Below are 72,089 nucleotides of genomic sequence, written 5' to 3' on the forward strand. Positions count from 1 at the left end.
AGATATTTCTGATCTAATTGCATAAAAGATTATTTATTTTTGAGAGGTTATCGTTTGCTATGTTGCTTATAAAAATTCTTTAGGCAAACATTCCCCAATCTAGCACATCTATTTAAATAAAATTTAATAGGGTTTTACAGCAAGTATAGCTGTTTTGAAAGGCAGTCTTTGATTAAGGGATCGTCTGTAATGTTACGTTGTTTTGGTTCACAAACGAGTCTCTCTTTTTGTGTGAGGTAACTTGATTGGCCGTTTTCGTGTCCTTTTCCCGCCCAGCGCCCGATCTCGGCCAATGAAAAGAAGCTTTAGAAAGGAGCCTTCTGTGGAGCCTCTCAGGTGTTAAAGACGGCGGGCCAATTTTTCTAGGCCTCAGCCCGGTTTTCACCAGGATGCCTTGTCCCTCGGACTCATCGGAAACCAGCAGCTGTTTTGCGAGGCTAAAGCCTCCCAATCTCGACAGCTTCCGCGCGCACCCTACGCCTCGTATGTATTTTTTTGTTCGGTTTTCTCCTTTTCCGAGGCCCGGTGGTTGAGCTCGCCGGTGAGTTTGTAGACGGTCCCTAAGCATATGGGACGCGGCTCCTTTAAATGTATAGTGGGCTTCGCCTCTGCCTGCTGCGCGTATTTTATAGCAGCCGAAAAACCGTATAAAACGGGAGCTTCGATTTCTAGTCGTCATCTTTCCCGCGGGGGCTGAGGAGAAAATCAGGCCGGTCCGGTTGGCCGCGCTGGATCCTGGGATTGTGGTAGCAGCATTTTTTTTTTTTAATTAAGAGCCAAACGCTTTTTTTTTTCCTGGCACGTTAGGCGATCAGTAGACGCCCCTCCACACGTACCCCGGTATCTGGAGCGGGGGAGGGGAAGAACATTGCTCGGGCTTTTTTCTCTGCGTTGTACCGGCGGCGCCGCGGAGACAGAGGGGTCCTTCGGGGGATGAGGTCCTATTTAGCCTGGGCCAGGTTCAGCGCTGTTTTTTCGGGAGGGAAACTTCAGGGGGCTTTGTCCCGAGACAAAGAGACGCCGCGGAGCTGCAGGAGCCCCCTCGTTTTGCGCTTTTCGGGGCGGTGAAGGGTTGCAGCAGGTAAGGGGCCCGCGGGAGGGGGGGGTCGTCCGCCCGCCTTGCGCGTTATTTGCGCTCTTTCCTCCCCTCCCCCCTCTCAGCCTCGGCGGCGGGGAAGAGGAGGAGGAGGATGACGGTGCCTTCGTCTATAGCGTGGCGGCAGCGGTGGCGGCATCGTTGTCTTTTCTCGTCCTTCCTTGCCCGCCCGTTTTCCTACGTTCATTCGGCGTTTTCTCCCCCTCCCCCCATTTTAAGTGGGAGTCCCCCTCCCCCTCCCTCAATTGCACGGGGTGGAGGGACCCTGTCTCTGCGCTCGTCCGACAGCGCAGGGAATTGTGCGCTGCCCCAGGGGAAGCGATGGTCTCTCTCTCTCTTTTTTTAAATTCTTGGAGATGTAAAAGGGTGGATTAGGATTTTGCCCTGAGTTAACATCTACGCGCACTTCCCTTGCCTCGTTCGGCCTCCACCTCTGCGGTGGTGGTGGAAGTGGCAGCAGAGCTCTGCGACACTTGAGTTGGCAGGACGCTGCAAGGGAAGGCCACCGATTCCTGTACTAGAACCAAGAAAACTTTGATGCGCTTAAACTCAGTTGTGCTTTCCTTCCCTTTAACTCTTCCCCCGTTCAGAAACTCCACTTGATTAACTGGCTTTGTATCCGTTTGGAGTAGGCACGCTGCTTTATTGTGGTCCCCTGCGTTTTGGAGATGTCATGCTCTGCAAGATTATAGTGGTTTTAAGAGAAGTATAAACTACTTAGCTGGCATTCTAGCTTTACCCCCTTCAGTGTGCTGATGAGTTTGGGGATTTTTCATCATTCATTTGGTTTTAGAAGTCTTTCAGATTCTCAAAATACCTTTGCACTTCTGCATAAACTCTGCTTTGGTCCTTAACATTCTTTTTTGTGTGTGACAATTGAAGATTGATGTTAATTTTGATTTTAAAGTACTTGGAAATAAATCACATTTTGGTGACAGATTTGTCTGCATTGCTTACCGTGCTGAAGTTTCCTCCAGGTTCAATGCCAGTCTGATGCACTTTATTCTCCTTGTTGTTATAAAGGTGAACTATTTTAAGATATATGTATTTGTTTTATCCTTTCTAACTTTTTGGTTGCTTTTTTGGGAGGGTGTGGAATTCAGACTTTTGAGTGCTTTTTCTACTTTTCATTGTTTAATTGGATTAGTTGACAAACTTACCATAATTAGTAGTTAGGTAAAAAAATACTCATGTATTTTACCTCTAGTCCCATATCTTGTTTGTATATGCATTTAAGCAAAAACATTTTCATTTGGAAATTTGAGTAATTTCATGGTTGACTTGTATTTCTAGGACCATGAAAGCAATTGAGAAGTTGTAATATGTCATGTAGCGGTGTAGGTTTAAATTAATAATACTTATCAACCTTTTTTTTTTATTTTTAAGGTTCTTAAAAAGTGTCCACTTCAAAAATATAACGTGATTTTTGGGCAGAATTTGATGTTTTAAATATGTTTGTAAATTTTGTTGTGCTCTTTGCATGATTCTTGTTTATTGTAATCCACCTAGAACATCTGTTGATAGTGGCAGGCAAAACGTAGCTGTGGAGTGTATAGATTGCTGTAACTGGGGCTGATGTGGTAAACTTGCATTAGAACTGTGCATGGTTTCTGAATGAAAAATTTTAGCTCCTCCATGCAATAAGTAAATAGTATGAAAATTATTGCTATATTAAAAAAAAGTACCTTGTCAGAAAAAGTGTATACTGCTGTGGAAATATGCAGCCACTTCTTACATTGAAGAGTAAACTTGTGACTCTGGGCAGGTCACAAACCCTCCATTGCCCCAGGTACAAGTAAGTACCTGTATATAATATGTAAGCCACATTGAACCTGCTATGAGTGGGAAAGCGCGGGGTACAAATGTAAAAAAAAAAATTGGCTTCTCTTCCTTTCTGTGCATGACCTGTGATTGGCTCACACATTGACAAAAAAAATCCTCACCCCTTCCCCACCCCAAATGTCTTTAAGCTGGGAGGAAGGAACAATGCCCACTCCTGCCTTGGAATCTGACCCACATGGGAACAGCCCGCCAAATAAGGACACTTTCTTATAAAAAAAATAATAAGATCATAAGTATTGCCAGACTGGGATAGACTGAAGGTCCATCAAGCCCAATATCCTGTTTCCAACAGTAGCCAATCCAGGTCACAAGTACCTGGCAAGATTACAGAACAGTACAATATATTTTATGCTGCTTATCCTAGAAACAAGCAGTTGATTTTCGCAAGTCCATGTTAATAGCTTATGGAGTTTTCTTTTAGGAAGATATCCAAATTTTATACCCCGCTAAGCTTACTGCTTTTACCACATTCTCTGGCAACAAATTCAACAGTTTACACGTTCAGTGAAGAAATATTTTCACTGATTAATTTTAAATTTACTCCTTTGTATCTTCATTACGTCCCCCTAGTCCTAGTATTTTTTGGAAAGAGTAAACAAATGATTCACCTCTAACCGTTCCACTCTCCTCTATCCTATTCTCGGCCATACTACTACTATTTAGCATTTCTATAGCGCTACAAAGCGTACGCTGTGCTGCACAAACATAGAAGAAAGACAGTCCCTGCTGAAAGAGCTTACAACCTAGTAGACAAAAAATAAAGTAAACAAATCTGCTGAAAGAGCTTACAACCTAGTAGACAAAAAATAAAGTAAACAAATCAATTAATGTGTACAGGAAAGAGGAGAGGCGAGTGGATACAAGTGGTTACGAGTCAAAAGCAATATTAAAGAGGTGGGCTTTCAATCTAGATTTAAAGATGATCAAGGATGGGGCAAGACATAGGGGCTCAGGAAGTCTATTCCAGGCGTAGGGCGCAGCAAGACAGAAGGAGCGAAGTCTGGAGTAGGCAGTAGCGGAGAAGGGAATAGATAAGAAGGATTTATCCAGGGAATGGAGTGCACGGGAAGGGGTGTAGGGAAGGACGAGTGTGGAGAGATACTGGGGAGCAGCAGAGTGAGTACATTTATAGGTTAGTAGAAGTTTGAACAGGATGCGAAAACGGATAGGGAGCCAGTGAAGCGACTTGAGGAGAGGGGTAGTATGAGTAAAGCGACCCTGGCAGAAGACGAGACGGGCAGCAGAGTTTTGAACCGACTGGAGAGGTGACTAAGTGGGAGGCCAGCAAGAAGCAGATTGCAGTAGTCCAAATGAGAGGTGACAAGGGTGTGGATGAGGGTTTTGGTAGAGTGCTCAGAAAGAAAGGGGCAGATTTTACGGATGTTGTAAAGAAAGAAACGACGGGTCTTGGCGATCTGCTGGATATGAGCAGAGAAGGAGAGAGAAGAGTCAAAGATGACCCCAAGGTTTCGAGCTGAGGAGACAGGGAGAATGAGAGAGCCATCAACAGAAATAGAAAACGGGGGGGGAGCGGGGGTGGTGGGTTTGGGGGGGGGGGGAAATGAGAAGCTCGGTTTTGGTCATATTTAATTTCAGGTGGCGTTGAAACATCAAGACAGCAATGTCAGACAAGCACACTGACACTTTGGTTTGGATACAAGGTGAGATACCAAGATGAAGAGCCCTAGCCGCTTTAGCCTTTCCTCATAGGGAAGTTCCCAATTACTTCATCATTTTTGTCATCCTTTTCTGTACCTTTTTCCGATTCCTCTTATCTTTTTTTTTTTTTTTTTTGTTATAGATGTGATCAGAATTGCACACAGTATTCAAGGTGCAGTTGCACCATGGAGCAACACAAAGACATTATAACGTCCTCATTTTTGTTTTTTATTCCTAATATCTATATTCTATTTGCTTTCTCGCTGCCGCTGTACATTGAGCAGAGGGTTTCAACGTATTGTCAACGATGTTACATAGATCCTTTTCCTGATCGGTGACTTATAGGAAGCAGAGAGTAGGATTGCGTGGCCAGTATTCTCAGTGGAGGAGGGTAGTTAGTGGGGTCCCGCAGGGGTCTGTGCTGGGTCCGTTGCTTTTTAATGTATTTATAAATGACCTAGAGATGGGAATAACTAGTGAGGTAATTAAATTCGCCGATGACACAAAATTATTCAGGGTCGTCAAGTCGCAGGAGGAATGTGAACGATTACAGGAGGACCTTGCGAGACTGGGAGAATGGGCGTGCAAGTGGCAGATGAAGTTCAATGTTGACAAGTGCAAAGTGATGCATGTGGGTAAGAGGAACCCGAATTATAGCTACGTCTTGCAAGGTTCCGCGTTAGGAGTTACGGATCAAGAAAGGGATCTGGGTTTCGTCGTCGATGATACGCTGAAACCTTCTGCTCAGTGTGCTGCTGCGGCTAGGAAAGCGAATAGAATGTTGGGTGTTATTAGGAAGGGTATGGAGTCCAGGTGTGCGGATGTTATAATGCCGTTGTATCGCTCCATGGTGCGACCGCACCTGGAGTATTGTGTTCAGTACTGGTCTCCGTATCTCAAAAAAGATATAGTAGAATTGGAAAAGGTACAGCGAAGGGCGACGAAAATGATAGTGGGGATGGGACGACTTTCCTATGAAGAGAGGCTGAGAAGGCTAGGGCTTTTCAGCTTGGAGAAGAGACGGCTGAGGGGAGATATGATAGAAGTGTATAAAATAATGAGTGGAATGGATCGGGTGGATGTGAAGCGACTGTTCACGCTATCCAAAAATACTAGGACTAGAGGGCATGAGTTGAAGCTACAGTGTGGTAAATTTAAAACGAATCGGAGAAAATTTTTCTTCACCCAACGTGTAATTAGACTCTGGAATTCGTTGCCGGAGAACGTGGTACGGGCGGTTAGCTTGACGGAGTTTAAAAAGGGGTTAGATAGATTCCTAAAGGACAAGTCCATAGAGCGCTATTAAATGGACTTGGAAAAATTCCGCATTTTTAGGTATAACTTGTCTGGAATGTTTTTACGTTTGGGGAGCGTGCCAGGTGCCCTTGACCTGGATTGGCCACTGTCGGTGACAGGATGCTGGGCTAGATGGACCTTTGGTCTTTCCCAGTATGGCACTACTTATGTACTTATGTAACCTTGCATCACGTAGCTATAGTTTGGGTTCCTCTTTCCCCACACGGATCACTTTGCACTTGATGACATTGAACGTCATCTGCCATTTGGGTGCCCAGTCTCGTAATTTTTCACAATCCTCTTTTGATTTAGCAACTTTAACTATGTGTTGTCAGCAAAAGTAATTACCTTACTAGTTAGTCCCATATCTAGTCTGCGTGGAGTTTGACAAATAAAACAAAGATGGCCTTATTTGGTAGACTAGCACGATATGGTGTATCCTAGGATTTACCGTGCAGGGTCAGGTGCTGTCATTTTATCAGATGGTGATGCGGGGACAGGAGTTAACAGATGTTGCTCCTGCCTCCTAACTTAAAAGGTACAAGAGGCTGGGGGGGGGGGGGGGGGGGGGGGGGGGGGGGGGAGAGAAGGTTGTCTGGTGGTCTAGTGGAACCTTGGATTTTTGGAAGGTTCAAAACTCTGCTGCCCGTCTCATCTTCCGCCAGGGTCGCTTTACTCATACTACCCCTCTCCTCAAGACCCTTCACTGGCTCCCTATCCGTTTTTCGCATCTGTTCAAACTTCTTCTACTAACCTATAATGTATTCACTCTGCTGCTCCCCAGTATCTCTCCACACTCGTCCTTCCCTACACCCCTTCCCGTGCACTCCGCTCCATGGATAAATCCTTCTTATCTGTTCCCTTCTCCACTACTGCCAACTCCAGACTTCGCGCCTTCTATCTCGCTGCACCCTACGCCTGGAATAAACTTCCTGAGCCCCTACGTCTTGCCCCATCCTTGGCCACCTTTAAATCTAGACTGAAAACCCACCTCTTTAACATTGCTTTTGACTCGTAACCACTTGTAACCACTCGCCTCCACCTACCCTCCTCTCTTCCTTCCCGTTCACATTAATTGATTTGATTGCTTACTTTATTTATTTTTGTCTATTAGATTGTAAGCTCTTTGAGCAGGGACTGTCTTTCTTCTATGTTTGTACAGCGCTGCGTATGCCTTGTAGCGCTATAGAAATGCTAAATAGTAGTAGTAGTAGTAGTAGAAGTGCCTCACTTCATCTCTGATAACCTAGGTCAGATTGCTGGTACTTTATGCCTGCTATGACTCTGTGTTAAAGCCCCAACATTGTGCTCAGACTTCACTGTTCAGTGCACTTCTCTGCATCTGAGCTGAATAATGAAGTAAGCGTATTGCTTTGATTTCAAGTATTTTGGGTGCTCCAGGCTTTGCAAAGGGTTAGCTTGTACATAAAACCCCTTTCTGTTTTGGGCACCCACACAATTGTGCAATAAAGCTGCAGTAATAGTGAATAAAGCCCGAGCGCATTTTCTTGCATTGGCCCCGGTGTGGTATGAAAGTGACTTTTTAGCTAATATGAAGGTAAGTCTTAGGAGTTTTCATGTCCTAAGTTCAGTTTTAATCTGTGAATAATTGTGTAGCCATTAGTAAATGACTCCCTGAGTGATATGCTAATGGAGTGAGATAAGTTGTCCCCTAATTAGAGGGTCCACAACCCAGCCTGGTTTCCAAGATTTCCACAATAAATGTGTAAGATCTCATACATATTCATTGTGGGACATTTAATTCTTAATGCATAAAAATAAGCAATGATCTATTTTCTGAACCATACATACCTACTCCTTTACCACCGTTAATTGATTTTAAACTGATCCTAAGGGTTATATTTGACAAGAATTCGACGTGAAGTTCATAACGAAATGCAGTTACTCAGTCGTTTTTTTTTTTTCTCTTCATAGGATCTGATTGCTTTGCTTCATTCTGCCCTTCCATCATGTCTGTGTCTTGATAATCTTGCTTGTGTTGTCTCTTCTAGACTACTCATACATTCTCTTTAACAAATCAAATTCAAAGTACTCTGTGACTTTCAAAGGTCACCTACCAACAACCGCAGACTACATTTGGTTCAATATAGGAGCTATAGAAGAGTGTAGACATGTAAAAGTCAGTCCTACATTTTAAACATACTGACTTTAGTAAAAATGGAGTATCTGAAGAAAGAGCTAGTAGGATGGGAGGATAAGAGAAGCTGAAAGGAGCTATCAAAATGGCAATGGAACTTATATAAGGAAACTCAAAAGCAAGAGGAAAAGGAAACCTATATGGTTCACCAAATAAGTATTTTAAAGGAATAAAGTTAACAGGTGGTATGTGTGATGTACAGAAAAAACATAGAAGATGGACAAGAATACTCCATAAAACTCGAAGTGAATAGAAACACAGCTGGCAAAAGTGCAGGTGGAAGAAAAAATGGCTAGAGACATGGAAGTGGCTTCTGTGCTATTGTAACTTTATTTCTGTTTTTCTCTTTTTTTTTTCCCCCCCCCCCCCCCCCCCCCCCCCCCCCCCCCCCCGGTCTCCTTTTAAACTTACCTGTTTTTTTTTAAGGATGGCGAATACTATGTTCTCATCTTTGACAGTATCTTTTTGGAATTTTCTTATTAGGACTGAGACAAATGTTGTTTTACTTGTAAATTGTAATTTTTAGATACTGCATTGGACCCTTTATTTTGGGGATATAGTAGTCTAAAAATCCTATTGTCATTGTTAAGGCTAGAAATGGAATTGAGACTGAAAGTGGCTGAGAACTGATGTGAAGAGTGATGAGGAAAAGGTGAATATAACTAACTAGTAAAAGAGGCCCGTTTCTGAGCAAAGGAAACGGGCGCTAGCAAAGTTTTCGTCGGCAACACCCCCCGCCAACCCCTTCGTTGTTGTGGCATTGCTCCGCCCTCAACGTCATGACGTTAGACGCGAGGGCGGGGCCCGTAGCGATTTTCCCCCGCCTCCCTCCCTGCCAATCCCTTCGTCGTTCTGCCATTCCTCCGCCCTCGAGGGCGGGGCCCGGAGTGATTTTGGTGGCTTCACCACCACGAACCTTCGAACCTTTTTGAAGGAAATCAGGGCTTGGCTTCACTGACATCACTGTCTTCAGAACGTTGAGGGTGAGTTTTATATATATAGATGCGTTCATGGAAGAAAATCCTGGAGAAGGACCTCTGTTGGCTGACAGTGTTTATGAACAACTAGAAAAACTGAAAGTGGATAAAGCTATGGGGCCTGATTAGATACACCCAAGGATATTGAAGGAACTTGGAGGTTCTGGTGGGTCCTCTTAAAGACTTGTGATTTATTCCCCAGCTGCAAAGGAATGAAATACAAACTAATGCATGCGTCAAATTTTAGCTACCAGAGCACACAGTTATGGAATGCGGCTTAAAATCGATCTACGAAAGAACGAACTTCCGCATACTACTGAAGACCCATCTCTTTAATAAAGCATACCACAAAGATCAACCAATGTGAATATGCACAACTCGCCTTTCTATGTTTAGAATTGTTCCACTATATCTGGTTGTATATTATAACTTTGTTTTAATTATCATCATGCTGACCAAGACTTTGCCATACTAAATGTCTATTTACTAATATTCTTCCACTACTCATGATATATTGTAAGCCACTTTGAGCCTGCAAAGAGGTGGGATAAGGTGGGATACAAATGCAACAAATAAAATTTAGAATGAAAACATTGCAGGCACATAACCACACCATCCACCCCAGACCCAGTAATTAGGCACTACAAAGGACCCGAGTAAAATGTCGCTCCCAAAACATTTCAAGTTGGATACTAGAGGGCAATCGATTTTCTAGAGCGTGGGGACTAAAAAAAAAGAGGCTGAATATCTTGTACTCCAAGGATCGGTATTGGGGTTGATTTTCTATTAAGCTGTGTTTGCTGACCAAGTGGAGAGGAGGAGTGGTCTAGTGGTTAGGGTGGTGGACTTTGGTCCTAGGGAACTGAGGAACTGAGTTCGATTCCCACTTCAGGCACAGGCAGCTCCTTGTGACTCTGGGCGAGTCACTTAACCCTCCATTGCCCCATGTAAGCCGCATTGAGCCTGCCAAGAGTGGGAAAGCGCAGGGTACAAATGTAACAAAAATAAAAAATATATATATATTGAATGGTTTAGAAGGGAAAGTTAGCCTTGTTAGACTATATACAAAGATTTGCAACAGAGTGGACACCCAGGAGGTAGTAGATTACATGAGAAGTGATCTGAAAAGATTAGAAGAATGGTCTAATGTTTGATAGTTAAAATGTAATGCGAACAAGTGTAGAAACCCAAGAGTTGTATTTGCTAGGGGTTGACAGGCTGATAATCACAGATTGGGAGATGGATGTTTGGGTAATTAGTGTCGGATGAGAGAGGGATGTTTGGGTAATTAGTGTCTGAGAAAAAGTGTATCTTCCAAAAATACTAGGACTAGGTGGCATGCCATGAAGCTGTAATGTAGTAAATTTAAAACCGGAGAAAATATATTTTTTCACTCAACATTTATTTATTTATTTGTTTCATTTGTACCCCGCAATTTCCCACCCATAGCAGGTTCAATGCGGCTTACATAGTAGTAGGATTACAATATGTAGTACAGAGAAAGCAGGTTAAGCTTAGCAGAGTAATGGGGATGTGTAGATAAGTAATATTATAAGAGAGAGGGACATGTAATTAAACTCTGGAATTCGTTGCCAGAGAGTGTAGTAAAAGCAGTTGGCTTAGTGGGGTTTAAAAAAGGTTTGGATAGCTTCCTAAAAAAGTCCATAATCCATTATTAAGATGGACTTGAGGAAAATCGACTCCTTATTTCTAGGATAAGCAACATAAAATGTATTGTACTTTTTTGGGATCTTGCCATGTACTTGTAACCTGGATTGACCTCTATTGGAAACAGGATACTGGGCTTGATGGACCTTCGGTCTGTCCCAGTATGGCAACACTCATGTTCTTATGTAAGATTGCTAGGCTGCACAGAGAAAGGAAGCTTTAATGCCTTTGTACAAGTCATTGGTGAGGCCCCATTTGGAGTATTGTGTTCTATCTCACCAAGGACATCAAAAGATGAGGTGGTTCAGAGGAAGGTGACAAAAAGTGATTATTGAGCTTGTTTCAAAAATCATTTGAAAAGAGACTTGAAGACTTCAATATGTATACCCTAGAAAAGAGGGATGGAGGGGGGGCATGATAGCTCTTTAAATAATTAAAGATATCAATATACAAACGAATCTCTTTCAGAAGCAGGAAAGCGGCAGACCTGGAGGTCATGGTTGAGGTTGCAGGGTGGGAGGCTTAGGAGCAATGTCCTGAAATATTTTTTCACTGAAAGGGTGGTGGATGCCTGGAATGCCCTCTTGCAGGAGATTGTGAAGGCAAAAAAACCCCCTGATAATTCAAGAATGCATGAGATAAAACAGAGGATCACTATTAACGCAAAAGTTTAAAATGATTCTCATAGCTTTGACCAGCAGCTCTAGTAGTTTGGAAGTAGGACCAGTGTCTGTCAGACTTTCACGGTGTGTGTCCCAAAATTGGCAGGGGAGAGAGAGAAAGATAGAAGTATACCAGTGTGGGAACCAGTGCTAGATTCAACTCTGGCCACCTTGTTGGACAGACTGGATGGACCATGCAGGTCTTATCTGCTGATACCTACTATGTTAAAACATGCCCTCCTCAATCTGCCTCTTCCTTCCCTGCTTGGTCTTGACTTCTGCCTTTTTCTATGCAGGTCCTCATCTCTGGAATTCACTTACCCTGGAAATTAGACTAGAACCATCCTACCCTAAGCTAAAAAAGGTATTTGAACAGTTTTTTTGGAACCAATGCTCATGACTACCCATAATATCCTTCTGAGCATTACATGTCCATTTTACTATTAGATGCTTGATCTTGTATTTTATAGTGGCACATAAAATTGTATCAAGGGTAGTTATATCAAAAGCTGAAAATAAATGTAATGACGAACAAGAAAGTAGAACTACCAATCAACCATGGTTACTTTTCACCAGGAGCGGTGAGAAGAGACCAAATTGTGACAGCTTAAAACATGGGTATAAGTTTTCTCCTGTTAATTGGGGGGGTGGGGGGGTCGGCAGGGGGTACATTGAAACCGTGACAAAGGGGGGTACAGCATGGACAAGATTGATTTTTGTAGGGGGGTAGGACTAGCAAGATTGCTGTGGAAGACACAGGGGGGCAAAGAAATAAGTAGGTCCAAGACATAAGCCAGGGAGCCACAGGCTTGATGTGTTAGTGTAGACTTTTTGAATTGGGACTGGTAAGAAATAAATAGGCAACCAGTGTTCTTTAGTAGGGATGCAACATGGCAGATTACTTTGGGAGATTTTGGTGACTTAAAAAACTTGGGGTAGAAGAGAATTTGTGTTTATTGATCTGATTTTAATTGCATTCACAAGGCAAAAATGTACCTGGCAAGATACCAAAAAAGTACAATACATTTTATGTTGCTCATCCTAGAAATAAGGAGTCGATTTTCCTCAAGTCCATCTTATTTAGCTTATTTTAGGGAGTATAATTTTGGCTTAGTTTAACCTTTAGTTTTTTGGGGGCTGTAGATTGATTAGAGGATCTTACATTTTTGCCTCAATTTAGTCTTCTCTCACTCACCCTAGACACATCTCAGTTTAGTCAGTTTATCCTAGTTAAGAGAAAAATTGGTCCACATAGGGTATTTCAACAGCAAATGGTTCACCATGAACAACAAATTTTGAAGTTCAGTGAGACAAACTATAAAACATGCCAAATGTTTGTATATAAGACCTGTTATTAGTAACTTTTCAATATTAGGATGAAGACAGCACCTATCTTGAACTGCTGTCTAGTCTTCTGCATCGAATGTCAAATGCGGGATTATCTCCCATTTGATGAGATCATATGTGGTGCACTCAATGCAAAGAGCTTCTTGCTCTCGGAGAACAAGTCCAGTCTCTGGAGGCTAGAATAGTGGACTTGGAGAGCTGAAGCAGATGAGGTATATAGAGGAAACATACAGGGACACAGAACATAAGAGTTGCTTTACTGGCTGAACCCAAAGGTCCATCTAGCCCAGTAACCTGTTTTTCAACAGTGGCCAGTCTAGGTCACAAAAATTGGTAAGAGTCCTTGCTACTTACCCTCAGGGATAAGCAATGACTTCCCCTAGGTCTACCCAGTTCAGCAGTCAAGGACGCGTGGCTGCCCTTGACGTCGCAGTGACGTGCACACTAACGTGCTACTCACTCATGCGCCGCTCTTCCCAGAAGCAGAAGCCGCCAAAATTCAAAACAAACAGCGAATACAGTGCAGAATACAGTAACCTGGTGAGCAGCGTTTCAACTGTAAAATGTGAAACACACTATTGGCGCGACCTAAGTACTCTGGACACCAGTGCTGACCAGGGAGAGAGGGAGGGGGTCCACAGACAAGGGAGGAGGGGAGGAGGAGGAGGGTTGGTTCCTGGAACTCGAAGGGGAGGGGTAGCTGGAACACGGAGGAGAGGGAGGGAGGCAGGTAGGGGGGTGTGGAACTCGGAGGGAGGCGGGGAGGGGGCTTGGAACTCAGAAGGAGGTAGGGAGGGGGCCCTGGAACCTTGCTAGCGCCCGTTTTCCTTTCTGTTGGAAGCGGGCCTCTTTTACTAGTATATATATATTCTCTTATCTGTTTTGATGTGCTGCTATGTTCAGGTTCAATTTAGTTGATATACTGTCTATAATGGAGGGGAGGGGCTCAACTCTGTAGTGTGAGGGACTTTGCACAAACTGTTTAGAACGGACACTGAAACAAAGAATTCAAGGTGATGTCCAAGAGTTACTAGAAATAACCAGTGTTAGAGGAATATAGTGAAGGTGGCTGGGGGATGAGAAGACTTACTAGAAATACTGGGTGCCCTGAGTTATATATTCAATGGCTAAGAAATAATTCCTTAAATGGAATCCTATAGGCTACTGGAAGCCAGAGTTTGGAGTACAGAAGCAGAGACACATGATCAGATTTTCTTTGGTTTAAAGAGAGCTTAAAAGGCATATTCTAGATGATTTGAAATCTACAAACTTGCATAGCAGGAAGACCTGACTAGAGAGCAGTACAATAATCCAGTTTAGGAATTGCTAGAGTCAAAAGAAGTCACAGTGAGGAGTGCTCAAGCATATGGGGTACAGAACAAATCTGCTGTAATCCAAAAAAAGGTTGAGGTAACATGAGAAGTGAGAGCCTTAAAGGTCAGGTCATCTTCCAGTTTCATGCCTAAGATTTACACAGAATTCCTAAATTGAATAGCGCCCTTAATAACCAGAGGAGGGTCAGTATTGAGGAGGGTGGATTCTGTACTGCAGGAAAATAGCTACAGACTTGGATACATTGAACCTTAACTGGGTCACCTATGTGGTTCAGTTTATTAGAAATTACAGGCATGTCATATGGTGAATTAAGGGGGAAAGGAGTTTTATGTTGTTGGCATAAATATATAAAGAAAAGATCAGTGATTGAATCAGCTGAGTAAGAGAAACCAAGAAAATGTTATGAGGCCCAAGATTGAACCTTGAGGAACGCCTTTGGAAGAGGGATGTAGAGTGGAGTAAATATTAGAGTGGTAAACCACAAAAAAACAGCCTGTGACATAGGATCCAAACCTGAGACTTGAAGATCAGTTAAGATGTTGAAGAATGGAATGATTGACAAGATCAAATGCAGCTGAAAGGTCCAAAGAAATTATTAGAACTCTGTTGCCATTCAAAATCGATCTAACTTAGTTTGTGAGACCTAGGAGTTTACATTCTGTGGAGTGATGGGAACCAAAGCCTGTCGAGAATAATCCAGTCAATTGAGTAGTGACCAAGTTTTTTATTTTTAAACAAATGGAAGATTTAAGACAGGCTGATAATTGTCGTAAGTAAGGTCAAACTTAGATCTTTGGGCAAAGGATGGACAATAGCTTGCTCCCAAATGTCAGGGAAGATTCCTGTAGTTATTATTATTTATTGCATTTGTATCCCACCTTTTTCCCACCTATTTGCAGGCTCAAAGTGGCTTACATAGTTTTGTTAACACAATTGTTCTTGGATGTCAGTTAAAATTGTTAAACTTCAGGACACTGTATTGTGAAGGAAAGATGACATTGGAGTAGAAGGCAATTAGGCAGCCGGGGGGGGGGGGGGGGGTCAGTACAAGAAAATGGGGATGGGAAGTTTGCCATAGGAGGTGACTGAGGAGGTCTTTTATTTTTCTTCTCTGTTGGCATAGACTCAATCTGTTCAGAGGAACCATCCATGAGAGCCTTTGGAGAAAGGAGAGCTCCCTCCTGTGGGATAATCCGAGAGATCTGAGGCTGTTTCTCAAGGAGGAGTCTAGATCTCTTTGAGGAACCATCTACAGTGCTGTTGGGGGTCAGTCTTTGTCTATTATGAAGGGCCTTCAGGTCCCTCTAAAGCCTTCCCCATGCATCCTGATATTGAGGATTTGATTACAGCAGAATTCATCTCCCCGGACACACGGCTTAAGGTGGGAAGGGTCATGGTGCACCTTTTATCCCCTTGTGCCTGAGGAAAAGGAGAAGCTGCACCTGCCTAACATGGATTGCTTGGTTACAGTGGTGACTAAGAAGACTACCCTGCCTGTGGGGGGGGGCATTACCTTGAAGGATCTGCAGGACAGGAATTTTAAAAATTATTTCCTTTGAAACAGGCGTTTAAGTTGGCCACTCTGGGTCTTTATTTGCAGCTCCTTTTGTTGTGAGGGCATGCCTGAAATGGCATCAGAAGTCCATGCCACAGGAAAGCTCCCATGCTTGTTAGTCTTACTTGACAGATGCTGTTTGCGACATGCTGTGCACCATGGCCAAGGGCATGACTTTTGTCAGTCACTGCATGTAGACAGCTCTGGTTAAGGAATTGGACAACTGGCACGGCTTCTAAGTCTCACCAGGTGAAGTTGCACTTAGGAGGAAGTGGCTGTTTGGGGAAGACCTCAACAATTAACAATTTGGTTAAGGAGCTGGGCGAAGCTAAGCCTCCACAATTTACCAGAGGACAAGCCGAAGTCCTCTACTCGTTCTTTGACTTACTCATACTGGATTTTGAGACAGAAGGGGATACAGGGCTGGCTGTCGGCAATCTGGCCAAAGCGTTCTTCCTTTCATGCAGACAGGAAACCCGCTTAGCATTCAGTGTAGGAGGCTGGGTGGAGAAGAATCTTCTCGGCCTATCAGCGACTTGTGTTGCGGGCTTTCTGTATGTGGAAGCCAGTTTCTTCAGCAGGAACTCGCTAGACCTGAGGGAGTGGGAGTTATCTAGCAATGCATGTCATAGTAACATAGTAGATGACGACAGATAAGACCTGTATGGTCCATCCAGTCTGCTCAACAAGATACCTCATTACATATGATATATATTTTTTTTGCCATTTTTAGGGCATAGACCATAGAAATCTGCCCGGCACTGACTTAAAAATTCTGAAGTTGCTCCACACCAGCCCATTCAAATCTATTTCATCTTGATCAGGGCACAGACTGTAGAAGTCTACCCAGCACAGGCTTTCCTACCTAATCTCTTCTAAACTGCTTTGGATCCATTCCTTTTAAGCAAGGTTCCTTTGTTTGTCCAGTGCATTTTTGAATTCTGTTACCATTTCCATCTCTACCACCTCCCGCGGGAGGGCATTCAATGGGGTGTCCCGCATCTGGATCTGATGGTAACAAAGGCAAACACCAAAGTGCCCTAGTTTTTCAGTTGTCTGAGAACTGGTCTTGCTGGGCCTTGATGCTCTCCTTCAGGAGTGGCCAGATTCCAATCTGCTCTGTTTTCCCTTTGGCCAGTGGTAGGCAGTCTTCTAAAAAGAGTGGCTTGATATGATCATGGTGACCCCAGATTGGCCCTGAAACCATGGTACATAGATCTTGTGCGGCTTCTGGACAGAGATCCCCCTCCGGCTTCTACATGTTCAGGGATTGCTTCGTCAAAAAGCACACACATTTTTTAGGTATATTAAAAGCAAGAAGCTGGTAAAAGCATTGGTTGGAAGATTTGGGAGAGATACTGGTGCCAGAAAAGATATTCAAAGCTGACGAGTCGGAGAAACTGAATGAAATCTCTCTAAATATGGAAGATGTAATGGTGCAATTTGACAAATTGAAGAGTAGCAAATTGCCTGGACTGGATGGTATTCATCCCAGAGTACTGATAAAATTGAAAAATGAACTTGCAGAACTATTGTTAGTAATATGTAATTTTATCTTTGAAATCAAGCATGGTACCGGAAGATTGGAGGGTGGCCAATGTAACGCCGATTTCTAAAAAAGGTTCCAGATGTGATCTGGGGAATTATATACCGGTGAACCTGGCGGTGCTGGGCAAAATGGTAGAAACTATTATAAAGAACAGAATTAGAGCATATTCAAAAGCATGGATTAATGAGACAAAGCCAACATGGATTTAGTGAAGGGAAATCTTGTCTCACCAGTCCATTACGCTTCTTTGAAGGGGTGAACAAACTTGTGGCTAAAGGTGAGCCAGTCAGTATTGTGTATCTGGATTTTCAAATCTTGCCTTACCAGTCCTTTACATTTCTTTGAAGGGTTAAAAGATAGAACACAGAGAGTAGGGGTAAATGGTCAGTATTCTCAATGGAGAAGGGTAAATAGTGGGGTTCCCCAGGGGTATGTGCTAGGACAGTTGCTTTATAATATATATTTGTAAATGATCTAGAGATGGGAGTAACTAGTGAGGTAATTAAATTTGCTGACAACACAAAAGTTATTCAAAGTTGTTAAATCGCAAGAGGATTTTGAAAAATTACAAGAGGACATTAGACTGGGCATCCAAATGACAGATGATGCTTAATGTGAGCAACTGCAAAGAGATGCATGTGGGAAAGAGGAACCCGAACTATAGGTATGTAATGTAAGGTTCCACATTAAGTGTCACTGACCAGGAAAGGGATCTAGGTGTCATTGATACGTTGAAACCCTCTGCTCAGTGTGCGGTGGTGGCTAAGAAAGCAAATAGAATGTTAGGTATTATTAGGAAAGAAATGGAAAACAAAAATGAGGATGTTTATAATGCTTTTGTGTCGCACCAAGGTGTGACCATGTTTGTAATTCTGGTCACCGCATCTCAAAAAAGATATAGCAGAATTTTTTGAAAAGGTGCAGAGAAGGGCAACAAAAATGATAAAGGGGATGGAACATCTTCCCTATGAGGAAAGGTTAAAGCAGCTAGGGCTCTTCAGTTTGGAGAAGAAACAGCCTGGGGGGAGATATGATAGAGGTCTATTAAATGGATGGAACAGGTGGATGTGAATAGTTTTACTCTCTCCAAAAATACTAGGACTAGGAGGCATGCAACTTTCCAAATATCAACTAATAAAACCTCTCCCTCAGAAAGCATCCTTATGTTCAGCATTATGTGCAAATGAAACAGGCTTAGGTAGCTCATTACTCTTAGAAGATGAACCGTGAGAGGGTAAAATACACAAGGGGTAGCAAACTTTTAAAAATATTTTTTAAAAAATGATACATGCAGTTTGCTAATGAAATGACTGACACAGACAATGGGGGGACCTCTAAGCTCAGACCATTGGTCTGAGCAAATGTTAGTTGTCCCAAAGGAATTCCCAGATATTATCATTGGCCTTAATCATCAAACTCCAGAAAAAAGAGCAACCAAAAATGGAGAAAAATAGCCAAAACCCACAGTCTATTTTAATCATCAAAAAACCCCAAAAAATTTTCACATCAAATCCTCGTTAATACCAATTAGTACCACTGGTAATTCACAAATTATACCAAAATACAGTTCCACAGATACTTAGCTTGACTGAAGAGGCACTGTCCCCATACTAGATAGTCAAAACCACTACTTTGACGCATAGGAGCGCTATCTTCCAGTGCTGTGACACACAAACATATTCCAGCTGTCCAAATCCTCGACAAGGGCCACTTGTTTTGTGAACCTTCTGCTTCAGGAGATGGAATCAAGATTCAAAAAGTTTTGATTTTATTGAGGCCATTGATAAATATCTTGGAATTCTTTGGGGAAAACTGACTCATTTGGTCAGACCGATGCTATCTCTGAGCTTTGAGGCCTTTCTGTAGCGTTTCCGCCCCCCCCCCCCCCCCCCCCCCCCAATAGTCTGTGTTAGCCATTTTGTTAGCAAATTGCATGTTTCATTCTTTTTGAGGGTAGCACGAGGGTAAGCCCATTAGCCCCTTGAGTCAAAGAAGCATGAACTCAAGTGCAGAAATTCTAGAAGAAAGTAGGCTGCAAGGAAAGGGTACACCAACCAGACTTCAAGCCGATGTAGTGCAGTAAGTAAAAGAGTGGCTTTATTTAATTTTGGTACCCCATTAATTGTGCTGCAGTATTTTGTGCTGTCTGAAGCAATTTAAGTATAGGGGTTTTTTTTCTTCCTACATATATTGCATTACAGTAGTCTAATTGAGAGTATCTAAATGAATTCTTAAAGTAATTTTTAACTCTTTTAGTTTCTACATTGTCTCGACCATTTTGGCAATTTAATGCAAGAAATTGGCATTGAAAGAAAGATGACAACTCTTAGAATTTGTAGTTTTGTATCACTAGGATAGACATTTTGGTCAATTGTGAAATTGGAGTAAGAGGTGATAGTACCAGGAATTATTTTTTCTCTTATTTAGTTTTTGTCGTAGCCTATTGTTCCATTAAATTCTATGCTATTTAATTTCTTTCCTAATGGTGCTAGTATGACATTGCACAGTATTGGGGAGATCGGGCATCCCTGTGGTAAGGTGCACTCTGAAATCCATGGAGGGCAATGTAACATTCATTTTTACCTGATGATACGATCTTTTTTTTTTTTTTTTTTTTTTTTTGTAGGAATCCCTCAAACCATTGTAAACCTTCCCGTCCAGTATTTTAGATGGTTTCTTAAAACTTTTGAATGCATGGGAACACTGTAGGGCAATCATGTGGGTGTTGGGCTTTGGTTAATGGGATGTTTAACAATGTTGAAGTGTCTTTCAGATCTGCTTTGCAAACAGCATACTAGTGAGTTCTGGAGATGTACCACTCTTTTATACTAGTGGAGGGGGCCTTGGTGCCACATGTGCAAAGGCCCTGCTTTCCCTGATGTCTCCGATGCATTCTTTACATGTTGAGCCCTGCTAGATGGGTTTTGCTTCCTAACAGCAAATCTTTAATTAAAGAACAAAACTTTAGTAAAAAAATAACCCAACGTGGCCACGTTTTGCCTCCTAAGAGGCTGTGACAGGGGATTTACTTTACACTACCAGGGTCCCTATGGGCAGATATGCTTTTGCATCTACCGTGTTTCCCCGAAAATAAGACACTGTCTTATATTAATTTTTGCCCCCCAAAATACGCTAGGTCTTATTTTCAGTGGCTGTCTTATTTTTTGGGGAAACATTGGGGTTGGCCCGCCCGCCCTCCGTCGCTCCCGGAACTTAAACGCCTCCTTTTACCTTCGCAGCAGCAGGGCAGGCCACTCCTTCCTTCCGTGTCCCGCCCTCACCTGACGTAACGTCCGCGAGGGTGTGGCACGGAAGGAAGGAGAGGTCTGCCCTGTTGCTGCTTGCTGCAAAGGTGAAAGGAGGCGTTTAAGGTTAGTTCCGGGAGCGACGGAGGGTGGGTGGGGGGGGGCGGCCTTGTCCGGCTCTCGGCGGCCCTGCTTTCAAACAAAAATTTGCTAGGTCTTACTTTCGGGGGAGGCCTTATATCTACCATTTCAGGAAAACCTCTACTAGGTCTTACTTTCGGGGAAACAGGGTAGCAGCACCGAATCACTCTCGGCTGCTGCACAAATTCTTTATGATCAGTTTCAAAAAACAAAACTGCTTCTAGTGATTTAGTGCTGCTAGATGCTAATCACTGCTAGGTGTATGTGCCCATAGGAACCCTAGTAGTGTAAAGTAAATCCCCTGACGCAGCCCCTTGATAGGCAAAGCGTGGCCACATTGGGTTATTTTTAATTTCTGTGGTTTCTGAACGTTGACCGAGATCTGTTCTGTTCCTTGACTTTTTTTTTTTGCTGTGATATATAGACCTCTATTGCCTCTCCTTTTCTGGATTAGAAACATTCTTTTCTTACTTTCCCCGCTCCCCCTTTGCTGGTTATGCTTTTCCCTGTGAATCCTGACATTACTGGTCACCACCCATCTTTTTTTATTTATTTATTTATTTTTTTAAGCTACAGAAAGTAAAAGTGAAATCACAAGTGGGCAGCAGTAAGGAGAGAAAGTTCTTCAAATTGCAGTACAAATTAATACTTAACAAAAAAAAAAAAAAAAGGGTTCTGCGCATCCAAGCAGCTGTAGGTCCTCCCTGTAGGCAGTGATATACCCCCACGTTCTATATATGGCCCCCGAAATTGGGCACCAATTCAAGATGTGCACCCAACTAAATTGTCCAACAGGCCAATTAGTGCCAGGAATTGGGTGCTAATTGGCACTAATTTGAATTTGTGTACATCTTGCTATGGCAATGCACACCTATATCCCATAGCACACAACCTAAAGGGGATGTGGCCATGGAGGGGGGTCAGGATCATTCCTAAAATTTGCATGCAGTGTTATAGACTACTGGGATTGTGTGCCTAAATTTGGGCATTGGGAATTATACCTAGTTTCAGCAGACATAAGTCCTGTCACCCAAATTTGGGTGCTGAAATCAGCACTTAATGCTATTCTATAATGGATGCTCATCTTTGAGTGCCTATTACAAAATAGCATTGAACACTGATTTTAAGCGCCATCTACTGAAATCTAACTCGTAGTGTATTCTGACTATTTCTGTAGCAGATTGTTCAGCTAGGTCCTCCACTTGTTTCAGATTTACTTTCCTTATAGTCTCTGTTCTTCCCAAGCTCTAATATGGGAAATAGCCTCTCACCTTAGTTGATAATCTCTTGTGCTGCTTTGCTTTTGAGAAGATTGTCAGTAAAGGTTGATGGGTTCCTCCCTCCCTCCCTCCCTCTCTCTCTCCAGTGACTGAGATTAGCTAGTCCTGCACACTGATTGTCCTTAACATAACAAGAGCTGCTAAGCTGAAACACAGAGGCTTCTGATCATGCAGCCATCCTTGTTAAAATAATGCAGTATGAATTCTTTGACATATTGAGTACCTGTGCCATGATGTCTAGTAGTAATGGTTTATTTTTTTATTTTCAGATAACCGGATTATTTTAATATTCTGCTCATTCCTCTGTTCGCACTAGATTACAATAAAACATACACAATTAAGAATAACATAAACTACCACGTAAAACAGAGCTTTATCCAGGGTCCTTTCAGGCTAAATTAAATAAGCTGTTATGAGAACACAAAAGTCTTAAGATGTTTCCTAAATTGCAGAAGTAAATCTAAAGGTAGCAAATTCCATAATACTGGACCAATAACTTGGAAGGTAGATGAGCAAATTCCAAGAAGACCATTTGAAAGCTGGGAACTTCAAGTAAATATTTATCCATTGACCGCAGATTTGTGTGGCTTATACAACCTGAGAGAAGCAGATAAAAATGGCAGGAGCCTCATTCCTAATGACTTTAAAGACAAGACTTCAAAAGTGGGGAAAAAAAGAGATTACACATTATTTCTTCGTTTATAAAACTATGCCATACCATACCATGACCAAGTAGGAGGAGAAAAAGACCTCTAAGTCGCAAAGCATTTTTACCAACCCACTGAATCACGGGTTGGGATAATTGTCTTTGCAGTATATCAGTCAGATTAAAAAAAAAAAAAAACAACCCTCCTTCAAGTCAATGGTCCAGATTTTCAAATTTTATTCATTTCAATGTTATCAATAGAAATCAAACAAAATAAAACATGGAAAAGAAAATAAGATACCTTTTTTATTGGACATAACTTAATACATTTCTTGATTAGCTTTCGAAGGTTGCCCTTCTTCGTCAGATCAGAAATAAGCAAATGTGCTAGCTGACAGTGTATATAAGTGAAAATCATTTCAATGCAAAGTTGCCCAATAAACTTCTGTTTTTTGTTTTTTAAGTGTGTAAAAATACTGCTGGGCAGACTTATATGGTCTGTGCCCTGAAAAGGACAAGTACAAATTCAAGGTAAGGTATACACATATGAGTTTGTCTTGGGCAGACTGGATGGACCATGCAGGTCTTTTTTTCTGCCGTCATCTACTATGTTACTATCTAGCAGGCTTTGGGAAGAGGAAGGTGTTTTAGCCTCTTCCGGAAGCCCAGGTAGTTAGACTCTGTTCTAATAGCCAGAGGGTAGTAAGTTCCATAGTGTGATCCCTGATACCAGGAAAAGCAAATTGAAGATCTTCTGAAATTGGATACCCTTGTAGAATATTGGAGCTAGGATCAATTGTTCTTTTAGATTGTGGGACTGAACAGCGCAAACGGATGCGATGTTGATCAGCAGTTCAGAAGTGGTGCCTTTCAGAATGTGAAAGACTAGACAGGCGGCTTTAAATGTGATTTTTTTTTTTCAGCTATGGGTAACCAGTGTAGTTTCATAAGATATGATGTAACACTAGTGTATCTATTCAGTTTGAAAATTAATCTTGCTGTAGTTTTCTTTGATATTTGGCCATAATACCAACAAATAGGACATTTTACAGGAGCCCAGATGTGGTAGTATCATAGTGACACTTTAGCAGCTGGATCCAGACAGGTGCCCGTCTTCATCAAGGCTTCATCAGGGGATCGAGTCCAGCAGTCACCTAAGGAAAAACACAAATCAGCATTTTGAACGTAAATCTTAATCTTTCAAAAAAAACATTCAGCAGTAAAGACAAGCAATCACCGAAGGCTATGGGGAATCATTCTAGTGTCCTGCATATGAAATTGGGTGCTCCTCTTGTACAACATTGTCCCAGTTTTAAAGATTTTTTGTTTAGTGATAACATTTTTCCTTCAAAATGTAGGGGCGATATGGACAGGCTGCTATTGCAGCAGGAGCAACAATGGATTTTTCAGTTAAAACTTACTGATGGTTTGAACACTAATGTCGATTGGAGTATTTTTTTTGTGAAATGAGAGCACAATTCCCCATAGCCTTTTGTGATTAATTATCGTTACTGCTGAATATATATGTCAACAGGGGGTGAGTTTATTAGGAAAAACTCTGCCGCCATTTTCCTTTCACTTTTATGGGGGAAGCAGCACGAATGCATGAAGTCTTTCTTGGATTCACATCCAAAATGCTGGCTTGTTTTTCCTTAGGTGACTGCTGGATTTGATCCCCTGATGAAGCCTTAGTGAAATGGGCACCTGTCTAGATCCAGCTGCTATAGAAAAGTGTCATTATGAGAGATATTACTGCTTCATTTTCCCATGAAGATGGATGGCAAATCTATTTTTATACATTTAAAAAATAGGTTTATTTGGCAAGTCTGCATTGAAACAAAATTTGAAAATTTGGACTGACAGGAAGGTTTTTATCTATTTTTTTTGACCTGCGACTGATATCCCGCAAAAAGACAATTATCCCAACCTGTGATTCATTGGGTTGGTAAAATTGCTTTGAGACTTCCCCAGGTCATAGTATGGTATATTTTATGAAGAATTAATGTGTGGAAAAAAATTTTCTTCCCCCCCCCCCTGCTTTTGGTTCCAAATTTTGACATTTTTGTGGCTTTTTCTCGTCATTTATAATGGTGTTCTTTAAAGACAACACTTTTTTTTTTGTTTTAAATTGAATCCTCATCTCAGTTGGAAACAATGAAGAGATCAGTATTGAGGAGATATATATATATATATATATATAGTCAAACTTTGAAGTACGAGAAATTTAAATATGCAACAGAGTTTGGGGCAATCTGTAAAGAGTTCAGGATATATGATAGGACTATAAGCAATGAATTGCAGTCTTCAAATGTAGAAGAACAAAATTCTGCAAGATTGTATGTAAAACAGTAAATCCCACATTCTATGAAATACACAGCTTAAATTTTAATAACTTTTTTTTAAATGACCTCGGAGAGGAGTCAACCATGACGCCTAGTTACCAAATTTCAGAAAGTCAGTATTGAGCATCCATCTAGCAAAATAATTAGGTCTACTGTCGGATTTAGTTCATGATAGAAAAATTAATATTGTGTAGCTCATTCATAAAGGACCGGTAAGTATAAACTTAATTGGGGTTTTTTTGTAGTTCCTAGAAGAGTTGGTGCTGTTTGCTCTCAATACATTAATCACACTCCATGCATGTAATTTTTTAATGTCCTGTCTTTATGGAAAGTTCTTGAACTACTACTTTTGTAAGACTGCTGCCAGAGATCCCAGAAGCCATTTTGATGCAGGTAGGCCTGGGTCAAGGGCTGCTGCCGACACTGTAGAAGTTACTAGGCTCCCTGCTATCACTACCCTCATCCACTCACTAGTTATTAATCGTGTGGACTACTGTAATGCTCTCTCTAAAAGGATTGGAGCTAAAGATCTAAGCCTTTTGCAGGTTATACAGAATACTTCCATTAAAGTCATTACAGGACACGTGATCATGTCACCCCTCTCCTCAAGTCTGCAGACTTTGCCATTGTCACATCGCATGATCTTTTACAATCTTACTTTTGGTCTACAAGATTTGTACTTCTGGGGAACCCCTTACACTTTCTGATCACCAGACTCCCTACTGATCTCTCAGATCATTCCAACAAAATCTTCTTGTCCCATCATTTCATGCTCATAGTCGCATGACAGTTTTCTCTAGGCCCAAGGCCCATACCTCTGGAATAAACTGCCCCACTACCTTAGATTGTGTCACTCCCTCCAGCAGTTTTTTTTTTTTAAAATAAAATATTGTTTATTGGCACAACCTCATACAATACAAAATATCGTGACCACAGAATTGAGAAAACATTCCACACAAAAACTGACAAAAAAAGAATGTCAAATCTGCACAAAACAAGTGCCAAACATGTAATTTTCATTTTTCTCCCACCCTCCCCCCTCCCCCCTTTACTTCCATACAAACCCTCCACACCATTACCCCCCCCCCCAATCCTCTCCCCCCTCCCCTCCCTTCCCTAACAGTTCAGAATCCTGCTTTCCCCTCCAGCAGTTAACTACGACTGACTCTGCCCTGCTGTCTCTACCGACAGTTGGCTTGAATTTTATACCTTCTACCTATTATCTCCTCCCCCCCCTCCTTTCTGCTTTCCTATCAATATTTCTGCCCCGCTGTTTCAACCGACAGTTGGCTTGAGTTTCATACCTTCTACCTATTATCTCCTCCCCCCCCCTTTCTGCTTTCCTATCAATATTTCTGCCCTGCTGTCACAACCGACAGTTGGCTTGAGTTTCATACCTTCTACCTATTATCTCCCCCCCCTTTCCGCTTTCCTATCAATATTTCTGCCCCACTGTCTCAACCGACAGTTGGCTTGAGTTTCATACCTACTATCTCCTCCCCCCCTTTCTGCTTTCCTATCAATATTTCTGCCCCGCTGTCTCAACCGACAGTTGGCTTGAATTTTATACCTTCTACCTATTATCTCCTCCCCCCCCCCCCCCTTTCCGCTTTCCTATCAATATTGTAGTTCTACCCTCTCCCCCTCTTTCACCCTCTCCCCCTCTTTCACCAACTGTTCTATTGTCGGTTCTTATTTTCTTATTCTCATTTGTACTACTATGTAAGCTGTTCTGATTATTAACTTGACGGGCAGGGTAGAAGCTCTGAATAAACTTGGAAACTGCAGCTGTTTCTTGTAACCCAGATAAGAAACACTAGGTGGAGTTAGTATGCAGAGATTACAAATTTGTCTTCAACCATTGCTGGTAATGTAATATGTGCTGTCTTAGTATTTTGAGCAGAAATCATTCATGCTTAATTAAAGGCTTAGTGACTTGAAATAATTTGCCTCCTTTTTATGCTTTCAAAATGAACAGACATTTTTGCCATGTAAAATAAACCATTTTATTTCCTTTTATATTCTGTAGGGACTTTGAATATGTCTGGTATAGCCCTGAGCAGGCTTGCACAGGAGAGGAAAGCTTGGCGAAAAGACCATCCATTTGTAAGTGCTTCATAGCTTCGTATGTGTAAATTGGAGGGGTCATTTTCTTTAAACTGATGCTGACTTTGATTCAGTGAAGTTAGGCATTTTGAAGGGGGCTTTCCACACTGCATTATGGAAGGTGAACACGTTAGTCAAGATGGAATAATTACAGAGGTCTTATTTCAAAACTACTTATTTATGCGTAAGCTGTAATTACAAACTTACTAAAGTTTGGATTTTCCCCCCCTATTTTAATTAGGGGTTTGTGGCAGTACCAACAAAGAATCCAGATGGCACAATGAATTTGATGAACTGGGAGTGTGCTATCCCAGGAAAAAAAGGGGTAAGGGCTTCTATTTGGCATTGATTTATAAATGTTTATCAGGTGCATTTGTTTTATGAAAGTTTATTTATACATCTGGGAACTGTACAACCTAGCTCTTAGTGAATTGTTTGGCTGTTTAACTTCTTTCCATGGGTGTTAGAAAAAGCTACGCAGTAGCTCTTGTATATCAGTCAGGCCGATCCAATCCTAGTGTTAGCCGGCGCCTATGTACATGTGTAGTTGTGATTTCTTAAGCCTATTAGTGCTGAAATTCCATGTAGGGAATGAGAACTGGATCAGCCTGACAAAAAAATGGGGGCCAGTTCTCAGCTTTGCAAGACAGGCATATGGGTTGTGATGCCATATAGTATGTTCATTTTTGATGAAGCTTTTTAGATCTGCTAGTTCATATACTGTATATTGTAATTGATGAGAATGTGGTGTGGTGTGTTATGTTATGACTTAGTATTATAAGGTGAACCTCGCAAGTCATTGGTATAATCTGGTAGATGAAGCTGAATATCAGCCTTGAATATTGTAGCTATTCCACTTTTTCTTTTCTTTTTTTTTTTTAATGCCACATACCCCCTTTATTTTTTTTCATCCTACTATTCACATAGCTTCAGTGGCGTACCAAGGGGGGGGGGGGGCGGTGGGTACGGTCCGCCCCGTGTGCACGGCACTGGGGGGGGTGCCTCGCGCCTGTCAACTCCGCTCGTTCCTTGCTCCCTCTGCCCCGGAACAGGTTACTTCCTGTTCCGAGGTAGAGGGAGCATGGAACGAGCGAAGCCGACAGGCACGTGGCACCCTCCCCTCCCCAGCAGGTAAAAATGCACCCGGGGGGGGGGGGCCCATCGGCGGTCCGCCCCGAGTGTCAGCCACCCTAGGAACGCCACTGTATAGCTGTTTTTCCTCACACGTCCAAAAAGAAAAGTACCTGCAAATTACATCAGACCGAATATCCTGTACCCTGTCGCTCATCCAGTTTGAAAGCCACTGATTGTGAGCCACAGCCCCTTGTTCTGCTCTGTCTTGGCTATCATGTAACTATATTTTCAGAGCCAACATAGAGTTGAATAGATTCATTTGAAAGAGAGGAGATTTTTTTGTTTTTAATCCTTAAATGTTCTTTATACAACTGAAGACTCTTCTGTTATCCTGCTAGAACATACCAGACCAATGATGCTACCAGTCCAGCAGATAGAGACGGAAAACCTGGGACTTTCCAGTGACACCATCCTAGTATGAATTTCTCGTCTGCCGTGTGGACTGGTGCAGCAGAAGTTCTTTCCTCGGGCCTACCTCCTTGGGGGGCACGGTCCTGCAGCCTGTGGCTGTTAGCTTGAGTATATGGGTGGGTGTTTGAGTCAATCTACAGGCCTTTAGCCAGTTAGTGATAGCACATGTTCTGCTCTGATATGTGAATCTCATTCCTGACAAAGGTGACTGTCCTTCAATTGGGAGCCCCACACCAGGTTTTTTTTTTTCCCCCCCTCTTCCCTTGCTCAATCTCATCCAAAGAGATGGGGTTTGCAGGGGCTGACGCATAAGATCTGCAGCTGACTCTTTCTACTCTGAGGTCTCATCCCCATTGCTTCTAAAGGGGGAAAGCTCGTTTTGGCTTTAGAGTTGGCAGAGCCCCTTTTAAGCATCTTTATGGTATCTCCAGGTTGTTCACTGCTAAAGGGATGGTAGCCAAGACCTTGAAGCAGCTCCTAAGCTGGTTTTGGTGGGGAAATTGGGCTGAAGGAGGCACTCCATATATTTTGTGGTTTCTGGGGGGGAGGTCTTAAGCTTCATTTTGAATCTTTGAGTGTCTCCATGGGTTTCCCGTCTTTGCATGGAAAATTCTTTACCTCCTTGGACCTGACTGTGGCATGGTTGTGATATCCACATTAGGAGTTCTGTGTACTCTGCAGGCATTTTCAGTCCAAGGCTTGGGCTAGCCACAGGGCCAAGGACCTTTTTTCTCCCCGGGGTGATGTCTGGCTGTCTTGTGCCAACTTTGAGGAGGGATCCAGAATGGCAACTTGAAGAGCGACTTTAGTCACTTAGAATCCTCGCAATTCCTCTGATACCTGAGGGCCAGGTTTTTAAGACTAGTTTAGGAAAGATGTTCTGACACAGGATGCTAAAACTAATTCTGCAAGCATCCCTTGGATATGATCATCTATCTTAGTTTGGGATTAACTTGCATTTCCATGGTGCAGGCAGCAGATGAATCCAGGAACTGGTGGGTTGTCGGTCTACCAGCAGGTGGAGATAGAGATTACAAGCTGAAGTGAGTGATACTGGATAACCAGCCCCTCCATCAGCCAGTATATCTCTTATCTCTAGCAGGTGGTGGATGACTTCTTCAGCTCCTGGATTCTAACGAGACTGGGACTACTCCTGGGCTAATTTTGGCCAGTTGAGTCTTGGGGGGTGTTCGGCCACTTGAGCCATCCTTAGGGGCAAACCTCTCTAGGTCCGTGCCTCATCCCATGTCACCTTGCCTCCCTGCAGGTTATCTGGCTGTTCCCTTCCTCACCAATCAAAAAAAAAAAAAAAAGCTTTACTGAGCTGGGGAAGCAGCAGGAACTGCACACACAGTGAGTTTCCTGGACAGTAGGCAAGGGCTCGCATCAGGCTGCTTCAGCTTACCCTTCTCTCCAAGTATTGTCCCCAGTTACAAGATTTTGGCACCCAGCTGCTTCTTCTGTGTAATTGGGACCCAGTTGGTGGATCTCTCTTTGCAGTCTTCTCCTGGAGCTGAATTTGGTGCAGGGCAAGGCAGTTGGGTTTCTCTGACAGTGCCACAGTACAGCCATATACCAGCAAGTAGGTAGAAACATTGAATGTGGCCATGGCTCAGGAAATCTCTGCTTTGCCAGTGGTGAGAGACCACCTTGAAGGTGATCATGTTGCACATAGCTGGAATGTTGAATATGCATGTGGATTTTCTCTGCTGGTATGTTCTTGCATACAGGAGAATGGGGGCCCATGGGCCTTCCATTTGGTGGTAAGGTGTTGGCAATATAGTCTTTGATTTCATTTCATCCTTTCAGAATGCCAAGGCAGCTAAACTCTTCATTTGAAGGGAAAGTGGTTCAGTGGGAATAAATACACTGCTCAACCCTTGGCTTGAGTGTACTCTATACATCTTTCCTCCTTGGCTGTTGGTCAGACACACATTTCTAAGGATAGCAAACCAGCTGGGTCTGATCATCCTCATCCTGCCAGACTGACCTTGCAGGCTGTGGTACATCAATCTAGGTGGCTGCTGTTGTGGGATTTACTGTGATTGTCTCAGGAGCTGCTTTGTCAAGGTCTTGTTCTCATGGAGGAACCTGGTCTCTTTTCAGTATACACCCTGGTCTGTTTAAGAAGCACAACATTATTCAAAGCACACTGGCTTTTTAACGTCTCTGGCAAATGTGTGGGTCTGGTGTCTGAGTCATGTTTGGTTGAGTGTGTGTGTGTGTGTGGGGGTTCCACTTAATGGATATTTTAGCCTCTCTGCAAGGAGACCTTGATCAAGGACTTGGCCCCAAGCTCCATTATAGTCAAAGTAGCAGTGTTGCCCTGCTACAGGGGGTGAATTGAGGGATGTTTTCCATCTGGTTTTATACAGCAGATTCATCTTCCTTTCCAGCCGGCAGTTCCGCAGTGGGAACTGAATTTGGCGTTGAATGCTTCTGCAGGTCCATTCTTCAAGCTGGTGAAGTGGGTTTTGGTCAAAGACTTCACCCTGAAGGTAGTGCTCTTGGTGGCTGTATCTCGGAATTGCAAGCTCTTTCCTCCAGGGATCCGTGCTCAACCTTTGTGGTAGACTGTTAGTTTATGTATGGTTCTGCTTTTCTGCCCAATGAGCTTTCGCCTTTTCATGTTGATAAAATATGCCAGCTTTTTTTTTCTCAGAATGACAGATTTGGGCTCCCTAGTACTCAAGTTCGATATTAATAGGCTCTACGTTATTTAAAGGTGATGATTAGGTCCGACTATCTTGTTTGGTGGGCCATGTAAGAATGAGGTAACATCTAAATTGCCTTTTCAAGATGGCTCAAGGGAGTGATAATTTCCATGTATAAATGGCGATAATACCAGAAGGGTTGTGAGTTTAGAGCATCCAGGGTGGTCACTCCAGAAAATATTTGCTGAGTGGTGTATGTGCTCTTCCTTACATTCATTCTTGAGTTCTACAGGCTGGGTTTGCATTCCAGGGAAGGTGGCATTTTTTTTTTTTTTGGGGGGGGGGGGGGTTGTCTTCTCCTGGCCATGGTCCTGAAGCTTTGGTACATTCCATGGTGTATACTGGTCTAGCAGGATGATTAGGAATTTTGGTCTTATCTGGTAACGTTCCTTTACTTGATTCTTGCTAGACTGATCCAGTTCCCACTTGGGCATTCAGCAGCCTCCTAAGCACTCTATTTACCTGTTGCTCATTGGTGCTTTGCAGAAGGGATCTTCAGGAATCTTTTGGTTGGTGGGGGATCTCTAATTTTCATGTTTAAATTCTGCAATGGTGTCGGTAGTATTCTGGCAAGTTCCAGTGCTACATCTTTCCTTAACTGTGATGTCACTAGAAAGTTCCAGGTTCTTTTCCTCTGTTTGCTGGAAGGGGGTGTAACCCATCAGTCTGAACTGGTCTAGCAGGAATCAGGGAAGTGAAACCTTTTTTTTTTATTTTTATTTTTTACTACTACTACTACTTATCATTTCTATAGCGCTGCAAGGCATACGCAGCGCTGTACACCATACACAAAAAACAGTCCCTGTTCAAAGAGCTTACAATCTAGATAAGACAGGTAAACAGAACAATAAGGGAAAGGAATAAAGAGGTGAGAATAAAAGGACCACAAGTGAGTAGTGGTTAGGAGTCAAAAGCAGTGGTAAAGAGGTGGGCTTTAAGTTTGGACTTGAAAACAGCCAACGATGAGGCTAGATGTACAGACTCAGGAAGTCTATTCTAGGTGTGAGGTGCAGCAAGATAAAAGGAACGGAGTCTGGAATTAGCAGTAGAGGAGAAGGGGACAGATAAGAGGGATTTATCTACAGAACGGAGTACTTGGGGGGGGGGGGGGCGTAGGGAGAGATGAGTGGAGAGGTACTGGGGAGCGGCAGAGTGAATGCACTTATTAGGTAAAGAACAATTTTCACCTTAAAATCATGTCAAATATATTGGTGCACATTTCTATTTTAGATTTACACCCTTTTTCAGTAGTAGATCAAGGTGAGTTAAATTGAGGTACAGTAGGTATTTTCCCCAGAGGGCTTTAAATCTAGGTTTCAGTGGGCTTTCCTGGATATCAGCCTGGTGCTTCAACTACTAGGTCCTTGTCAGCTGTAATATACTGGTTGAGGTTCTGAAGTATAAACATCTCAATGGGTGCTCAGAGGGTTTTGTGCCTTGCACAGAAGATTTTCTGTGATGCAAATAAGATATAAGATCTCTTTTCTATTTCACTCATTCCTGTAGGGAAGGCATCCCCCTCGCCTCTATTTTAGCAGTTGCTTGTAATTCTGGAATTAATAGATTTTTATTTTTATTTTTAGACGCCATGGGAAGGAGGTTTATTTAAATTAAGGATGCTTTTTAAGGATGATTACCCATCTTCACCCCCTAAATGTAAGTAAATTGAAAGGGATATTCTTATTATTGGTGCTTTATTTTTTATAACAAAGGTAGGTATATTACTAAAAACATATATAAAAAAAAAAAAGTTAACTGATACAAAATTGATTCCTGTGGAGACTTGGGGGAGAAGTTATCAAGGTGCTGTAAAAGGCAAGTCTTCACTATACTTTGATTACCACAAGAATCACAGCCTGCCATGATAAAGGACTAACGCTGTCTGGAAGCCACGCCACAAGCAGCATTTAGTCCAGCGTTAGTTCTGCTTTGCATAGGGGTTGGCACCAGCCAGAAATGTCAATGGCATAAGACAGCCCTCCCCGGCTTACCTTAAACTGGTGGTGTGGACAGGAGTGAAGCTCACTTGATTCTGCCGTCACTTGTGTCCTAATACAAAATGATGCCAGTGACCCCCTAGTGGTAGCCTTGCGATACTACTGCTAGGGGTCATGTTTCCACGTAAGAACTTGCTGCCCTTGTATGCAATTCTCGTGTGCTACTACTATTAGCACCGGCAACCCATAAACGATGAAACCTATTTTGGATTAGGTCATTGAGGCCAGAAATGAGTAGGCATTTCCTGCTCATGCTACTAACCACCACCAATTTGATTAGTGTAAATGTAGGAGGGTGAGAGGAGTTGATGCTTTGGGGGAAGGGCAATTTTACCTAAGCCCCAACACTAAGGGGGGGGGGGGCTAGTTGGGTTAGGGTTCAATTCAAGGAGGGCAGTCCTGTTTGTTTCTGGGGGGGGGGGGGGAACACACTATGCCACTAACATTTTTGGTGGGTGCCATCCCTTGTGCAATACAACCTGGGGAGATTGAGCAGTAGCTTAGCAACCCGATGCTCCTAGGCAATACAAATTTTACTGGCCCTTTACAGCGTGTACCTAGTGCATACTGCAAGCTGTAGTAAGCTATTTATGCTCTTTCTCTTCCCCCCCCCCCCCCCCCCCCCCAAGATATTCAATGCTATTTAACCGCTTGCTGACCAGTTTAATAGCACTTAACTGGCTGTATGCTGCTGATTATTAAACAGGGTTTAACAGAAAGCAGAATATCTTTGGCTGGTTTAAAGATCACCAGCTAAGTCTGAATATCGACTTAGCCAGTTATCTTTAAACCAGCCAAAAATAAAATGAATATTCAATGCCGGTCACCGGAAACTGCCTGGCATTGAATATCTGAGTTCAGTGCCAAGCGCTGGTCTTAACTCCTGTGGTCTGAATTTCAGCCCCCTTGCAAGGAGATACAAATTACAAAACATGCAAATGCATGTAAAGCAGCTCATTACTATAACTGCAGGGTGACTTATTTAGCACTGTTTTAGGGCACTGCACCCAGCATGTGTGCCCTTGGCATTAAGGGGCACATAACGTGGGTTAGTACCTTGAAACAGCTTTAACTCTTCCCCCCCGCCCTGTTTAGTTGTACTAGTAGCATTGAATAAAGATTTTAGTATATTATGCAGCTGAATAAATGCCACATCAGGGAGCGCTAGGGAGGTAAAATTCTTAGGTGTAATAAATGACTGCTTCTTGAAGCAACCGGTCCAAGAATGGACAAGAGGAGGAGCTATTTTAGATCTAGTCCTTAGTGGAATGCAGGACATGGTGTAAGAGGTAATGGTGTTGGATCTGCTGGGAAACTGATCATAACATGTTCAAATTTGAGCTGATATCTGGAGTGAAGTCACTAAAGAAATCTGCTGTAGCAGCATTTAATTTTTGAAAGTTTGACAAAATGAAAAAAAAAATGGTTAAAGATGAAAGGGTCGGTTGCAAAGGTTATGACTTTAAATCAGGTGTGAATGTTTAAAAATACCATCGTGGAAGCCCAGACCAGATGTAACAAAGGTGGAAAAGAGCAGATGACAGCCAGCGTGGTTAAAAGGTGAAGTGCAAGAGGCTATTGGATCCAAAACAGCATCCTTCAAAGAATGGAAGAAGGATCCAGATGAAGAAAAGAAGCAACAATAAACAGTGTTGAGCTAGATACAAAGAATTGATAAAGAAGGCTAAAATAATATGAAGAAAAACTTGCAGTGGAGACACTCATAACACCTTTTGAGGTACATCAGAAGCGTAAAGCCTGTGAGGTAATTCGTGGGATTGTTAGATCATGAAGGAGCAAAAGGTGCACTCGAGGAGGACAAGGCCATAGTGGAGAGATTGAATGAATTATTTGCTTTGGTCTTTACAGAAGAAGATGTAAGAGATCTACCTGCACCAGAAATGGTTTTCAAGGGTGACGCTGTAGAGGAACTGAAAGATCTCCGTGAACCTGGAAGACATACTGAGACAAATTGTTAAACAATGATAAATCACCTTGACTGGATGGCATACACCCAAGGGTTCTGAAAGAGTTCAAACATGAAACTGCTGATCTGTTGATCTGTAACCTGATAAAATCATCTGTAGTACCTGAAGATTGGAGGGTGGCCAATGTAATGCTGATTTTAAAAAAAGGGGGGGGGGTTCCTAGGGGTGTTCCAGGAAATTAGACCGGTAAGCCTGACTTCAGTGCTGAGGAATATTAGCTTAAGAATAAAATTATGGAACACGTAGACAGGGTTTAATTAATTTAATACATTTATATCCCACATTTTCCCATTAATTGCAGGCTCAATGTGGCTTACACTAATCTGTAGGCAGGCTACAGTGCATGAAGTACAATTATACAGTTGATAGTAAGTAAATATTTAAAACAACAATATGTAAAAGATAAAAAAGATAATTGAGACAGTTGGCATAGGTTCAGCCAAGGAAGTATTACCTCACCAATTTGCTTCATTTCTTTGAAGGCATAAATAAACATGTATATAAAGGTGAGCTGTAGTGTATCATATTTTCAGAAACCTTTTGACAAAAGTTCCTCATGAGACTCCTGAGAAAATTAAAAAGTCATGGGATAGGAGGCAATGTCCTTCTGTGGATTAGGAATTGGGTATGGGACAGAAACAAGGTAGGGTTAAATAGCCATTCTCAATGGAGGAGGGTGATCTACTGGGACTGGTGCTATTTAATATATTTATAAATGATCTGGAAAACAGAACAAGTGAGGTGATTAAATTTGCAGATGGCGCAAAACTATTTAAAGTTGTCAAAACACATGCAAATTGTGAAACCTTACAGGAAGACCTTAGGAAACTGGAAGACTGGGAATCCAAATGAAATTTAATGCAGACAAATGCAAGGTAATTCACATTGGGAAGAATAATCTGAATCATAATTATCTGATTCTGGGGTTCACCTCCGCATTCAAGAAAAAGATTTTAGGTGTCATTGTAGACAATACACTGAAACCTTTTGCTCAGCTTGCAGCGGCAACCAAAAAAGCAAATGGGATGCTAGGAATTATTAGGAAAGGGATGGAAAATAAGACCAAGACTATTATGCCTCTGTATACTCCATGGCTTGTCACCTTGAGTACTGTGTTCAAGTCTGGTCGGTGGCGTATCTCAAAAATATATTGGAATTAATGAACCATGAACCTCTCACTTTCCACTGCGACTGTCCCTGCTGCCTTTAAACATGCTGTGGTCACACCTCTCCTTAAGAAGCCTTCACTTGACCCTACTTGTCCCTCTAATTACCGACCCATCTCCCTCCTTCCTTTTCTCTCCAAATTACTTGAGCGTGCTGTTCACCGCCGCTGCCTTGATTTTCTCTCCTCACATGCTATTATTGACCCATTACAATCTGGTTTTCGCCCTCTCCACTCAACCGAAACTGCGCTTACTAAAGTCTCCAATGACCTATTACTGGCTAAATCCAGAGGTCAATATTCCATCCTCATTCTTCTTGATCTTTCCGCTGCTTTTGACACTGTCGATCACAGCATACTTCTCGATACCCTGTCCTCACTTGGATTCCAGGGCTCTGTCCTTTCCTGGTTCTCTTCCTACCTCTCCCTCCGCACCTTTAGTGTTCACTCTGGTGGATCCTCTTCTACTTCTATCCCTCTGCCTGTCGGCGTACCCCAGGGTTCTGTTCTTGGTCCCCTCCTCTTTTCTATCTACACTTCTTCCCTTGGTTCATTAATCTCATCCCATGGCTTTTCCTACCACCTCTATGCTGATGACTCCCAAATCTACCTTTCTACCCCTGATATCTCACCTTGCATCCAAACCAAAGTTTCAGCGTGCTTGTCTGACATTGCTGCCTGGATGTCTCAACGCCACCTGAAATTAAATATGACCAAAACCGAGCTTCTCATTTTCCCCCCCCAAACCCACCTCCCCGCTCCCCCCATTTTCTATTTCTGTTGATGGCTCTCTCATTCTCCCTGTCTCCTCAGCTCGAAACCTTGGGGTCATCTTTGACTCTTCTCTCTCCTTCTCTGCTCATATCCAGCAGACCGCCAAGACCTGTCGTTTCTTTCTTTACAACATCCGTAAAATCCGCCCCTTTCTTTCCGAGCACTCTACCAAAACCCTCATCCACACCCTTGTCACCTCTCGTTTAGACTACTGCAATCTGCTTCTTGCTGGCCTCCCACTTAGTCACCTCTCCCCTCTCCAGTCAGTTCAAAACTCTGCTGCCCGTCTCATCTTCCGCCAGGGTCGCTTTACTCATACTACCCCTCTCCTCAAGACCCTTCACTGGCTCCCTATCCGTTTTCGCATCCTGTTCAAACTTCTTCTACTAACCTATAAATGTACTCACTCTGCTGCTCCCCAGTATCTCTCCACACTCGTCCTTCCCTACACCCCTTCCCGTGCACTCCGCTCCATGGATAAATCCTTCTTATCTGTTCCCTTCTCCACTACTGCCAACTCCAGACTTCGCGCCTTCTGTCTCGCTGCACCCTACGCCTGGAATAAACTTCCTGAGCCCCTACGTCTTGCCCCATCCTTGGCCACCTTTAAATCTAGACTGAAAACCCACCTCTTTGACATTGCTTTTGACTCGTAACCACTTGTAACCACTCGCCTCCACCTACCCCCTCCTCTCTTCCTTCCCGTTCACATTAATTGATTTGATTTGCTTACTTTATTTATTTTTTGTCTATTAGATTGTAAGCTCTTTGAGCAGGGACTGTCTTTCTTCTATGTTTGTACAGCGCTGCGTATGCCTTGTAGCGCTATAGAAATGCTAAATAGTAGTAGTAGTAGTAGCATGAACCAGAGCAACCAAAATGATAAATGGACTGGAACTCCTCCCATATGAAGTCCTATAAAATCCTGAATAGTGTAGAACAGGTAGAAGGTGGATCGATTTACTCTTTCAAAAAAAAAAAAAAATGTTCAAAGATCAGGGGACACTCAAATTAAATGTAAATACTTTTAAAACAAATAGGAGGACATTTTTTTCACTCGAATAGTTGTTCTGGAACTCGCTGTCGGAGGATGTGATAACAGGGGTTAGCATGTCTGGGTTTATTGAGATGGACATGGAAAGCCACTGCTACTAATTGGGTTTCTGCCTGGACTTGTGACCTACTGTTGGATCAGTAGGGTAGTTTTTTGCTCTTAATTTAAATAAGCTCCAAACAGTTTGTGCAACTTTGCTCTGTTAAATCACTGAGGAATGATTCTTGAGGGCTGAAATCATGTTTGTTTATATTTTGCAAGCTTAAGGAAAGGATCTTAATTTTGAGAATCCTGCAAACTTTCATGGCTGGAAGTTATTTGGATATATCTTGGCACTACACAGACGTGAAGTAAATACATCCTTACAGAATTGTCAATGAAAACATTCTAAAAGAGTAGCTATTTCTAAACAGGATACTAAAAAAAAACTAAGCTCTGTTCACATATCCCACTTTGTTGCAGAATGGACGCATTGGGAGGTAGAGCGTATGTTATCCAGGACACAGATCTCTTTTCTCCCCCCCCCCCCCCCAAAAAACCTTCTGCAGACTGAGCTGCTTATTGGTGTAACCTAACTTGCAGTATCTTAAGACACTAACCAGCCTTTCTCTAGACTAGTGTCAGAAGAATACACAAGTTTTACTGCCTGTTGGTAAAGCAGGGCAAGAAACACTGTAAGGCCATGGAAGTCTTAGTCTGAGCTGAACTTGCCTTTTTCACAGCTCTTTCTAGAACTTTTCATCTGTTCCAGACTGCTAACCATCATTCATATGTAAGTGGAGCTAGCTATAGTATATAAGAGTGGGAGGGTAACAGTGTAGTGGTATCTTTATTTATTTATAACTCTAAAAATCCCTCCTACCAAAGTATACAAATCTCGGTTCTACGGCTCCAGGAACTGACAAGCAAGGAATAAACAATTCAAATAGTATAGGAATCTCGACAGTCTAAATTCCCTCCAAATATTAATATCTAAATATCAGGAAAATATAAGCATATCATATATAATTCACATATTTTTATTCATATTCAAAATGTATACAATATAAACCTCTTTTATAAATATACATCACAAATCACACACAAAAATTAAATACTAAACCCCCATTCACACTCACACACACATTACCTATCTTTAAAATTCTTTAATCATGGAAAGATCAATAATTAGAACAAGCAAATAGTCTATCAAATCCTCACGTGGAAGTTCATCAGGTTAAAACCAGAAATATTTCAGCAGCGTTCAGCATTCCACATCCAGCTGGCTGCTGTATTTCCACTTCTTATTTTATTTTATCCACGGAGCACAGACTACAGTTCAAACAATTATAATCGATAGTCAATCCGTCATAATTCTTCTCTAATACTCCATCTCGAAGTCCTTATTGTCTTATAAGATTTTCAAATGGGCTTCAATTTACTTTACTTTTCATTTTCTGCTCGACACAAACACTTTGGTACCTTACCTGGGGAAATTATTGTTGAGTCATTTTGTATTCTCTATTTGCTAAGGATCTCGGGTGCCAAACGAGAGAGAGATTTGCATGCACTGCCTCCACTGCATTCAAATCTCTCGTATGAATATTCATTGTGGATATTCTCCAAACCTGACTGGCTGGGGTGCCTCCAATACCAGGTTTAGGAACCATTGGTGTAGACATCTGGGAAGGGTTCCTTTTGCATGGATTGCAGTTTGTGTGTGTGTGTGTATATACACATACAACTGCAATCCATGCATCTGAAATATATATATATATATATATATATATAATAGTTCAGATGCATTGTAACATGGTGGTGGGAAGGAGGGTATAACACATTGGTGCCATGTGTAGGACATGTTAAGCAAATGTAATGGACGTATAGATGCTTGTTACATTTCCCACAACAGTAATAGGTAATCCTTTTGTACCAATATTGTAGCTAAGAATTTGCAAAGAGAGGATTATAGGCACAAATGAATTGGTCTCCTAGGCCACCTTTTAGTAAAGTTCCAGGCAGTGATCAGAGCTTGTCCTCTGCTACCTCTCTCCACATGGCATCTATATTCTCCAAAGTCATGCTTCTGGCCTGCCCACTCTTGTTATTAACTCTTTAATGTTATCAGATGAAAGTGTGCTTCCCAAATTTCACAGTGCTCTAGATGTTCTAAATACAGAGGTTGTTCATTAAAATTCACACATGGTTGATCTTAACAATTAGCTTTCCTAATTGCTTTCAAAAAAAGATCGTGTAAGTACTTAGCGTCAGTAGCAGATGACTTTAGAGACTTGCAAGCATATTTTCAAAGCACTTAGCCTTCCAAAGTTCCATAGGTTTCTATGGAACTTTGGAAGGCTAAGTGCTTTGAAAATATGCCTCTTGTTGTGCCTATCTACCAGCAGGTGGAGATAGCACTAAACTGCACTGCCTTATAGAATGAAATGCTCCTTGGTAAGTCAGTATTCTCTATCTCCAGCAGGTGGATGGGTTGGCTTATCACAAGCTCCAAGTTTCTTCTGTAAGCAGTTCCTGTTCTGGGTCTCAGTCCAGTTGAGTTAAGGGGTTGTGGCTGAGCGGTGCCACCTTTAGGGGGTACACCTGGTCACCTCAGGTCCCTCCCTCAACCTTCTGCCCTCTCTATCCTTTCTCCTTCCTCCAAAAGAGCTGTGTCCATTTATTGGGGGGGGGGGGGGGGGAAGCAGCCTTCAAATGGCTCCAGGAGAGATACTGGTGCCCCCAGTATCAGGGCTGGGAGAGGAGAGGGCAGATATGTGCCTCCAGCGACTTTTAAATTGCAGACATCTCCCGACAGCACCACAGGGTGAGTTAATACTTGATGGGCTCCCACTTCTTTTGGGACAGCCATTTTTCTTCCCATCGGGAAGGATTAGGCTTCCAACTCTAGGTCTACCACAACCGTACCAGCCTCCTGATGCTGGGTTCTCGTTTCAGGACACCTCTCCAGGTTCAGCGAGGAGTTGACCGATGTGTCTGAGACTTACTAAGCAGGGTTGCACACTGCAGTTCTCCCATTCCTCTGCACATTATCTCATGGATTCTCCATGCTGGCTCCGACCCACATACCCGGCTATTCAAGCCTTCTTGCGAATGCTTCTTTGGTTACTTACAATGAAGGCTGTTCCCAGGTGCTACGGGGATGTGGGAAATCATATTTCCTTGTTTGCTCCAGAGAGGGGACATCCAATTGGCACTGCATTTCAGAGTCAATGAAGTGTTAAAAGGTTTCTGTTTTACGCTAGGAGCGTTGCTGTCTGTTTTTGGTTTTTGTCCAGCAGGAGCGTTTCTGACCTCCCTGGATCTCTGGGACACATTCTTTCCTATTTCCCTTTCACCTTCCCGCAGAAGAACTCTGGGATTGCATTCTTTAGGAGGCCATTATCCCATTATGTTTAGGTCATTCAACCTTGCTACATCTCCACAGCCAATTTGTCCAGGTCATGGTGGTAGTAGTAGCCTTTCTTCGATGGGATTTGTTGCAGGCTCTTCTGTACCTACCGATTTGGCTGATTGGCGACTCTAGTCTGCTAGGATTTTCCTGGATGGCTAGTTTCTTCACTCCATAGGTTTACAATTCATTTTCTCCCGGAGTTGGTTGTTTACAACACAAACTTTGGACACTCTGGGAGTGATATTTGATTTAGCTATAAGGAAGACTTTTTTTTTTTTCTGGTGGCTGTTCTGCAGAGGATTGACACTTGAAGCAGGTTTTTCCTTTCTGCTAGGTCCTGGGATCTGGGGGCTATGTTCAAGTCATGGCCTCTACCTTTTGGCTGTTTCTTCCTTGGGCTAAGTTCCTTCTCGGACCGCTTCTATGGTACCTTCTCAGCTTTTGCTCTCCCTCTCTTGGACTCTTCACATCGGACCCCACCACAGCGCTGCAGTCCTCGGACAGTCAATTCAGAAGTTTTCTTTTTCTTGGTTGTCTGCTGTCTCTGGCTCCTGTGCTGCTGGGGCGTTCCTTAGTTGGGACAACAGTTTTTGGATTTCTTCCAGGCTTCACAGTCACCTCTTCCTGAATGGCCAGATGTGGTAGTAGGTCTGGCATTTTTGACGCATGTCTTGTACATCTTGCTTTGAGCGTCAACCATGTAGATGTTTTAGGTTCTATTAGATTGTAAGCTCTTTGAGCAGGGACTGTCTCTCTTTGTTAAATTGTACAGCGCTGCGTAACCCTAGTAGCACTCTAGAAATGTTAAGTAGTAGTAGTTATGCTTCTACCACTTGGCTGCCTTTGCTCTGCGTGCCGGTGGTTGGTTAGCTCCCTATTACGGGTAAGCTGTTTGCTCAGACTTAGCAAGTTGAAGCTGGATCTCAATGACTCCTTCTCTCGCTGCCTTCCTGAGGGTATGTCTGGATGTTCTTTCCGTTGGTTCACGCTAGTCCTCCTTTTCAAGGTACCAGGTGCTATTGTCTGAAGCAGCATAACTTTACTTCCAGATCCAGGTTTCGGTCCCAGTAGTATTTTGGAACTCTGGGTTTCTCCTGCTAGGTTGCCTATGGTGCCTGAGCTCATTCCCATCTTTCTTCCTCGGGTGGTTTTGACTTTTTTTTTTTTTTTCTCAGTTAACCTTTGCTTTTTCCTGCTTGCCAGCCATTATGTGTACTTCTCCCCTTTTTGGGAAGTGACCACGAGTTTGTGGAGCAGACCTTCACTTCACACTTGCTCGGGACCTCTACAGGTACAGCGGCTTCCACACCCATGCTAGCTTGCTGGGTCAAGGAGGTTCCCACATCCAGGTTTCTGCTTGCAGGTACACATCTTCAAGGTGAGTGCCAGCCACCTTTATACCCGAGCTGTTGCAACCTTCTGGATGGTAGCCCATCTGTTTTCCATGCAGATGTATGTAGACTAGTGACAAGGTCATCCTTGCATGACTTCTCCAGGCATTATTTTTAAGATACCTCTGCTTGATCGGATGCATGTTTTGAAGTATCTGTGCTCTCCTCAGGAGCTTCAGGTTCCCACCCTATTTCAGAGCTTATTTGCTATATCCCACAAGTCTCTGGATTCATCTGCTGCTAATGCTAAGGAATAAAAAAATTCTTACCTGATGATTTTCTTCCTTTTAGTTGCAGCAGATGAATCCAGAGGCCCACCCTGATTTTTTTGCTGCGGCTTCTATTGGTTGGTTCTCTCGGTTGGTCTGCGGTGCTACTTTTTTCCAATTTTAGATGGACTGTTGTGATCGGTTCATGGGTTTGCAGTTTTTGGGTTATGTTTCCCTGTGGGGAAGGGGAAATGTTCTAATTCTGTTTTACTTTTTTATGAGAGATACTGACTGACGAGGAGCATTCCATCCTAGAGAGTGCTGAACTGCACTGCCTTTTATCTCTACCTGCTGGTAGATGAACACAACCAACAAGTCTTTGGATTCATCTGCGACTAAAGGAAGAGAAAATTATCAGGTAAGACATAGTTTTGTTTTAATTGCTTAAATTTAAGAACTTTTCTCTTGTTCTCGTTGCAACACCCTGCTTCTGCTTCATTTCGTTTGTCCAGTCAACTTTCAAGTGCTAGAAATGTGGGCAGAGGTTCAGGGCATATGACTTGGAAGAGCAGGAAGGCCCATGTGCATAGGTCAGTTGCATTCTTCTGTACCAGGTACCTTAATGTTACCCTACTAAAGCCAATCAGTCTTGCATCGCTGTACAGAATCCAGTATTGTAGTGAAGACTTTCAAGTGTCTTTGGTGCTGAAGTTTCTTTGCACCAGAACCAGAAGATATTATTCATTTTCTGCATCTGTGTAGTTTGTCCACTATTAAAAACAAAACTGATGCGTTCCATCTTTCCATATGTGAATGGCAGGTACACAAGTCGATGAGATTCATAGTGCAGTGTTAAAGGCTGCAGGACCCCTTTTTTTTCTTTTAATTGTTAAGTGGGCATCTGTTTGTTTGTTTTCAAAAGCTTGTTACTCTAGCAGCGAGGAGGAGGCTTTATTGATGCATGGCATGAAGTCCGATTGCCTTATATGGGGATTAATGCTCCAAACATAGATGCTACAAAAACATTAGAGAGAAATACCTGGGGAAAAAGTGAAAATCAAGATCAGAGGGCCCCAAACTCAAGCTAGCAAAACTGTTATATACTTTTTTTTTTTTTTGTCCACAACTGAATCCAGGGAGTTACTTTTTTATGGAATATGGCAGCAGAAAGGTAACCAAGCTGATGTGGGCTCCTAGAGTCTGTGGACACAAAGACAATGGTAATATGACAAGGCCACAAACTTTGCAGACTTCAAGAGAGCCCATCCCACTTGGCAGATTCCAAAGGGGTCTTCCCTCCATACTGCTCTGCAAACTGCAAGGGGGAATGTATTGGTTGCTGTTCTCTTTAAAGTTTGGGGCTTCTTGCTCTAGATTAGACTTTTAGATTTGAGATTTGATTTAACTTTGTTTTGTTCATTAAAATGCAGCATCTGAAATACCAGAAAACCACCAATGCACACTTCATTAGAGCTTCATCTCCAGCTTTATGTATTAGCTTTTTCATAATCACATCAAGAGATATGTGCTCATAATCAGCAGTTTTTGTTCAGCATCCATAATTCAAAATGTCAGCTCCCAATATAACTTTAGCTAAAGCTTTTCTGTGCCAGCTGAGATTTCTTCATGGTTGTTTTGCAGTATCTTCCTCTTGTAAACTGTGAATCTTGTCACTTTTTTTTTTTTTTTTTTTAAAGAAAATAGTCAAATGGGAGAAATAGGTAGGTGTGAAATCTGCTGAACCTTGGCTGATGTGCATTAGTTTACATGGCCAGTTGTCTACATGCTGCCAGGAAGGATTACCCGTCTTTAATGGAGCACAAGCTCTAGATTGTGAAGCTTTATTCAGCCTTACTAGTCGGTGCTATTTATTTATAACATTATATCCCACATTTTCCTACCTATTTCTTTGATATAGGTAAATTATGTGTCTTAATAATGTGATGTTTCATATACGGTTTGGTTTTACTTGACGCAAAGCTTCTTTCTGTTCTTGAATTGTTGGAAGAGTGAAATATTCTGTTGTCTTTTTTTTTTTTCTGGCTGTAGTACATTTTGTGAGTAAGTTCTTTATATATAAAGATATGAGACTTTTTTTTTTTTTTTTTTTTTTTGTAATCTCTGGCTTTCTTGAGGCTGAATTTGAGATGCAAAGATTTAATACTGCATTAAGGATTGCAACCATCTGTGCATACTTTATCAGAAAATGTATCTGACCCTTTTACTAAGGCACGTAGGTGCCTGCACATGTCAAATTGGTGCTACCGCGTGCCCCAGGCGGTAATTTCCATTTTTGGTGTTCGCCCAAAACACGTGGTAGAAAATATTTTCTACCGCGTGGCACTTACCTGGTGGTAATCGGCAGTTGATGCGCGTTGGAACACTTAACCGCACAGTTAGCGCATGAGACCTGAAAGCTTACTGCACAGTTAGCGCGTGAGACCTTACCGCTGAGTCAGTGGGTGGCGGTAAGCTCTTAGGCTGAAATCGGATGCGCGCTGGTTGTAATTTTGCCGCATGTCCATTTTCCAGCACACAAAAATGCCTTTTTTTCCAGGCGTGCTGAGGAAATGGACCAGCATGCGTTCAAAACCAGCGCAGGCCACTCTTTGACATGCCTTAGTAAAAGGGCCCCACAATATAGAAGAATGATTCACCCAACAAGTTATATGAATTTACCTATTGGTTTCTTGAATGAATGCCTGAGCTGAGGATGTCAAGGTCTTGTTTATATATGCATGGGTTAAAAACTAGCTTCTTTAAAATACTGACCCAAAGAAGGGTTATACAATAGTTTAAAAAAAGTTTTCTTTTTTTTTTTTGTCCCCCCCCCCCCCCCCCCCCCCCCCCCCTAGGTAAATTTGAACCACCATTATTTCACCCAAATGTATATCCTTCTGGCACAGTATGTCTGTCAATCTTAGAAGAAGACAAGGATTGGAGGCCAGCAATCACAATTAAACAGGTGAAGTCACTGCCATGCCTGATTTGACCCTTTGTGGCATTAACAGCTTGTTAGCTGGTTTTTATCTGTATTCTGATTTGAGCAAAACTTGTAAAGCTGTAAATTCCTGCAATTTTCTTCTTTAGATCTTGTTAGGAATTCAAGAACTTCTAAATGAACCAAATATTCAAGATCCCGCTCAAGCAGAGGCTTACACAATTTACTGGTTAGTATATAAAACACAAAAAAGTGTTGCCACTGGGTTGAATTTGGGCTAAACTGGGATGCATGTTTTAACTTTTTCAGTGTACAACTCCTGAAGGGTTTGATTCAGAGATTTGTCTCCCATTCTCTTACCGCTCCCTGATTACAAAGCCACGTGACATTGTCGATTCAGCCCATTCAAAGTGAATAGGCTGTGTGTGCAGTACCGCACAGCCAGCCACTAGCGGGGTTTTGTAAACAGGGACCTAAGTTTTGTTACTTTCATCAGTCTAGATGCTTGAAATTTTCAAAATTAAGTGTGCAAATTAAGCTACACACCATTTCTAAAGCTGTCCCCTTCTGTTCTTCAAATGGGCTGGACTCCATCAGTAGGACTTGAATCCGTGTAGTGGTCTGTATATCAATGCGGTTATCGCTCATCACAGATAAGTAGCCCCTTTTTATAAATTAAGCGCCTTGATCCTTAATCTCCAATGACTTGTAGAGCATGTCCAGTAATTCCTTGTGGATCCAGTAGCCAGTGAATTTGCTTAAGAAATGCATATGGTGGTGGAGATAAATACAAATATTTTGCATGCGTATTTTACTATGGATGTCTTGAAAGCCTGCCCCTAACCTATTCCAGCTTAGGTACTTGGGTATGTTCTGTGCTGCTGGATCACGGTACCTTATAGCCTTCATCAAACTAATGCACTCTGGGATTGTTAGACTAGATTTCTCTTGGCTCAATTAAAGGAGACTGGATCAGCGGGAACTGAGATTAGGCTTGAAAATAGCACTTTATCTGCAGTCATCTTGCTGTATTTGAGACTGTACTGTCTAGCCTGTAAGCTACTAAAGCTGTACAACCTCTTCCACTCTGAGGAGGTTGGTGCTTGGCCCATGTCTTCTTGAGCTCGGATACTGCTGTTTTCTTCCACCTCCGCTGGGAGGACGTCCCATGTATCGCCACACTTTTTTTTTAGTAAAGGGAGTAGTTTAAGGACATATTTCTAAGTCTACCCCTTTTCACCCTCCATCTTATATTTATGATCCCTCCGCTTAAGTACAATTAGACACCTACCTGAAAGGGATCTAAAATGGTTTAAAGCTATGGGGCCAGATTAGATACACCCAAGGATATTGAAGGAACTTGGAGGTTCTGGTGGATCCTCTTAAAGACTTGTGATTTATTCCCCAGCTGCAAAGGAATGAAATACAAACTAATGCATGCGTCAAATTTTAGCTACCTGAGCACACAGTTATGGAACGCGGCTTAAAATCGATCTACGAAAGAACGAACTTCCGCATACTACTGAAGACCCATCTCTTTAATAAAGCATACCACAAAGATCAACCAGTGTGAATATGCACAACTCGCCCATCTGTTTAGAACTTGTATATTATAACTTTGTTTTAATTATCATCATGCTGACCAAGACTTTGCAATACTAAATGTCTATTTACTAATATTCTTCCACTACTCATGATATATTGTAAGCCACTTTGAGCCTGCAAAGAGGTGGGATAAGGTGGGATACAAATGCAATAAATAAATATAGTGTGCTATATGAATAGTTCTTTTTATCATCCACTCTATCCCCTTACTAACAATCATCTGAAGCGGCCAGTAGACTTTTTTTTTTTTTTTTTTTTAAACCTCCTTCAAATACGCTAGTCTACCCTTTTGTAAAACTTTAATTATCTTGGTCAGAACTTTAAATTTCACCCTAAGTTCAACAGGAGGTCAAAGTAATTCTCACATTAGAGGAGTCTTATGTACTGTTGTTATCCTAGTACTCCTGTTTTTTTTCCTAATTGTAGATGCACTGTTTTTGTTCATCTACCTGTAACTCACAAGTAGCCCCTGCACTCCAGAACACACTCCCAGAAAGGCTTTGTCTAATGCAAGACTATCTCTACTTCAGGAAGCTGGTGAAAGTTTCTGAACTCCAAGCCTTTAACGGAAGAAGCAACTAGCTAGTCAGACTCACGAGGATTAACACTGGCTGCACATACTATAGCTGGATTTGTTTATCCACTTTCAATGTAGCTGAGGTCATTCATGTGCTTTTCTGATTTCTATTGCGGTCTTCCTAAAGTTTGTCACTTGTATTTTCTGTCTAACTTGTATTGCTCTTATCTGTCTATGTTCACTTCCATTTACACAGTTACGTTGTCTGTTTTATTGTTTACTACTTGAATTTTCTTTTAACTGCTTTTAATTGTCTGTCGCCTGTGTCTTGGGCTTATTCTTTTTTTTTTTTTTTTTTTTTTTTTTTTATAATAAGTTTATTAAATCATAACAATACACCACAGAAAATGCAACAGAACAAAACACACAATGTGGTACAGAGTGCTGAGTTCTAACCCTAAAATTAGTCCTTATTGGATAGAAAAAGGTCTAAAGACTTCCATTTGCGGATAGCTGATTTGTGTCCAGACAGGGAGAGTACTGCAGATTGCTCATATATTTTTTATAAAGCAGAATCCAATTCCACCACACCACCACATTCACATGGGAATTATCCTTCCAGTGCGAAATGACCAGTTTCAGCGCAACTGAAACCAAAAAGTCATACAATAACTTATCATTGTCCGTGTAGAGAAATGATATACAAACAGATTTCCATATCACATATTTAGGTAAAAAAAGATTGAATGAATTTTTTCAAAAAGGTGGTTAAATAAATCCTAATAAATCAATATCCTTTAATTGCCTGTATAACCATAGTCAAATTCTGCTTTGATAAAAGTGGGAGCAAATAGCTGACGAGCTGCAGTTATAGAAAAGCTGTCTTACTGCTGCTGTCTGAGCATGAATTGTTAATTCCATTTCCAAAATCATCCTTAATTTTACTACTGGTTTAGGTTGTAAATTTTGACCATCCAAAGATTATCAACAGCAGTCTAAAAGGTGACTTAGAGGAGCATTTTGAAAAGGGGCGTCCAAGTTGCGATTTGGACGTCCATGCAAAATGGCGAAATCCAGGTGTGGGGAAACCTGTATTTTCGAAACAAGATGGACATCCATCTTTCTTTCGAAAATACCGTCAGGGACGTCCAAATCCTTAAATTTGGACGTCCCCAGACATGGATGTTTCTGACTTTCTGCGATTTTTTTTTTTTTTTTTTTTTTCAAAACCAAAGACGTCCATGTCAAAACCAGCTAAATGCAAGCCATTTGGTCATAGAGGAAGCCAGCATTTGTAGTGCGGTGGTCCCCCTGACATGCCAGGACAGCAACCGGGCACCCTAGGGGGCACAGCAGTGGACTTCACAAATTGCTTCCAGGAGCATAGCTCCCTTATGTTGTGTGCTGAGCCCCCCCCATACTCCCCCCCCCCCCCCCAAAAAAAAAAAAAAAAAAACCACTACCCACAACTGTACACCACTACCATAGCCCATACGGGTGAAGGGGGGGCACCTATATATGGGTACAGTGGGTTTGTGATGGGTTTTGGAGAGCTCGCTGTTCCCTCCACAGACGTAACAGGTAAGGGGGGGGGGGTATGGGCCTTGGTCTACCTGTCTGAAGTGCAATGCAGTACCCACTAAAACTGCTCCAGGGATGGACCTAACTATGACATCTGAGGCTGGCATAGAGGCTGGCACAACATATTTTGAAAGATGTCTTTTGAGGGTGGGAGGGGGTTAGTGACCACTGGGGGTATAACAGGAGGTCATCCCCAATTCTCTGTGGTGGTCATTTCAGGCACCTTTTTGTGCCTTTAGTCGTAATAAAAACAGGTCCGGGTGAAAACGTCCAAGTGTTCGTCAGGGTCGTCCTTGTTTTTTTCGATTATAGGTCAAAGACGTCCAAGTGTTAGGCACACCCAAGTCCCGCCTTTGCTGCGCCTCCGACACGCCCCCTCAAACTTTGGCCATCCTTGCGACGGAGTGCAGTTGGGGACATCCTAAATCGGGTTTCGATTATATCGATTTGGACGTCCCTGGGAGAAGGACGTCCATCTTCCAATTTGTCGAAAAATGGACGTCCTCTTTCGAAAGTGAGCCCATTAGTCACACAAAACAGCTCTAATTCCTTCCAGCCTGGTTATTACAGAATAAGTTTGGAGTCGGTTGTGCTCATTCTACAGCTAGGGTTTACATTTCATCTCCATGTATATACAGCACTTAATCCTGTCTTATTTTAATAGAATGTAGTTTCACTGTTGAAAATTACACCACAATATAACTATCCTCTGCTCATAAAGATGAAGTAGATTACAGTAATATGCATATCATTGAAATAAGTAACATAACATAACATAGTAGGTGACGGCAGCAAAAGACCTGTACGGTCCATCCAGTCTGCCCAACAAGATAAACTCATATTTTGGTGTCCTTATTTTAAACAAAAATGTGATACTTTCTTCCTTGAAGAAAAACTAGAAAATACACACTGGGTACATTCAGTTGGATAATACCACCGAGATGATTAAAACAATGCTAAATATTTGGTAGTGGAACCCTGCCAGAAACTAGGATGAATACACAAGTCACACTTTATGCAGGCTTTTTTTTATTGTTGCATAAATACCTGTTTACTTTTGTCAATTAAAAGTGAATGCAGTATTAGCACCCTTCAATAATTAGAGCTAAAAATGCTACGTAGTACTATGCTTAATGGAGAGGGTTAAGAAATAAAAAGGAAACCCAGGTAACTAGTCATGTGACTAGGCTAGTAAGAATGGGAGGCTGTTCGTGAAGCAGAAACATGAGAAGCCCGCTTAATGCAGGACAGTGAGTGGAGATGAGTATGACTGAAATAACAAAATCTAGTTGACATCTGAAGATGAGTGTGTTTTCACTTACTAGTGAGCCACACAGTTAACTTTTTCTCTAGTTCATGATATAGTACCTGGGGAACAGAGGCTTGTTTTGCTGACTAGTCCCTGGGTTGAAAACCATGCATTGCTGGTGGTCCCTCTTATTTTAGAGTCCACCCTATAGTTATGACATAAGATTCGGGGGACAAATTTCATCAAGAAAACATAGTAACATAGTAGATGACGGCAGAAAAAGACCTGCATGGTCCATCCAGTCTGCCCAACAAGATAAACTCATATGTGTATACCTTACCTTGATTTGTACCTGCCTCATTCAGGGCACAGACCGTACAAGTCTGCCCAGCAGTATTTCCCGCCTCCCATCACCGGCTCTGGCACAGACCGTATAAGTCTGCCCTCCACTATCCTCGCCTCCCAACCACCAACCTCTCTTCCCCCACCTGCTCCGCCACCCAATTTCGGCTAAGCTTCTGAGGATCCATTCCATTTTGCCCGCTTTATCTCAGTGGCAGTGACACGTGCTGCCATGCGAGACCTCAGAATTCAGAAGCTCCACTTCTGCCTCTTGGCCAGAGTTGAAGATCTTAATGTCCAGCATTCAAAGCACCTGAATGTGAAAGTCCAGCAATGCTTAAACCAGCCAGATATAGATGCATACCAGGTTTCAGAGGATTGTACAATCTGTGGCCCTTTGCCAAGGAGAATTTCTATAGTAGCTTAGGGGAGCAGGATTAAAAATATATAGTTGTATGGCATCTGGAACATTTAGCTACATCTGGTAGACTGGTTCCAGTGGAGATAGAAGCCCAAAGGAGGAAAATGAACTGCTGGACAAAACAAATTTCACCGGGTGGCTATTTTCTGCTGTTTTCAGATAAATGTAAACTTGATGATAGTTACAATTGTTCATTTTTTTTTATTTTTTGTTTTTTATTCAGTACTATCTAATTATTTCCCTTTCTTTTGTTTTGCATTAGCCAAAACAGAGTGGAATACGAAAAGAGGGTCCGAGCACAAGCAAAGAAGTTTGCGCCATCATAAAGCACCAACCTTGTGGCATCTTAAAAACAAAACAAAAAAAACAAAAACGTACAAAAAAAAAAAAAAAAGGAAGGGATTGGTTTGGCAAGAACTTGTTTACAAAATTTTGCAAAATCTAATGCTATGTACAATTAATACTCACTTAGGGGAGGGGTCGTGTGTGCCATTTTCCATATTCGCCACTTGTACACAGTTCTAAATTTGCTGAATTTCCCCAAGTTTTTCTTACAGGGTCTCTTCCTTCAGTCTTTTGTATTTTTGATTGTTATGATGTAAAACTTGCTTTTATTTTAATATTGATGTCAGTATTTCAACTGCTGTAAAATTATAAACTTTTATACTTCTATAAATTCACTAGTATCTATAGTTTACTTTGCCATCTGATGCAGGCATGCTTCAAAAATGTTTAGAGCTATATTTAGCCTTTTAGCTGGCTGTGTTGAAAGAGATCATAACCTTCACCCCCTCCCCGAATTTTTTTTTTCTATATTTTGAAAACTAGGTTGTATTGCTTAAGAGCCTTGGATCCAAAGTCAGCCAGCATCTTACTTCTGCATCACATTCTTTTGTGTTTATATGGCGTTCTGTCTGTGTTGCTGTTTAGAGTAAATAAACTGTTTATATAAAGGTTTTTGTTTCATTATGTTCATTAAGGTAACCAGAGTGGGGGAAGAGCCTCCTTCAGACAGCAGCATCTTGAGTGACTTTGCACTTTTTTTTTTCTTCTTCACATGAAGAGCACAACTCGAGAAGTCATTTTGCTATCAAAGGACCAAATGTACTGAAAGCATTTTTCCCATTTTTGTGTTGGGGGAGGGGAATAATTGCTCTGAAATGTTGTGTGCAATGCATTTGCTCAGTTTTGGGTGCTTACATTCTGTAAGTAATGGGCATTGGTAGTCAATATGATGTATTCGTGGATGAAATCAATTGGATATCATTTTAGTGTGTGGGGGGGGGGGTTGTTTTTTTTTGTGAGCTGTTTTTTTTTTTGTTTGTTTTTGTGAGCTGTTTTTATGTCAGCCACATGTGGTTACTCTAGATATACAAGAGTTTTATACCAATTTTGCTTTTCAAGCCTAGAATTCTGAGCCTTTTTGAGCATCACCTTATGCATTTGCAAATTTGAGTACTGGTCATTAACAAAATGGAATAAGATAATAGGCCCAGGTCTTCAGTCTGTACAGGGCTTTTAGTTGAAGTTAGTAAAATATGCAGCAAGATGATTACTCTCTTAGTAAAGAGACAACCAAGTTCAGTTGTTTAGAAAGTGGGGTATTTTCTGGGAAGAATTTTGCTAATGCCTGTTCAGGATATATACTGTATTGCAGACATGAGAAGCCAAAGGTGTTGGTACCAGAAGAAATACTGTACAGTAAGCACAAACATTTATGGTATAACTTTTTTTTCTTTGTTTTTAGTCTTCTAAATTATGCGTGTGTAGCTTACTTTAACATTATTTTAAAAGCCTTTACAGTACATTAACCACTGTCTGATTAGGAATTGGCAAGAGGCATTGAATTTCTTTTTAGTTGATTAGACTGAAAGAAAACCATTGAGTGCATCTACTTTCTGATTTGTCTAATAGCTTTCCTACATGGTCCAGGAAAAGGTGAAAAGTTTGAATGGATTTCTCTTGAATTGGCTACAAATGTGGCACTCTTTTTCCTTGTCACAATATCATTCTTTCAGTGTCAATTTTTTTCCTTTTTAAAATGTGTCCACTTTTGAGTTGATTTTGTATTTTAGCTGTAATTTTTTTTTCCTCCTCTTGAGGGTGGTGAAATCAATTTTATAAATACACCATGGCTGGTCTGTGACTGCTCTTAGAAAAATCACCTTTTCATTAGCTTGTTGGTCTCCAAGTGTTCCCAACTTTTTGGCTATCCTTTTCTGAGAATGTGACCAAAAATTATCATAATCCCAAATGTATTCTGAAGGATACTTTCTACAATAGTAGAATCATATATTCCTGTCCGTTTCCCTTTTAACCCTTACTTAATATATGCCAATATAGGGTAACTTTTATAAAGTGTGTTTTATACGTGTGTAAAAATGGTTATTATACAACACGGGGGCATGTATGGCAAAATGTATGTGCACTGAAAAATAGCACCTGAATCTACATACATGTATTCTTGGGGTGCTACTTGAGTTAGATTCGGTGTAAATTTGTGTGCTGTTGGATAGGTGTATAGAGGTATTCTATAAAGGCACATAAGTGCTTATGTTGCTTTTATAATATGTGGTTTTTGAAAAACATAGGCACCCTGTTAGAAGTTACCCCTATATAACGGGTTTTGGAGACTGCTGCTTGGTTTTGTACACTAAATCTCAGTGTAAGTAATATACCCCAAATCTATCTTCCGATCAGTGTTCAATTTCAGTGTAAGTTAATGCGCTTGAAACATGCTGCACTGCAGTTGCCCGCTTGTCAAAAATACATAAGTTTATCTGAAACTTCTCTTCTGAGAAGAGGAAAGCACCACAAAATTTTAAAAAATACATAACCCCCTCCTCCCCCCCCCCCCCCAAATAAATAAATAACATCTTTGTTGGTCTTCCAAATGAAGATCCTAGGACTAGAACCAAGAGGAATGTTGCTGCCGTAATGAAAACTGCCACCGTGGGAATCCCACCCGCTGCCTGGCATGTTGGGCCCTTTACTGAAAGTCTGGCGGCTGTCCTTGCATATCATGAAGTTTAGCACAGCCAACACGCTATTTCAAAATGCTAGCATCTACAGCATTTAGGTATCTGCATGCTAAATGGATGCCACCTTGTTTCATATTTTGCCAGGAGTTGCCAAACCTAGATTTTTAACCATTTTCTTTTTCTGGAAGAGCCAAGTTGATCTTGCTTGTTCTGTTTGCTTTATTGCAGCAGTTCAAGCAAAATGATACCAAACATTAATGCACATATTGGACACAGGATAACATCTTTAAAGGACTGAAGTGGCACAAGCTTGAAACCTTTTTGTACCAGCCAAGATTTGAGCTTTAGAAAATGACCATTTTATTGGTCAGATTTTTTTTTTTTGATTGGAGAGTAAAGTAGGGTATGTGAAATGCTGGCCATGTATAGAAGAGCATTGCTCAGTGTCTTGTATAAATAGTACTGGACTGCAAAGTATCTGAAAATGGGCAGATTCTTGATTTGCACAACTTTTGTCGACATCTACAAGACATTTGCCATCTCCAAATTGTTAGGGAAACCTTAATTTGAGGTACTTCATGATTGGACAGGATGCTTGATAAAATAACCTTAGGTTGAAGGTTTTTGTGTGTTGGGTTTTTTGTTTCTCAATGGCATGCTTAAGAATATGGCATATATATGCTACATTCAGCTTCTTCCCCTATATATATATTTTTTTTTTAGGGGGGGGGTGCGGGGAAAGAGGGACTAATTCCAAACTTTCCTACAACAAATGAAGCATGCTATGTACCCTGGCTCAATCTGATCTCCTTTTCTATAGGAGACATTCTGTAGAGGTCAGTCTTAATTTCTGTCTTTAATTTTATTATGGGTAACATGTCCAAAGGATACGGGTTACAATTGGCTCAATATCTGTGGCTTAGATGTGACCTTGTCAATTGCATTGCATGGTTGTGGCTCAGTGTGCAACCTCTGGTGAAAATGAATGCCAGCATGCACTGTAAGGTAGTGTGGTTGCTATGTCATTCCAAATGAATGTATAGAAAGATGCAGACATTTATTGTGCTATAAAATAATTCAGTTTTGTAATTTATTTTCCATTTGTTTTCTGAAGTAGGCGCCTAGGTATCTTTTTAGTCAGACCATGACAAACTGAGCAAGACTTTGGATTTTCCTAGTTCTAGTGGCGATTTGTTGCCTTCAGTTTCCTTCCTCTCCGTGTTAATCTCAGACTGAATTGGTTGTTAGATTTCTATGCCTATGACTGACTGTATTTCATTCTCCAGAACCATGTGTCTCAGCTCTGTCCTGGAGGCACATTTAGCTAGTCGGGATTGCCACAAAGAATATGCATGAGATGAAAAATTACCGATTTATTGTGCGAGCCAGACCAGTTATGTGTACTTCAAGGGCAAGTTTGTGGAAGCAGTGTTAGAAATTGCTAATCGAATGAGTCTCAAGACTGTTCTGAGGCAGGGCCCCTTACGTAACTGAAGTGCATGAACTCCCCCCAAATAACATTTCTTTCAGAAGCATTTTAGGTTTCAGCTTAATTGTATATCACAAAACTTGCTTTGCCCCCCTTTTGCGTGGTCCGCTATCAGTTCATGAAAATTGTGTAGAATCAGTACTTGACATGGTTGTCTCTTATGTGTCAAGAATTTCTCTGTATGAACTGGAAAGCTGAGCAAAGAATAATATAGGGCACCAAGACCATAGAAATTCATTTAAGAAAAAAAAAACTCAAGTTGAATAAACATTTTTTGAAGGATGTAAAAATGAAAACAGATTATATAATTGAGTGCCTTGACTATCTTGGTTATATTGTGTGTAAAAGTTGTACTTTAGGTTGTCTGTCAGTTATTTATAACGTGAAGTGCATTGTACAATTGTAGTCGGCAGCAAAAACTGCTACAAACTGAGCTAGGTATGGAAAAAGTTAGTGAAACATGGTGTAAATGATTCGAATATGTGAAATTAGAATATTTTATAGATTAAACTGGTATTGTGTTAATCTAATGTATATGTACCATTATTCTTCAGTTTCACATAAAGAAATGAAAACTTGTAACCCAAGAAATCTGATTTAGTGTGTATTTATTGTAAGGAGTTGTGTTGTAATACCATTAATATTTGTGAAAAATTTACAGGTTCGAAATTTGGAAAAAGTAGGCCTTGGTATATTAGAATGAAATATTATATAAATGTTAAGGGTCTTTGGGGCGGGGGGGAGACTAACTCTTCCCTCCCCTCCTTCCCCAATCCATAGTTCCATTTTCACTCTGCGAAATGTCTTTCAAATATTTGAGGTTGGGAAGCATGATGTAATTTTAAAAACTTTTTTATTTTTGTGATCCTATCTCAGGGGAAAATTCCCACCTCCCCCAAGTAACATCCCCAGATTCACATGCACCTTCTACATTTACATTGAGTGAAAATGTTGTGAAGTGGCACTACATAAAGGGCCTTACCTTTTTGAACTGTGTGTCATTTCCGATAAACACATGGTGCTACATTATGATGTACAGACACTTCAGTGTCTAGATGTTTATGTAAGCAGAATGTCTTTTATTACTGTCAGCTGCTTTGTATATATATTTTGCCACATATCCTACTGGCCCACTTTTCTGCCTCTTTGTCCTCTTCTTTTATGCTGTGTTTGAAAAATGTCATATGCTGGACCAGTTGGTTATCCTTGGTGTATAAAGGTGGTTGACCTCTAAGATGACTTGTGGCAAGGGGTGCGCATTTTCACAATCCCTTCCCCTAACAAGACCTTCCATATCAGCTCCGCTGCTTACTTTGGTTTGGTATGCATCTATAACCTCTTGACCAGAAGTGGAGAGACTTTGTGGGTTGTGTGGGAGTGGAGGAGTAGCCTAGTGGTTAGGGTGGTGGACTTCGGTCCTGAGGAACTGAGTTCGATTCCCACTTCAGGCACAGGCAGCTCCTTGTGACTGTGGGCAAGTCACTTAACCCTCCATTGCCCCATGTAAGCCGCATTGAGCCTGCCATGAGTGGGAAAGCGTGGGGTACAAATGTAACAAACAAACAAACAAAAAAAACTTGCTGAAGGAGATTCTAGCATGGTAGACTCTTGCCAGGGGTTGGCTTAGTGGTTCATTCTGTGCACTTCATGAAGAAAAATTGGACTTATGTATTGTCTTCCATATCCCAGCCTGCCAGGACTGGGGATACTACAGAAGTGGCATGCATAGCTCCTGGATATCTGGAAACCAAATTTAGAGCCCTGGATGGAGAGGTCCAGCCTCAGAACTGTTGCCTTAGTAACCATACTGGCAACCATAGAAAGGGGGATATCCCTTGGGCAGTGGCATGTGAAGGATTGTAATGTTGAACAGCATTTGGTTCTGTTTTTGGACTGGAGGAATTACTAGGCCTTTTCAAAACCTTACTGAACTGTTTTGTATGTAAAAAAAAAAAAAAAAAAAAAAAAAAAACTTTGTCCTGTTTGTCTGCACATGCTGTTTTTGAAGGGGTGAGTTGAGGACTACATTGCCCTTCAAATGTTCTATTCTACCCTGTGGTGATTTAGCAGAAATTAATCTGAAATTGCTTAAATGTTAACTAATTTTGTTTTCTAATTGGGAAGTTGCATGTGGAGTTCTCATGTTAAAATCTGTGCTTTTATTTCAGATGTTTTATTGACCTTCATAGAAGTTCATTCGTATGATTTTTTTTTTTTTTTTTTTTTTTGGGGGGGGGGGGGGGTGTGCAAATTTTAAGTGTCGTGGGGAAACTTGTGCTGTGCAATAAATTCCAATTATTTATTTATGTACTAGAAGTATAGGCTGTGTGTGTACTTAGCACTGTAAGTTTTATGGGCAGCAATACTGTTTTGAGCTCAGCTGAAAAACTGGCCTTAATTTACTTTAATACTTTTATAAGCATAGCATTAAACAGTCATAACTTATTAAAAACATTGCAAGATCAGTTAATTTTAACATAATACATAACCAAATGCATGACCATAAGGGGCTACAGACCCATAATCTCCTGGCTAAGGCTTAGAAACCCAATAGCTTCTCAAAGAAAATGTCACTTCTAATCACATTGAAGTAAAAGTAACAAAAAAGTCTTCAATTTTCTGCACATTACCCACCCCCCTTCAGATTCCAAGGGGCATGCCAGAAAATTACATACCTATATAGATGTACTAACCTATGCTGTCTTCCCTGAAGACATTACTGTAATGTAGGGCTTTACTTCAAGATTATTTATCTTTATAGTGTTCAAAGATAATAGCCAGCATAAATACCACAAAACAGTTATTCTGCGTGCCCCCACCACCACCACCACCACCTCAGCAGTCTCTCGAGGGCAGGGACACACACAATGGTACTATCTTGGTATATATGAGGTGGACAATGAGATACTCAGAGGTTGAAAGCCCATTGAATGTAGGGTGACTAGAGAGAACTTTATTTCTAATTTTGGGTGCAAGCTATGGATTTCCGCTAGCTTCATCTTAGCCTTGAAGACCATAGTCACTAGCCATTTTTGTATTGTAAATGAACAAGAAAAATAAGGTATATTGGATTGGAATTTATTGATTTTAATATACCACAATTTTACATCAGTCGTACCTTCTCATCTAGTCTGTTAGAATCTGGAGCCTACCATTGAACCCTGAGACAGTTTCCTCTTATTTTTCATAAAGATGATGAGCTGGCTGTTGGCAAAAAAATAGACATCAATTTCACACGGAATCCAATAACCTTGCTAGGGGTTCCAAATGCAAGTTAGAGTGGGCAAAAGTAGTGATCCTTGTAAAACTTCTCATTTTGAGGCCTCCGTTGAAGAAAGCCCATGATTCCCACAGACTGAATGTGCTCGAATTAAATAAACTACTGTAACAGTTGATTAAGTACCAATATCACTAAGACCTTGCATCAATTTGAGATGTGAGTGTTAGTTGTGGTTAGATCTAATTGCACCGAGAGGACATTGTAGTTCATGAGAGCCTTGGTGAGCCTTTACCAATATATCTCTAACAGCAGACTGTACTATGATCACAGCGCTATCCAAACTAGACTGTCTTATGCAACAAACAATTGGTATCTAGGAAGTCATTTCGTTGAAAAAAACTTATTTATTTTGTCAGTAAAGAGTAACCACCTCGTACACTTTTTTTTCCCCCGTTTTTAAGAATTGGAGTTACTATGGTTTCTTTTAGGCAAGTTGAAACAATACCATTGCTTAAAGACTGAGGTGAGTCAGAAATGGAGCAATTATTTCTTTACATTGAGACAAATAACAAAAGACCTGAATCTAATAAAACAGCTGAATTAATTGATTGAAGAAGCCTAGCTAACTGGTGGTAGTTACTGATCAAAATTGATCCCAAGTTCCCAGCTGTTCAGTGAGACTGGTTGTTCTACAGCTTTAATTAAATCAAAATAATCAGTACTGCTACTTGTTTCATCTAACGGCATTAGCAAAGATTCCTTACTATAAAAAAAAAAAAAATCTGATAAACCCACCATTAGGGGAATTCTCAGTCGACACAAGGAAGGGTTGCCAAAGCAGGATCAGATTGATTTTGGTCAATCAAAGGAAATTATCAATATCACTTATGGACAAAGAAGATGCTAAATTGGAAAAAGTTTGAGGAGATGAGGTTTGTTTACTAAGTTTTTTTTTTTTTTTTTTTTCTTCTAAATTTATACACCCTCTTTTACTTTACAAAATTTCCTAATAACTTTAAGCGCTAGATTTCTGACACAGCTCATTGGGTGGGTGCTTTAGCCCTTTATGCTCAGGTTGGCATAGCTGCCTCCTCAAAAGGAATAAACCAGAATGGTACCATTTTATTTATTTATTTTTTACAGTGAAGTAGAAGTAACCCATCTACTATCTAGCAGCGCACTAGCAACTTGTCTTGGAACCTCTCCTTTGTTCCCTCTTCTAATTTCAAAGAATCAAATGGAGGACTTGATGAACATACCACTTCAGAGATATCTGTACCTAAATCTTGTTTCAGACTAGTTATCTTAATTGTAACTGGTTTTAAAGTCTTGCCTACTGCTCTTTCAAATTTAAAAACTTGATGGAACAAAGTAATGGTCAGGCCAGCTTACTGGAAAAATACCCTCAAGATACCATTAATTGATAATAGCAGAGCAAAAACAAGGTCTATAACATTACCCTGTTCATGTATTGGAACAGTAATCAGCTACTTGAATCCCAGATCACACATGGATTTCAAAAATGAGCTCTAACTAGCTGAACCAAAATGCCCCATAAAATTACTATTGTCTAAAATACTTTCAAACTGAGTAGCAGGCTGAAAAATGACCTCTGGTTTCTGAGAGCCTTGAGATTTCTTATCTCACACACTCAAGGCAACTCTTGGTTTCTTGCAACCAATAGGTTCAACTTTGAATACTTGAGCGGCATAGATTCTCATGTAGGCATAACTCTATACCATGCTTTAACGATGAACTGAAAAAACTAACACAATCCAGGAAACTCGAACGAGCATGGAATAAAAATAAAAGATGAACACACTCAATGCATGGAAACAGATACAAAGAAAATACAAATACACAATAAGAAAAACCAAAAGGACATACTATAAAACTAAAATAGGGCCTGACTACAAAGATATGAAGAAACTATACGAACTTGTGAACAAACTACTAGACACTACAGCGGTCACAGGAACCAATACAGACATTTTATCTGCAGACAAACTCGCTAAATACTTAATGAAAAAATTACAAACCTACGCAAAATGCTACCTCAGGACAATACTGATACCGAAAACTTCATTAATAGTTTGGATCCAAACCCTGGAGAATACCCAGCTGACTGAACTTGGTCAAACTTCATGCTCCTCACCGTCGAAACAGTCACTCAGGCGATCAAAAGGTTCTCCAGCACCCACTGCAAACTGGATACCTGCCCCAGCTACCTACTAAAATCCGCCCCTGACAGCTTCGTAACAGACCTCACATCCCATTTAAACTGCATGCTCCAACAAGGTCTTTTCCCTGAGGAATATGGCAACATCCTACTCACCCCAATCCCAAAAGATACCAAGAAAAAACAACCGAACTCGCCAACTACCGCTCAGTTGCATCTATCCCACTAGCAGTCAAACTGATGGAGAGCACGGTGACTAAACAGATTACTGACTACATGGACAAGCTCTCATTACTACATGAATCACAATCGGGATTTCGCCCCCTCCATAGTACTGAAACTGCTAGTCACTCTCTTGGCCAAATTCAAGCAGGAAATTAGCTACAGGCAAAAGCATACTTCTCCCAATTCAATGTGTCGAGCACATTCGACATCGTAAACCACAACATACTACTAAGACTCTTAGACTACTTCAGGATTGGTGGAAATATACTTAACTGGATCAAGGGTTTTCTAACCACCAGCACATACCAAGTGCAATCAAACTTAAACATATCACCACCTTGGAAAGCAGACTGGAATACCTCAAGGATCACCACTATCGCCAATACTTTTCAACATAATGATAATCCTACTGGCTAAGTCCTTATCAAAGCAAAGCCTCAACCCGTTCATCTACGCAGACAATGTCACAATATACATTCCCCTCAGACATGATCTAACAGAAATCACCAACAAAATCAAACTGTGTTTGAACACCATGGCCTCATGGGCAAACTCTTTTCAACTGAAACTGAACACTAAAAAAACACGCTGCCTCATCCTCTCATCTCAACACAATACGTACAAACCCACAACCCTAATCGCACTAGACCACACCCTCCCTCTCTGACAGTCTGAAAATACTTGGCATTACAATGGACTGCAACCTCACATTCGAGAGCCAAGTGAACTCCACAGTAAAGAAAATGTTCCATTCAATGTGGAAACTTAAACACGTAAAACCTTTCTTCCCGAGGGAAATATTTCGCAACCTAATACAAGCAATGGTACTAAGCCATGCAGACTACTGCAACAGAATCTATGCGGGATGCAAAGAAGAACTCACAACTCCAGACCGCTCAAAACACAGCAGCCAGGCTGCTATTTGGTAAATCGCGATTCGAAAGTGCCAAACCCCTCTGAGAAAAACTGCACTGGCTCCCAATCAAAGAATGTATTAGCTTCAAAATCTGCACCCTGGTCCACAAAATTATCTACAGCCAAGTCCCAGGATACATGACAAACCTCATAGACCTACCAATCAGAAACATAACCAGATCATCTCGAACATACCTAAACCTCCACTACCCAAACTGCAAAGGACTTAAATACAAAGCAACCTATGCATCCAGCTTCTCCTATATGAGCACACAACTGTGGAATGCATTGCCAAAAGCTGTGAAAACAACCTACGACAACCTCAACTTCAGGAAATCACTAAAAGCCAGCCTGTTCAAAAAGGTATACCCCACCAACCCAACATAAATATCTACACGCTGCAACACAGCAAAACAAAAGCTCGTATAGACACTATATAACCTTTCCTCTCCTCGGTTGGGCCGCTGGACGAAAATGGTGTTAAAGGGGCGATCAAGGAGGACAAAGCCGTAGCGGAGAAATTAAATGAATTCTTTGCTTCGGTCTTCACCGAGGAGGATTTGGGGGGGACACCGGTGCCGGAAAGAATATTTGAAGCGGGGGAGTCGGAGAAACTAAACAAATTCTCTGTAACCTTGGAGGATGTAATGGGTCAGTTCAGCAAGCTGAAGAGTAGTAAATCACCGGGACCTGATGGTATTCATCCCAGAGTATTAATAGAACTAAAAAATGAACTTGCGGAGCTACTGTTAGAAATATGCAATCTGTCCCTAAAATCGAGTGTAGTACCGGAAGACTGGAGGGTAGCCAATGTTACTCCGATTTTTAAGAAGGGTTCCAGAGGAGATCCGGGAAATTATAGACCGGTGAGTCTGACGTCGGTGCCGGGCAAGATGGTGGAGGCTATTATTAAGAATAAAATTGCAGAGCATATACAAAAACATGGACTGATGAGACAAAGTCCGCACGGATTTAGTGAAGGGAAGTCTTGCCTCACCAATCTAATGCATTTTTTTGAGGGGGTAAGCAAACATGTGGACAATGGGGAGCCGGTTGATATTGTATATCTGGATTTTCAGAAGGCGTTTGACAAAGTGCCGCACGAAAGACTCCTGAAGAAATTGCAGAGTCATGGAATCGGAGGTAGGGTATTATTATGGATTAAGAACTGGTTGAAAGATAGGAAGCAGAGAGTAGGATTGCGTGGCCAGTATTCTCAGTGGAGGAGGGTAGTTAGTGGGGTCCCGCAGGGGTCTGTGCTGGGTCCGTTGCTTTTTAATGTATTTATAAATGACCTAGAGATGGGAATAACTAGTGAGGTAATTAAATTCGCCGATGACACAAAATTATTCAGGGTCGTCAAGTCGCAGGAGGAATGTGAACGATTACAGGAGGACCTTGCAAGACTGGGAGAATGGGCGTGCAAGTGGCAGATGAAGTTCAATGTTGACAAGTGCAAAGTGATGCATGTGGGTAAGAGGAACCCGAATTATAGCTACGTCTTGCAAGGTTCCGCGTTAGGAGTTACGGATCAAGAAAGGGATCTGGGTGTCGTCGTCGATGATACGCTGAAACCTTCTGCTCAGTGTGCTGCTGCGGCTAGGAAAGCGAATAGAATGTTGGGTGTTATTAGGAAGGGTATGGAGTCCAGGTGTGCGGATGTTATAATGCCGTTGTATCGCTCCATGGTGCGACCGCACCTGGAGTATTGTGTTCAGTACTGGTCTCCGTATCTCAAAAAAGATATAGTAGAATTGGAAAAGGTACAGCGAAGGGCGACGAAAATGATAGTGGGGATGGGACGACTTTCCTACGAAGAGAGGCTGAGAAGGCTAGGGCTTTTCAGCTTGGAGAAGAGACGGCTGAGGGGAGATATGATAGAAGTGTATAAAATAATGAGTGGAATGGATCGGGTGGATGTGAAGCGACTGTTCACGCTATCCAAAAATACTAGGACTAGAGGGCATGAGTTGAAGCTACAGTGTGGTAAATTTAAAACGAATCTGAGAAAATTTTTCTTCACCCAACGTGTAATTAGACTCTGGAATTTGTTGCCGGAGAATGTGGTACGGGCGGTTAGCTTGACGGAGTTTAAAAAGGGGTTAGATAGATTCCTAAAGGACAAGTCCATAGACCGCTATTAAATGGACTTGGAAAAATTCCGCATTTTTAGGTATAACTTGTCTGGAATGTTTTTACGTTTGGGGAGCGTGCCAGGTGCCCTTGACCTGGATTGGCCACTGTCGGTGACAGGATGCTGGGCTAGATGGACCTTTGGTCTTTCCCAGTATGGCACTACTTATGTACTTATGTACTTATATAGGGAAATGCAACTACCTGTACTGCTTTCTGCCGTTTGGCTTCACATTGGTGCCTTGAGTCCACAAGATGTTTCTCACAGATTGAAGGTGAAGTGTATTCTTATTTTAACAATTGGCTGGTACAGCATACAACTCAGGAAGAAACTGAAAGCTCTGTATGCTGAAGTTGCTAGGGTTCTTCAGAAATTGTCCCAAATCCCATCCAAGCCCAACTGGGCTGGGGACTAAAAAATGAAATTCCCTCCTTTTTTGCCAGCTGAGCTCAATAGTCCTGAAACATTAAAATCTTTACTGTCGTACTCTAGGTATTTCTCATGGGGATGCCTGCATGACTATCTTTCTGGAAGAAGCGAGCATTTACCACTTGAGGCCTACAATCTCCAGCATGGAAGTGAGCACATGCAATGTGCCCTCTCAATAGGTAGCCCCCCCCCCCCCCCCCCCCCACACACACTTTGCTGTTAAGTTTCAAATGGGTTGAGAATCAGGTCTTTAGAAAGCCTCTTAGCTCAGGCTCTGCCATGACCCTATACCCTTAACCTAAAAGGTGCAATTTGTTGAAGAAATTACAGTTTCCCAAATCCAAGTTTCTCAGCCTGCTATGCCACTGTCTCCTTAAGGGCTGCAAACCCCTCTGGATGTGTCTTCTAGCTCTGAAGTATGATCCTGTATTTTGGAGACCCTACTACTACTATTTAGCATTTCTATAGCACTACAAGGCATACGCAGCACTGCACAAACATAGAAGAAAGACAGTCCCTGCTCAAAGAGCTTACAATCTAATAGACAAAAAATAAATAAAGTAAGCAAATCAAATCAATTAATGTGAACGGGAAGGAAGAGAGGAGGGTAGGTGGAGGCCAGTGGTTACAAGTGGTTACGAGTCAAAAGCAATGTTAAAGAGGTGGGCTCTTCTGAAAGCCTTGCACAGTGCAAGAGACCCCATTCATCTTCTTTGATCAAGGGCACATATCACAGCCTTGACCATCTCCCCATTGTAATTCAAGGAGGTAAGGGTTTTGGGGCTGACTCTACCATTTTAGCATCTTGTAGTTTGGCGCTCTGTCCTTATCTCACAACTTTGGATTCCAAGGGGGGGCTCCTCTCCTCACACTGGATCTACTTCAGACATGCGCTCTCTCAACTTTGGGTTCTCTAGAGGTGAGTTTTTTTGGCCAGATTGCTTTGATTCTGCAGGTAGGGCCCAGAAGCTTAAAAGAAAAATGTTCCCTTGCTCACCACATCATGTGACATCATCATGATCATTTTTTGTGGAAGCAGTGCTAGGTATTAGGCGCCCTGCCATGTGTAAAGGTCAAATGCAGTATTAGGGTTGGCAAACACTCCCGACTGGTGCTTCTAAAGTGAGTTGTGGGTATTGTAACAAGGCATTGAGGGTGGGGACAGAAGCAACATCTGCTCATAGGCCATGCAGTGGCACTGCCCTCTTCTGATCCCTTTGAGTGAGGTTGTGTCCGTGAGCAAGTATATATTGACTTGCTGCTGCTATTGTTGGTGGTCAGAACCCGCCTCAGAAATGCCTGTGATGAAATGGGAGGGGAGAAACAGGAGAACCTCCCCCCCCTACACACACATACCCCCCCCCCCCCCCAAAAAAAAAAAAAAAAAAAAAAAACCAACCAAGTAGGAAGGGGCTAATGCCTTCCCTGATTTTTAGTATAGATGTGGTTTACCAATAATAATTCTGGATTTCCAGAAACCACCGCTTCTTACAAGACTCGTCTGAGCTATACTATTGTAAGGCTGGATGAATTGTAGACACAGTTGTGAGTGGAGCCTAAGATCTTAGGTCATGGTAACAGGAGGAATGCAACTTTGTACTTGGTAATGGTGTGGAGGTGGAAGTTAGAATCCATCCACATGAATTCTAGCATAAAAGTCTTAGTGCAGAGCTTTTGGTTGCTATGGCAATATGTGTTATAGCAATATGCTAAAAGTGTGGGAGAAGAGCTGGTTTTGTTTATTTCATTTAATAATAGAGTGCACTTGAGTTTAATTTTCCTTCCCACTTGTTTAAAGGTACTTCCAATTGGAAGTCTCTTTGCAGACTGTGGGTTTCTTTAATATTAACAGTAGGGCTGCAAATTTAACGCATAAACACAATGCATTAAATTTTTAACTTGCGTTAAAAAATGTTAACACAAAGCCTTGTTTTCTTTTTCCCTATCCAGCTTTGCCCAATCTCCTCGCCCATAATGTACATTGCCCTGTTTCTTCCCACCTGTCTCATACTCTTCAATGCCCCTTGTCTCCCTGTCTGCTCCCTCTTGCTCACTCATTTTAGACAGTCTGAAGCTCCTGTACTGTTCTGCTGCTTGTCTTCACCGCAGCTGTGGTAGCAGTAGCAGCAGCAAGCAAAAGGCAGGTGTAGGGACTTTCCTGTCTGTGCACTGCTGCTGGCTCTATCAGACCCAGAAACAGGAAGTTACATCGCTTGCTGTAACTCCTGTTTCTGGGTCCAGCAGAGCCAGCAGTAGTGCAAATAGGGGAACAGCCCTGTGCCTGCCTTTTGCTTACTGCCACGACTGCCTAAGATGTGAACTAGTGGGTGGGGGAGAGGACAAAGAGACCAGAAGAGGCACTGTAGAGGGGAGGTAGGTAGGAAGAGATGGGGTAAAGTTGGACATGGGAGGGGGGGTATGGGGAGGGGAAAAGATGGAGCAATGCAGAATATGGAGTAGTGTAGACTGGGGCGTGGGGAGAGATGGGGCAATGTAGGATATGGGGTGGGGAAAGAGCAATGCATAATATGATGGAGAAGAGATGTGGCAATGCAGAATAGGTGGGGGTGGGAGAGAACAGATGGAGCAATGCAGCATATGGGGGGATAGAGCAATAAATTAGTGGTTGATGTTTTTGTGGTAGGGAGCGAAGGAGAAATGGAGTGATGCTAGATGGTTGAGGGATGGGACTGAGAGGACAGTACTGAATGGTGATGGTGTGTGAGGGATGAGATGGGTGATATTAGATGGGAGGGGGAAGAGAGAGGAGCAATGTTGGATGGTTGGGGAAGAGAAAAGGGGTGATGCTGGATGGCAGGGGAAGAGAGGGACATGTTGGAAATGGAGATGGAAAAAAAGAAAACAAGAGAAGGGGGGAGATGGTGGATATGAACAGAGGGTAGGAGAAGAAGTGAAATGCACATAGATGGCAGGGACCGGAAGAGAAGGAAGGCGATGCCACCCGTGGATGGAGGGAAGGGGAAGAGCTGGAAACTAGATAGACTTGAGAAGGAGGCAGAAAAATGGAAGAAAGTTGGATGTGAAAGATGGATATAGGGCAGGGAGTGAAGAAGAAAGGAGAGAAGAGTGAATGGACAGGGGGCCCTGGAAACAGCACAGAGAGAAGGGAACAAGATGATTAGAAAAATAAAAATCACTATCAACAAAGGTAAGAAAAATGATTTTATTTTCAGTTTGGTAATTGAAACAATAAGTTCTGAAAATTTACTTCTGTTTATATTCTGCACTGTACAGGAGGAAATGTGAGGGGGGATGCTTTATGTGATTAATCGATGTGCAGCTCTATTTAACAGCTATTGTATTAGTGCAAGAAGCAAGTCACATTCTTTTTTTTTTGTTACATTTGTACTCCACACTTTCCTACTCATGGCAGGCTCAATGCGGCTTACATATTACATAGAGGTACGTATTTGTACCTGGGGCAATGGAGGGTTAAGTGACTTGCCCAGAGTCACAAGGAGCTGCCTGGGCCTGAGGTGGCAATTGAACTCAGTTCCCCAGGACCAAAGTCCACCGCCCTAACCACTAGGCCACTCCTCCAATTCTAACTTTGTAAACGCTTAGGAATAAAAATAAGTATACTGAAAGCCATAAGAGGCAATTAGACTCATATTCGGAAAGGTGAAATATGAGAGCGCCAAACCCCTCAGAGAAAAATTACATTGGCTTCCACTAAAAGATCGTATTACTTTCAAGATTTGCACCTAAACCCATAAAATCATCCATGGAGAAGCTCCATCATACATGTCAGACCTAATTAACTTACCGGGTATTAGTCATATTATCATTATTGGTCATTATATTTTACTGCTTTTTATTATGTGTTATGTAAATCATTCTACAGGCCTATCGTCCTTATTTCGTACATAGTAATATGTTAAATTAGAACAAACCTCTTACTCTGTTCATAATTATACCTTTTGCAATATAATGTAAGCCACATTGAGCCTGCAAAAAGGTGGGAAAATGGGGGGGGGGGGGGGGGGGGGGGTACAAATGCAGCAAATAAATTGCTCCATCTTTGTGCAGGTTCAGCTTTTGATGTTAGGCACCTTGGCTTTGGCTAAAGTTATGCACAGGAACTACATACCACCTTGTTCAAAATAATTACATTGTTACACCACTGGTTGTGCAGTGGGCTGAGAACCCAGGGGTACTGGGTTCAATTACCCCAGCAACTTCTTGTGCCCCTAGACAAGTCACTTAACCCTCCATTGCCCCCGGTACAAAACTTAGATTGTGAGCCTTCTAGGCACAGAGAAAGTACCTTGCGCTACACTTAGTCGATGGGTTTTCAGGATTACTCAATGACTATTCATAGGTGAGATTTTGCATACAGTTGGTGTCAAATCTATGCACATTTATCTCATGCCTATTCATTGTGGTAATCCTGAAAACCTGCCTGGCTGGGTGTGCCTTCAGGAGAGAATTGAAAAGCACTAAACTAGCCGCTACTCTTTTGCCTTCCTCCTCCCCCTCCCATATTCGTCTTTACCCTGTAATTTTTTTTTGTTACATTTGTACCCCGCGCTTTCCCAATCTCGGCTAAGCTCCTTAGGATCCATTTCCTGTTCAGAAGGAATGGAGCCTAAGGAGCTTAGCCGAGATTGGGTGGCAGAGCCAGTGGCGGGAGGCGGGGATAGTGCTGGGCAGACTTACACGGTCTGTGCCCTGAAAAGGACAAGTACAAATCAAGGTAAGGTATACACAAAAAGTAGCACATATGAGTTTATCTTGTTGGGCAGACTGGAAAACTCTTTTTATTGGAAAAAACTAAAAACAAATAACATACAAATCAAAAACAAGCCCCTAGCTATACACGGTCCTCCTATCTATGTACACCCCCCTCCCCCTCCTCAATAGTACAGTGGAAACTGTTTATTAGAAAGACCAAAGAAAAAAACCGGACATGCAAATCAAACCCCAGGCTCCTAGCTAGACATGGTCTGCCTATCTATGTACACCCCCCCCTCAATAATACAATGGATCAACCCCCCCCCCCCCCCCGACCCCCCACAACCCCTTCAGACAACTGGCACACAATCCCCTGGGAAGCATGTCCCCTCATGGCGGCTTAAGCCTCACGTGTCTCCACCACCTCGAAGCCACCCCCACCCCTTTTTCCACCCTTTCCCACTTCGCCGCTTCCTGCACCGCCCTTACCACATCCCAGCTGACTACCTCCGCCGGCCGGACCTCCTGGTACAGGGACACCCTGCAGCGCGCCATCCAGAGGCAGTACCGCAATATCACCGAAATCAGAAAGCGTGTTACCGGATCCCCGCGTCCCTCTCCACCCTCTGGGCCATACACCCAGTCCGCATAGCTGTAGTTGCGGAAACTGGGGATCTGCAGCAACGAGGAAACCCGGTCAGAGACCTGGACTGTAAATGGGCACCTCACCAGGAAATGCTCCATCGTCTCTTCAGTTCCAGCACATTCCTCCCGTGGGCACCCTCTATCCCGCACATTGCGATATTTCAAATTTCCTCGGACGTACAGTCTACCGTGAAAGGACAGCCACGCCAGGTCTTTATACTTCACCGGGATGCGGTTCGAAGCAATCAACCGTAACCCCTGCTGCATCCGTGGGGCCGGCGCGTCCCTCAGCGCCAGAGGAGCTGAGAACACCTGCGCCCGTACTCTGTCCATCCAGACCCCCCCGTTGTCCTGCCTTCACCTCCCCCACCGTCAGCCCCCACACCCTCACCAATTTCACTAGGGTCTTGCAATAACTCACCCCCCCCCGGAGCCCCCCTTCGCAGTGCCACTACCCTCCCCCCCTCCCGCCATAGGTCCCAATATCTCGGCCACCACTGCAGGACACTCCTAGCCCACCCCGGTGGCTCCCGCCCTACCGCCCTCCCCAGATTGAACTGCAGGAACAAAGCGCTGAAAAACAGGACTGGGTTTATCATGCCCACCCCCCCCTCCCTCCTAGGCAGATAGGTAACATTCCGTTTTACCGGATTCGTCCTGTTGCCCCAGAGCAGCCGGAAGAACACCCCATACAAGGCCGCGTACCGGCTCTCCGGCAGCAGGCAGATGTAACTGATGAACAGAAACAAAGGAACTAAGTGTGCCTTGATGAGCTGTACCCGCTCCCCCATGGTCATTTTCCACCCCTTCCATCTATCCACCCTCCCCTTCACTTCTTGGAGACACCTATCCCAGTTGTAGAGCCTATAATCCCCCTTCTCGAAGTATATTCCCAAGACCCGTATACGTTCCACAGCTGTAGGAAACCTACCTCCCAACTCAAATTGCAGCCCCTGATCCCCAACCCACAGGCTATTGGACTTTTGAAAATTGACCTGCGACGCTGTTGCCTGCGAGTATTCCTGGATCAGGTTCTGCAATCTACCTCCCTCCCTCTGGTCCGCTACCCACACTGTAACGTCATCTGCATACGCCACGACCCTTAACTGGTTATTGTCCCCCACCTCCACCCCTTCCAGCCCCTCCGCCCCCCCCTTCTCCAGCCGTCTTATAAAAGGGTCGATGGCGTATGCATACAACAGCGGGCTGAGTGGGCACCCCTGTCGGACCCCTGCCCCTACCTCAAACCCCTGCCCTCTCCACCCGTTAACCAGGGGAAAACACCCCGCATGCTGATAGAGTAGCTGTAATTGCTCTATCCAACCCTTCGGAAACCCATAGCGCTCCAGAATGCTCCATAGGACACCCCACTGCACTCTATCAAACGCT

General features: G+C 42.2%; 1 protein-coding gene across 5 annotated transcripts; it reads left to right on the forward strand.

The window, feature by feature from the left end:
• The first annotated feature begins 603 nt into the window (after window positions 1-603).
• Window positions 604-52,741, forward strand: UBE2I (ubiquitin conjugating enzyme E2 I). 5 transcript variants are annotated; one of them, XM_030211000.1, is made up of 8 exons: window positions 730-746; window positions 11,655-11,722; window positions 26,828-26,904; window positions 27,146-27,229; window positions 32,747-32,819; window positions 45,988-46,097; window positions 46,223-46,302; window positions 52,051-52,741. In XM_030211000.1, exons 3-8 carry the CDS (start codon window positions 26,839-26,841, stop codon window positions 52,112-52,114), a joined length of 477 nt encoding a protein of 158 aa, XP_030066860.1. In that variant the 5' UTR covers window positions 730-746; window positions 11,655-11,722; window positions 26,828-26,838; the 3' UTR covers window positions 52,115-52,741. The 5 variants fall into 5 exon arrangements, with proteins under 5 accessions (XP_030066861.1, XP_030066858.1, XP_030066860.1 ...); XM_030210999.1 differs by lacking the exon at window positions 730-746 and adding an exon at window positions 925-1,081; XM_030211001.1 differs by lacking the exon at window positions 11,655-11,722 and having other exon boundaries at window positions 604-743.
• Window positions 52,742-72,089: the final 19,348 nt, after the last annotated feature.

Source organism: Microcaecilia unicolor, chromosome 8, assembly GCF_901765095.1.
Source record: "Microcaecilia unicolor chromosome 8, aMicUni1.1, whole genome shotgun sequence".
In the NCBI taxonomy this organism is placed as follows: Eukaryota; Metazoa; Chordata; class Amphibia; order Gymnophiona; family Siphonopidae; genus Microcaecilia; species Microcaecilia unicolor.

Excerpts from the sequence above, each read along its gene's own strand:
- UBE2I (XM_030211001.1), top strand. The coding sequence starts at position 26,839 with ATGTCTGGTATAGCCCTGAGCAGGCTTGCACAGGAGAGGAAAGCTTGG. Across the intron at positions 26,905-27,145 it reads GGCGAAAAGACCATCCATTT|GGGTTTGTGGCAGTACCAAC; the intron begins GTAAGTGCTTCA and ends TATTTTAATTAG. Across the intron at positions 46,098-46,222 it reads CAGCAATCACAATTAAACAG|ATCTTGTTAGGAATTCAAGA; the intron begins GTGAAGTCACTG and ends TTTCTTCTTTAG.